The following is a 53,004-nucleotide window of genomic DNA, read 5'->3' as shown; positions in this document are numbered from 1 at the left end:
GAATTTACTAGTAAATGTTCGATCCCGTCACAGGTATTTAGTATACACCTCATACACACGTGTGCAACGCAAGTTCCTCCCGAAAGGCGAAGCACTGATTGCGATAGCAAATTAGAAGATAGCCGTACGAAGATAATAGTTTTATCTGCCGTATAAACTTGTAAACATTTGCTTACTAACTAAATTAGCAATGATACAATGTGTTAGCTTGACTCAACGAGGACGCAGAAAGAAGCATACTGTCGTTGTGTGTCTGCTTCTTTCTATGTTCAGTCGCGCTTACACATTATATCATGGATTCAAACCAACTAACCTGCCACTGTGTTTAAACTAAATTAACCAGCACGGTGTCACGCGCGCACAGGTAAACATGAACGCATCTCGCTCGATGAGCGCGGAAACTCGCTGTCAAAATTCTGGAGTAAAGAATCGCGGCCGCAGCATGCCCTGAATTGACCTTCATGCATCTCTGACTTCAACGCGAACGAAGCGTCGAAATCACAGCGCATACGAAGCTACCGGCACTCGAAGATCGCTTTGAAGATGAAGCCCGCCGGGCGCGCATTTAGGCCACGTCGCAGATCGATTTCAAGACGCACGAGCACCGGTAACGCGTGCCTACGGCGTCCGCCAAAGGCGTCTACGATTCGCGTCGCCAACGCCGTAGTAGACGCCGCGGTTTCCTCCGCTCTGTACGGAGCGGCGGGCGAGGAGGACATCGAGGCACCCTAGCAGCCGCTCGAGAAGAACGCTCCTCCTCCCTCGCCTGACCCCCCTGCCTTGCGCGTGACAGGAGTGGGCACAGACCCGGGCCGCGTTTTTCGCTCGCGCATGCGAGACTGAACCGCGTTTGCCGGCTCACCCTCACACGCGTTCACTCATACGGTACATCACGGTGACGCCGACGGCAGAAATGCGCCGGTAGTGTCGATATAATTGCTATTGCAATAAAAAACTCAAGCAAACAAACAAACGTCACCGATCCCACGTATATCGTTAGCGTTAATGCATATCGTTTTTCGTTAACCCGTGTGACACGTTGGCGTACGAACATATGCGTGGACGCCATATAACTTGGCGTTAGTCCGCAATAACTTAAGAAAGCACGCGTCGTGCCTGGTGAGCGTACCGTACCGTACATTGGACTGGTATCTGGTATTCATTACAGCACTGCACCGTCACTGCATTTTCCTTTCTTCCTTTCCCTTTCTCTGCCTAACCCTTTACCCCAGTTGTGGAGTAGCAAGCTAGAGCCAAGCTTCTACGTCCGACCTTTCCACTTTTCTTATCATTAAACTTTTCTCTCACTTCCTCTTCAGATTCACACACACACACACTCTCTCTCTGTCTGTTTTTTTGTTATAAGGATATCTTTCTGTGATGTTTAGTATCTTCACTTCTCGTCTATGCAGGTCAACATTCCTCGCTCTATGCATGTTGTGGTCAGATTTTGTTCTCAACCCTCTACACATGCGGCTGTTTCCGTGTCCGAGATGTTCATTTCACTTCCTTTTCAAAACCACTGTCTTCACTTCTTGCCTCTTGTTCTGCTGGCATATTGTCGCATTTACCCATTCTGTGTAACCGGCCCAGAATGACCACATACTCAGTAACCCAAGTAAGTGTATAATTGAAAAGAATGCAGCAGCGAGTAGCTGCAAAATGGGGAGAAGACGCGAAGAAAGCTACGCTTAAAAGACGCGCGCTGTGGGAATCGATGTAAGCGAAGCTTTCTGTGCTGTTTACTTTGACTGCCGATAATTAGGGGTGATGTTGACGGCGAATGTTTAAATGCTTCAACGTCTATTCCAAGACGAGAGTGGCGAGTATGCTAAACGTTACCTTGGGGGGGGGGGGGCACTACTACTGTTTGTCTACGTAGTACACAGAACACACCGGGGTGTTCAACACCCGTGAGGCGGCGTTGTGCGCCATACTTGATAACCTCTGACACGGTTGAGCATATTGCCTCACATGGCACATCGCATCGAGGCACAAATATTAAACATTAATTAAATTATGGAATTGCACGTGCCAAAACTACAATCGGATTACGAGGAACGCCGTAGTGACAGACTCCGGGTCAAGTTTGACACGTGGTGTTCTTTAAAGTGTCTCTATCTAAATGCACAAGCGTTTTTAATTTCGCCCCCGTCGAAATGCGGCTGCCGCGGTCGGGATCAAACCCACAAACTTGAGCAATGCCACGGCCCCAAAGCTACCGCGGCAGGCACAGAAGTGTTGATTTGACGTGTGACCGCTTCCGTTAGGTCGCGTAGACCCTACGGTGCGCTTTAATGCGGCTCTGCTTCTTTACGCCCTGCGTAAGTTGTCCGCTTGACAAATTTACACGGTGTTTATTTTTCGGAAGCAGAAAAAACGTACCATACTGTACCTTTGTCCGCGACCACTCTCGTGTCTATAGTAGTAGCGTTTCTTTGCATTCTCATATCACATTTTGTGACGTGAAAAGTCACCTCACGTTGGTGATGCTACGTTGGTGACACACCACGTTGTCGTTAATTTATGAAGCGTTATACCCGGATTTATTGACACATGGCTATTATCTCTAATGAAAAACACACGTGGGAGAGGACAGAACAGCAGAGCGCAGCATCGTCATCTTGCACAGTGCATGGGAACCGCAGTTCCGCATGCTTTCTTTGATGTACGGCTGTATTTAACGACTCGACATGAAAATTTTGGAGCTGTTTTTTCGGTGGGACATCCTGCATTCGAAGGGCGATCAGACAGACCAAACGACACTGCTGCAAAAGTAAGGTTTATCGTCCCTTCTTCATATTTCTTTTTGTAGTACAATAAACTAGTCATTGATATGCGGCACTATAATGTGCACTGAGCAAAGTAGCTGGTGAAATTGTCGCGGCCGTCCGCGCTGACCACTCGCGTCTTGGACAGCTTCCCGAGCGGGGGCCACGGACTGGTGTCGGCCATTGGAGGCACCGTGCTGCATGGACCGTCGCACATGGGGTTGTGCAAAGAGAAAAACTGTCCCGGCCAGTGATGCGAGAATGCAGTCACTGCGCAATGACGTGTTGTTGCAAGGAAAGCACAAGTGCAGTTGATTAATCAAAAGAACTATACATGGTCGGGCATTACCCTATATACTACACTACTTCCGACAAGGAAAGCATTTCTTCAACTTCAATTTGCTTTCGAGACTCGGCATTTGTATGTTGTTCATTATAGCGGGGAAAGTGATCTTTTATCTCTGAAGCCTCAGTCCATGGTGAGGAGATTATTTGGACCTTTTCATAAGCCGAATTTATTAATTCACGTAAACTCTGTGTTCCTCACCAGTGCCTCTATAACGTCTCAAAGTCCCATTGTGGCTATCAAAGAGAGAGAGAGCGAGAGACCGTTGTGGAAAGGCTCTATAGAATAATATCAATCTGCTGAGGTTCTTTATCTCTGAGCCAAATTTAGGCACCGGTCACGGTGTCTTCCTAGTTACCCAAAGTCTCTTCAATCAACGAAAAGGCGTGGGTTACTGCACCGTCCAACGGAAGTAACTTCAGCAGTAAGGACAGCATTACATTACATAGGCACACCGAAACTATAAATTCGAAGGTATTTGCCCGCCAGATTTCAGCTTTTCTCGCAAATCCCATGTCCCAAAGGAATTCGTTGCCGACTGTATACCTGCGTGTTGCGACATTACTGAGCTCGCAGCCTTTTTCACACGAATAACGCTAACAAGAGTATAGAAATGGTCAATTTCGTTATTCAATACTAATTAAATTTTAGGAATTTAAGTGACGAACTACGTATAATGCAAAGCGTAAACAGTGCTGTGTTATGCGGCTGCTAGCAGCGCATCAATCTAATTCGCAGTGCCTTGCTTGCACTTTGTTTTGTTTCATGGTTCTAGCCGAAGTATTGTACCACAGCCTGTTAAGCTAATGTCGGCTGGCTGATTTCGCTTTGTGGTAGGAAGTTCAGGTTGCTTATCGCGCATTTTTAAAGCCATAATTTATGTAGATTCTTAAGTGTCTTTCAGCTTTCCAGCATTTCTGTTTGTGCGGTCGGTGCCCAGCTACATGTAATCGCTACGTTTGACTGTCAGCAGGATCACGTGCAGATGCCTGAATTGTTTTTGTTTTCTTTTACCGGCCTCCGGTGGTTTCTGTTCGATCCCACAGACGACGACATAAGACCAGTGTGCTGGGTGGCGTTGTGATCACGATGAAATGACCTTGCCTTCAGCTTCCTTTGTATGCTTCCGTGTTGCGAGGTCTTCCTGTTTATTGCAAATTTGGCCTACACACGAAGAACAGCTTCGGCTACTGCGACGACAAAGCCGACGTAACGCGAGGCAACCAATAGAGCAACGTTAATTCGAAGCATAAGTGTCGCCATTTCTTAGCCAGCAAAAGTGACAAATGAAGCTAAGAGTGCTAACACCTCGAGGCACGGTAGCGCGGTTGACCACGCAATGATAGCTGCGTCAAACAGAAGCAATCAGGGGGCCTCGCTCTCTATATATGTCCAGTGATTCAGTCCTATATCAATGGCATACATTTTATTTGATCGCCCCGTTACGCTTCCCTAAAAGTAAGAATTATTCACTTTGTTTTTCGTTTTTTTACTACCGTTATTCAATATCGGTTTCTGTCCATAGCGTAACATCGGAGTCCGTACTGACAAAAATGCTCTTACGCTAGGATCGTTTGTAAGAACACATTTCAGCTGATCCTTAAGCTGCACACATTATTAGTGAAGGCGCTCGTAGGATAACACATGCCACTTATGAACAACAACTTTGAGCATTCACCCCCTTATAATTAAAAACTGACTCGCCATCCCGGCCCTGGGAAAGGGGATGTCCAGCGAAGCTGTTGAAATCCACCACAACAACCACGTGGGTGGATATGCAATGCCGTATTGCTTTAGAGTAATGACAGTAATGGTAATTTAGAGTAACGATAGTATAATGGGAGCGATGGTAATTTTGACAGCACGCCTCCGCTCGTTGTATTGCAGCTACTTTTACCCTTTCCCGCTCCTCGTATTCACGCGGCCCCTCGGTAGTCCTAACTATATATGCGTTGTCTACCCATCGCGGTGCTGCAAACAAGCCACCGGTGTCGCGGTGCGGGGGTTTCTTATTACGCGACACTTCGCGTGCATCTCACGTGACGGTGACAGCGGTGCCTCGTGTGGAGCGCGGTGCGTTTGGCTGCGGGATCTCCGCTCACTCCCCACCTGTCCCGCATAGTGGAGTCTATTAGGCCACATGCTCTCTCTTTCTCTATCATCTTTCACTTCCCACTCCCTCTCCCCTGACGACGCTTCGCCGTGCTCCCGCACGGGTTGCAGAATCAAGCGTCCTTCCTTTCTTTAGATCACTATCATCATCACTCGGCTGCGTCGGAGCCAGGGCAGCGTAAATGCTTCCGGTGCTTGCACGAGCGTGGTGCGCACACAAACAAGTAAGTTGGCGCTCCTGCACGGCAGCTGTTCTCTCGAACCAAACCGTGGTGCGTGCACTTGTCTTAAGGGAGTGGGGACATAATTCAAAGATAAGTCTGTGTACACCTTTGATTGGGCACTGTCAAATGCCGACGGTGTTCCGTCGGTCTCATCTCGTGCAAGATCGAAGTGCGACGCCGGTATAATCCGCGGTGCCACCGTGCCTCGCCGCGTAAGCGTCGCGACACACGAGAGACCGCTGTGGCAGCTGCAAAGCAGCGCTCGCCTCGGGTGCAGAGTACCTCGATAGTGCCGCTTCTTGCCGAGCCTGGCGTGTTCCGTCGCGACACCGAGCGAGGAGTTCCAGCGCAACGGTAAATCTACAGAGCTATAGCTTTCACTTTTTTTCGGCGCCTTGGGGTGCCGAACTTCCATTTTTTTTAATGCGTTAGCATTAGGTGTGTCAAAGTGAAAAAGTGGGTGAGTCTGAGAAGCCGGTCGCGTTGTAGGGGCATAAACACCACCTCGCATATATATATATAGTGCAAATGACGGTGACCTGGGGGGGGGGGGTATTCTCAAAGAGTCCACCTAATGGACTGTCCATTTCTGCCGCTGCTGATTGGATAGGGCCGCTCATCTCCTCGCTCGTACACATGCATCCAATCAGCACCGGCGGAAATGGACAGCCCACTAGGTGGACACTTACAGAGTGCCCCCCCTGGTCCAGACCACCGGCAGTTGCACTTCGCTCCTCGAAGAAGCCGGGCGTGTATCGAGTGAGCTCGTGAACAACATGGTGGCCCAGCGGCTATGTGTAGTATGCTTGTGTGAGGAATCAAAATTCTGACTCGGAATGCAAAAGCGATCGCTATATTTAGCTTGAGGTGAAGGTTAGACAACATCCCGGATTCCCAAAACGGGCCTCTACTAGGAGCTCTTCCTTAAGTCCGCCAAGTGGAGCGAGCAATTTAGAAGACGCAGTGTGTGCTCTTCGGCAGTTCGTAGAACGAGAACTCGGTCGGTGAATACCTCTCCAGTTTTGTGCGTTCCAGTGGCCTCTGAGTGCAGTAGATTAGGCTGAATAAATCGCCGAGTATAGCATTAATAAGGAGCATTGGCTACTACAGTCGATGGCTGGCGCTGCGCTACACTTACTGGAGTCGATGTGAAGCCCCGAGTGGAGGAACGTTCTTGAATAACGGGGCAAGTCCGCGCTACTACAAAGCCTTAATATTTAGTAAACCTATTTTAAAGCAGTGATTCGGGCTGTTTTGTTATGTACAGAATTATCAATGGACACGAACGAACAAAAACGAAGACTGAAGACTTTGCAAACAAAGCAAAGGTTCAAGTTCCCGTGTCCGTTCGCGCTCTTAGTTCGTCAGAGTCATCAATGAAAAATGCGTGTAAAGTTGCAATTTGCACAAGGCCTCACACCCCTGGTTACCACTCACCCGTGTGCTGCGAACTGCGCCACCTGTCCGATGCCCAGCGGCGGCCGCAGGAGCCCGCTGGCGACGGCCGAGTCCAGCCGGTAGTGGTAGCCCTCGGCCACCGCCTTGGCCACCTTCAGCGTGGCGCACGTGGAGATCGCCATCGAAATGCCGTTGGCGACGTCCTCCACCGAGTCCGCTTTGAACTGCCGCTTGAGGAAAGACTTCACGACCAGGGGAGCGTTGAACGTGTTGAACGCGAACTCCATCAGTGCTTCCGGCGTAGAAGCGTTACCATCACGCTACGCGTTGGAAAGGAAAAAAAAAAAAAAAAAAGAGAGCCAGCTTATCTAAGCGTTTAACCCAGATTTAAGCGTGGCGCAGACATGCCCGGTGAGTGTGACATTTGGCAATATGTCCTACATCGCATGAAGTTGGTGGTCCAATGGCAAAAATGAATTCAGTACGAAACAAGAGTGCTATAAAAAACGGCAGAACCAGCCACAGCAGTCTCGCGTCATCTGTATTCCTATTGCTGTCTTTGTCAGTGCAGCATGTTCATAATGGTTCTGCCGACGAGCAAACCGTGCATGTATACGGTATACTTCGGGCGTAAGGTAGGCCTGTAGCTTGTTCGAAATCGGTATCGGAACTCCGCACGCGGCGCGTTCACCCCGCACCGAGCACAGCCTATCTCAGGATATCGCAATTAAGTGGGAGGGGACCTCAGAAACAAAAAGATAGCAGGTTCGAGACCGGCTAATGTGTTTGTCCTCACTGTAATGACGTTTACCCTCCTCGTGGAAACCTTCCCAGAAACGCGTAATTATAGTTAATTAACTATATGCTGGCTATGAAACGTAGAACGAAGAGACGAGGCACAATGGGCTTCCCTCTACAGCGTATTCTACAGCAGAGAATCCAGATCTTGTCAACGGTTTGTCAACGACAATCCAGATTGTCAACGGTAATCAGCAGATAATTTAGGAATGGGAAAGAGTTTACAAAAAATTGTGCACTTCTTTCGCGAATCACCTGCAGTAGCTTCGCGTTGGGTCGTTCCATTTGCGGGCACGACAACAGTTGCGTACTATTCTATAAAATTTGCCGGCACAATTGATAAGTGGTCTACTATTGCAAGCAGCCATTATAACAAAGGCGCAATAGATAAGAAACCAATCTCACGATCTACAGGGCCCAGATACGATTCCAGCTAATGCCGAGTCTTCGTTCATAAAGACACTCACTACTATTATGCCACTATAATCATTTACGCATGTTTAATACATGCACTCTATACTGACAATGTATAGACATCTTGCATAATGCCGACAATCATGTACGCTCATTGGGTGAGGGCGAGCGCAGGAGGCGCACTGGAAGTTTGTGGGCCACCGAAGTTATCTTTCACTGAGCTTGCTGCAGTGTTCTGAAACACGGATAACGTGTTCACTACATAACATGCCCCTGCGAATGCAAGCTATGTTTCCCACAACAGGATAGGTAGAATATATCTTGACCTGTTCCCGCTCTAGCGCCGCGAAGGCGTCGTTGACTGCTACAATGCGAGAACAGCGACGGAAAGCGGCCTTAACAACCAGGCCTGCAACTTTTGTCAAGTCTAACGTCATTCCCAATTCCACCAGAGAAAAAAATAAAGACTACGCGCGCACACACACACACACACACACACACACACACACACACACACACACACACACACACACACACACACACACACACACACACACACACACACACGCACACGCACACGCACACGCACACACACACACACATACACACACACACAAATCAAGCGCGGCAAGCTCTGATATCTTATGCACTGGTGTAGCAATCTAGGGCCGTAATTTAACACTGCCGAAGTACATAGCCTCGCCAGATCGGGTCAGAGCCACGGCTGCCCGGCCACAGGCATATCATTCTTGGCTCAAGAAACGCGACTGCTGTCGCCTACACCGACGAGTGGCACGCAGCTCACACGGCGCTGTCGCTCATGAGTGTGAACAACGAATAACTATAGCCCCATGTGTCTGCTGTACGCATTACTATCAGCCACACCTAACTGTTAGAATTTGTGCGAAATACGGACGAACGGTTGACACGCCCAGTAGCAGAGTCCACGCGGCCCACAAACTTTCTATGCGTGTCCAGTATACTCCCCCGCAAGTCTGTTTCTCGATGGTGCCACGGGAAGTCAACGAGACCACACGGCTGTCGGCGATATGCAAGAGGTCTGTTACTCTGAGTCGCAAACAAAGCAAAAGCAATCGGAGAAAGTGGCTTCTCCCAGGTGAGCTATGTTGAGGTTAATGAGTATTAAAGAAAGAAGCAAAGTAATGAGAAATAAACGCATGAGTATACGAGTACCACGTGGTTGATGAATGATACTTAGTCGACGCAACTGCATGTTTACAGTGTTCGTATCTATAGCGGCGGGGCAAGGTGGGCTTGCCCCCCTGTCAGGACTGGGAGGGCAAAGTAAGAAAAGGTTGCTTGAAAAATGGCCGTCAAGAAGACAGCTTAAAATTGAAAAGCCACATGAAAGTGGCCGAAACGTGCTGTACGATGCATAGGCTCTGTGAGCATGATGAACCAACGGTTGCCTTCGCATTGGTAGCCTTCACCTTGTGATTGGGCTTCACAGTACTGTGGTCATCATAGCCTTCACATTGTGCTCACAAAATTGAAGTTCAATATTTACAAAACTTATCTGAATGCGTTTAAACGGCCCGGGCTCAGCGGTGTCACTAAATACATTCGTTCGGTAGACGCTTGGCAAGCGTGTCAGAGAACTAACCTACCAAAACCAAGTGGAATAAATTTTATGTTCAGATTTAGAACACGACAGACGAATACAAAACACGTCGACTGTGTATTAGAGGCGTAAATAATGGAAAGGCCTAGCTCTCTCACGCGCGACTGAACAAATCGCTTGCTTTTATCATGGCTTCGAACCAATCTGTAATTCACGGTGGCTTTCAGGTAGATCAACGGCGAAAATGTGGTATTTCAGCTGTACAAAGCTCGGGTAATTGTCATTGCCATCTTAACAACATGCGGTCAAGCGCGTTCCACAGAATCTAGTTTGGCTACCTCGATCGTCGAGAAGCAAAAAAAAAATTAGGGAAAATATGCAGGCTAAATGTATTTTCATGCTAAGAAAACTACGTTGCTTGTGTTCTTTTGAATCGTGCTGTATTGTAACTTTCCAATATCAAGGTAATGAAAAATTTAAGCTGTCATAATCCAGTATGTCTACATTAGAGGAAGGCGATCGAATATCGACTTTTACGAATACGAATCGAATAGACATACGCAGACGCACAGGTATACAGCAGGAACACTTGTTGCAGTCTAATTAGGAAAACTCTTGTGCTGAATAGACAGTCAGATATCACGCACAATTAAGATCGTTTTAAACGCAAGATCACAACAGCCATGAAAAGAACTGTACTAATAGCTGCTTGACACCTTTAAGCCTGGTGGTAAACAAGGTTTCTAAGAATGACAGGCATTTGAAAGGGACCAAATTTTCAAGAGCGCATAATAAATAATTGTTTTCAAAGTATGAGAAGTTATTGAAAATAACAATAAAATAGTAGCCGACCCAAATCTTTTACTTAGGTGTTTCTCAGTGGCACCCGCACCTCGGCGTTCATGTTCTTTAGGCTAAGTGAGCGAACGCCTTTCCCCTGGGTCAATATGCGGGCGAGGATCGAGGGATGGTGGATGGATGGATGGGTGTTATGAGCGTCCCCTTTGTAACGGGTGGTGGGTTGTGCCACCAAGCTCCTGCTATTACACTGCCTAATGTCCTACCCAGATTAAAAAAAGAAAAAAAAAAGAGAAAGAAAGAAGAAAACGCACGATAAATGAATAATTATGGGGTTTTACGTGCCAAAACCACTTTCTGATTATGAGGCACGCCGTAGTGGAGGGCTCCGGAAATTTCGACCACCTGGGGTTCTTTAACGTGCGCCTAAATCTAAGTACACGGGTGTTTTCGCATTTCGCCCCCATCGAAATGCGGCCGCCTTGGCCGGGATTCGATCCCGCGACCTCGTGCTCAGCAGCCCAACACCATAGCCACTGAGCAACCACGGCGGGTACACGACAAATTCCCGTAACCAAAATTTTTGACGCCGTATTGTGAACTTTGTTTTTGTACGTATCCGTTTTCTTGTCGTTTCCCTACTTTTATTCCACCAATCTTCCAGTCGCTTCTTACTAATTTCTATTGCGGAAATGTTTACTTTCCCCCTACTCTCGTTATACCCAAGGGCGTGAAAAGAGTCCAGTGGAGCCTAAATCGACCGCTGGGCAGATATCCACATTTTAATAAAATATGCTCCATCGTTTTCCTAGCCTTATAGCATCAAGCACATGCTTCTTCTTCCTTCTCATATCTCGTTCTATAGGTGCGTGTTCTAAGCCATCCTGGTCTTGTTTCGAAAAGTAATGAGCTTCCCTTTGAGCTATCAGAAATTGTTTCTTTCTGTAGTGTTATCAAGCACGCGTGATGTAGTGCTGTCTAGCACGCGTGCTCATGTATAGCATAAGCAGGGCGGTTTACACGTGTCACACTCTTACTTATCATGACCAGTCATGTGACCTTTGCTTTATGACTGCTTTATGACCTTTGCTTTAGGCTTTTGTGACCTTTGTTTCATTATAAATCCAGTGGCACCAAGCAATAAACATTCATTCTTTGATCTGCCACAATCTGCCGGCTACATTCCGTTATTTGACCTTCCTGATTTCGTTTTTTCCTATTAAGTAGTTACTAATGGCAGGTTTCTTTTCTATTGCCGCCAACGATGAGATTATTTCAGCCTCTCTGATTTTCCGCTTGACGTACTTTGTTGCGGTGTTGCTCCCCCTACAGGCCCCATACTTGGTGGTAAGCTTCCTAGTTCTTTTCCGCCACTGTGAATCAATGTTTTTCCTGTACAAGTACCTCAACACTCTCCCAGCCCATTTACTTCCTTCCATATTCATCAGTCGTTACCCACAATCAATTTTACTGTGAGCTTCTCTCACTTCGAAACTTGTCCAGCCATACCAATTATGCAAAGCTTCATTTGTAGTCTTCCCGTGAGCGCCCAATGCCAGGCGTCCCATTGACCTTTGGTTGCCATCGAGTCTTGAATGTATCCCTAATTTCACGCAAACAACCATTCTAAAAGTCCTGGAACCACTGCACCTTTCCACATACCCGGAGCACCTCATACCTATTACATCGCCATAGCGCTCTGTGCTTCATTATGTCTGCATTTCACTTCCACTTTACTGTTATTATTTTTCCCATGTTTTCATATATCTATGGCCTTCGTTTATCCATATACCAGTATATTTATATTCTTTTAGCCGACGCATTATCTGGCCCTGTATTGCCACTTTTTGTTCACTGTTTTCGTTGAAAACCATAACACCTAATTTTCTGACGCTAAATTTAAAGCCTGAATTCTCGCCTTCCTGTCCACAGATATTAGCCAGACGTTGCAAATCTTTTCGCTTGTTAGCTAGCAACACAATGTCGTCCACATAAAATAAACGTGGAGGCCGCTTCTCTACTACTGTACCCGCCTGTTTGTATGGGTGTAAGGTGGAGTAAGGTAAGCGGCGTAAGGTGGAGTGGAGGTGAGGCGGAGTAAGCGCATGGCGCCCCACCTGGCGCCATGCGCCAGGTGGAGCGCCATGCGCCCCCTAGCGAGCGGCGCATGACGAGCACCTTAATGCCAATCCACACGACGGACCAAATTGCTCTTTTGGACCGCGGTCCGCGCATCACGTGATAGGACGTCATCAGTTCGTGCGTACCGCCGTTGGCCCGCGCAAGACTGCGGCCCTCGCGGTCCAACAAATCGCCGAGGCTTTTCCCGCTTCCGTTTTGGCGGCGGACCGCATGCAAACCGCAGCGATTTTGGCTTAGCCAACGAATGTTGTCCGGCAACAGAGTGTCTTCAGCCAAAATCTAGTTTTCGGCTCAGCAAAAGCCAGTCAAGCCAGTCGTTTCATGTCCGCCGTTCCGCCTACACGTGCGTGCAGCAGATATATTTCTTAAGCACCGTGTCCTCTTGGAGTGACGAGGAGGTGTTTTTCATTTTGTATACCTCGTTGAGCAGTTCCCGGCTTTGTGGGACTCGAGCCGGAATGATAACGATGATAACACTCTGGCCGAGAGTGTAGCTGGTTGGTCTGCTCTGCCGTCTGCTATGGCGGTCCGCCGTGTGGATGTGCTCTGCGCCGGACCGGACCGCGCCGGGCCGTGACGTCGCATCACGTGACCGAGCGGCCCGCGGACTTGGTCCGTCGTGTGGATCGGCCTTTACGGGCCCTCTCCGGTGCTGACGTGAGAGCATGCAATGAGCGCGCGCGCAGCTGTTGCGATCGCTGGTCGACGGGAACGCGCCCATCGACCCGCCAAGGGGTGTAAGACAATGCGCTACGGCGCAGTGATCACTTACGAGGCGCCCCACATCGGACTTTGCACCGACCAATCACGCGGTGAGCGTCGAGCAACGCAGCGTTCGGCGCGGCAACGAAACGTGCGCCTGAGCACGCGGAACGAACCAAAGAACTCGGTGTCTCGGAGGGGGAAACGATCTACGCCAGCCAAACGTCGTGATCGGCACGGGCAGAGAGATAGATAGATAGTGATCTAAAGAAAGGAAGGACGCTTAATTCTGCAACCCGTGAGGGAGCACGGCGAAGCGTCGTCAGGGGAGAGGGAGTCGGGGACGCGACGCGCCTCGCACCGGTCCCCGCGCAGCCCCAATGCGCGCGTGGCGCGCCACCTGTCGAGGCAGCGCCGTACATAGAGAGGAGGGGGTCTTCTGTGTTTGCCGCTAGATGGCTGTGCGTGTGCGGAAAGCGCAGAAGAAATGTAGCGGAAACGTACTTCGCTACGCGTTTAACTGCGACTGCTGTAATTTACATGCTCATAATTACCGATATACACAGCAGTATAGCTAGCTACGGCATGTTTGTAAGGCAACACCGCATTCACTAGAGGCGTTTTTGTCCCACTTTGAGCAATCGAACTCATGGCTGAGTGGTAGCGTCTCCTCCTCACACTCCGGTGACCTTGGTTCGATTCCCACGCAGCACATGTTTCAAGTTGTTTTTATTTATGAGTTGCCTGCCGGGATTTTTCACTCACGGCCAACGCCGCCGACGACAGCGGCTTTTCTGCGACACGAGCTCCTTAACGCTGTCGCGTTAATACACCTCACCAATTATTCATTTTTGAAACTTTGAATATTCACCTATCCTATAGGCACCGGGCGCGGGATGAGTTTGGACCGGTGGCGCCTCCATGCGGCGGCGCAACGAGTGGACTGGCACGTGACGACCAGGCCGGGCTCAGCAGGCGCTTCCGCCTGCTACGTTGACCTAATAGGTTCCGTCGTTTTTGGGTGTTTTGCGTTGTCTAAGTACCGCGTTACACCAAATCTGATCAAGCATGTTGTGTCTTTGGCTGCTCGAAACATATGTGAAGCTGGTTAGGCCATTCACTTCAATCGCTTTTTATCTCGGCCTCAGCAAATGGAACGGCGGAAGGCCTGGATACGCGTGGTCTGTAGGCAACATAGAGCGCTCAACCGTTGAAACGCGATACCCAAAGCGCATGGTTGCCGGCGCTGGTCTCGAAGTGCTGGCCACGCCGCAGTAACTTCTGTAGAAGGTGGCTCCACACCAAAACGCCAGAGTGTGCAGGTTATTCAAGAGCATTCGAAAAGTACTCGTGAGAGACCGGAGTATCATAACCACTTGCCGGTCTTCCTCGGGCAATAATTTTTGCACCGGCTGTAAGCGCTGGGAACATCGAGCTGATGCATCGTTGTATACAGTGAAAGCGAGAACCTTCTTGACGCATTGTGACTGCATTTAGTCCCAAGGCGATCCGCTTAATCTCGCGTGTGGCGCAAAAAAAGAAAGGTAAAAAAATAAAAGGCCGTTGCAGCCCCGCGCTCCAAATAAAGCGTTTCAGTCAATGAGCACTGCACATTTCCAGCACTGCTTTGCTATGGTCTAGCAGTTCTAACATTAATAAAGGAGCCTTTCATACGCAAGAATTTTGTCTCCCATGGCAATTTCCTGTCGTCACCTCCGCTGCTGTAACGACTACGGAGCTTGGGCTATGAAGGCGAACACTGAGGATTGTAGCCGCTATTTTGTCATCTATTAGGGCATCAGTCTTCCTTTTAGGGCATATTTTCCTTCCTCGCGCTTCTCAACTCTAGTTGCGTCCGGCACATGATTTTTGCTGTGCATCGACGGCAAATGCAAGCGCACCGGTGCGTTCACACTTGCTGCCACCGGCGGCCCTCGTCGCGCAAAGCTGTGTAAAATGGACTATGTCTGAAGATTAGGCTAGTTTCTAAGACATTAAGAATGATGAAGCGTTGCAAAGATACAATATTTACAACGAATAGAGAAGGGGAACTTGCCCGCGCATGTGCGATCGGCAGAGCAGCTCAAGAAACAATAAAGGGGAGACGTAAGGCTCCTTTTCTTTCTGTACCTAATTTTAGAGCGCAGCTCTTAAGCGCTAGTTCCTGCGTTAAGCGTCGGCGTAACTGAGCCAACGAGCACAGCTAAGGATCGAAGACGAAAGCGGAGCGCTGTGGGGCGTGAAAGGCTGCGACAGCGGAGACACCTCAAGGAAGAAAGCGCAGGATGAGGGTGCAGCGGAACCACGAGGCGGAAAGCCGAGGAGAAGGACATGGCGATAGCATGAGAAGAAAAGCGTAGTGCCGCGCTACACGGGGCTCTGCAGCGACGCCCACTACAAAACGGCGCCAGAATAGCGTGCTATCGTCTCTTGACCGTCGGCATGCGGAGTGCGTTCACCGGTACCATATCATGAAACAAAGCGCTGCATGAGTGGGGTCCCTCTGTTGCGACTGCTCCCAATCGCGCCCAGGCGTGCATCCACGCGCTGCCTCTCGCGATCTCCCGATTCGCGAGGCAGTCACGCCGCACTTCGCTTCGTTTGCAAATGTGCCGCACGAGACATATTTTCCGCTCCAACAAGTATGTCGCGGAATGAAAACGCGTATAGATTTTTCCTTAGGGAGTATCGCAATCGCCGGTGAATTTTTTACTCTCTGAATGAAACTGTGCGACCTAGTTCGAACTCCCAACGCAGCACAATGTCTCGCCGCGCCTTCGTAGCGTTCTGCTATAGGGAAATGACTGGGGAATGAGAGCAGCCGACCCCGACGGCGGGGGTGCAGTTTAACACAGCGTCCAAAAACGTTAGCTGTCCCGAGGCGAGAATGGGACAAACTGACGCGCTCTCACTCGTGACGCAAGGGAGAAAGTCATTACTTCTCGTGGCCGAATGGAAGCTAGATCACACACACGTGCTCTGGCTCGTGCGTGTGGGACGCGACGTATACGTGCCAGCCGTGTCAAAGAAGGTTAACACTGTCGAACGCTTTAATAACGAAGTGCTTGGGACCATGCAAATCTTTCGTTATAAAGGTCCTTTAATTGCAAAGGTCACGCAGCGCACAGCTCACACAAGAACAGGGACATAGCTATTCCTTCGTTGTACAGGTCTTTCCGTTATAGAGGTGTTCGTTGTAGAGGTTCTCGAATGTAGCTGGCGTCGGCATGAGAGAAGCATGCGTACAAATTGAACAGTCGCGCTGGTGTGTTAGTGGCGTCGGGAGCCTACCCAACCATACGGACTGCCCGTACTGTGCATCGTCATGGGAGAGAAGCTTGCGCACAAATTGAACAGTCGCACTGCTGTGTTAGTGACGTCGGGAGCGCACACAACCATACAGACGGCCCACCCTGCCCATTGTCATTGGAGCCAAATATTACGCGCGTAAACCTGCATGTTATCTCTCACAACCACTGCAGTGATGCTGGCAATATTTGTAGTCTTCTTGACAAATACCTCGTCATTGTAAGACTAACGAGAAAATCAGCAGGCCTTCTTAAACCGCTTTGGTAGCAGCGAAAGACTCTTAGCTCAATATCTCCCATGCAAAGACCTTAAAGAGCACAGGCGCCATGTTTAAGGTCAGGTGCGGCAAGGACGCGCTTTTTGAGAGCCTAAAAAAACCGCAACGTCGACGCCGACTCTCATCTGCAAGAAAAATCGCATTACGTGAATGTCACCGTGTATAGGTGCGGTGTAGCCGTAATACTTGCAGTGACCCAATTTTACGTAAAATAAAAAAAAGGCTCACTGAAGAACGGTAGATGACCGTTGGCTCCTGGGCACATACCCACTGGCCCCATGGATACCGGCATCATGGATACTGCCTCATGGATACGGCCCCATGGATACATACCCAGTGGTATGTATTTTACGCATTTTTCATACATCGTCGGTGAATTTTTTTCGTGCTCTTCCCCTACTTACACGATTATAAGTACGCGACAATGTTGACGTGCTCAACCTTTCATGGTCGTATCTGCCTTATCTTATCAGCCTTATCCACCTTTCATGGTCTTTATACGTAATATACCAGGCAAGGACATTTTCGGTCACGAGAGGCATTTATGTCATGAATACTGACACGGACGCACGTACACGTCCTTCCCGTATCCCGTCAGAAAGCGTCTTGTGATTTGAAACGATGAGCAGAGAAAAAACAAGGATCTGTTTCTTTTCTGTTATTCCACTTGTTGTGATGCGGTTCTGTGCATGTACTGTAACTAGGTGTAATACATATAGGCGGAATTTGAAGGCCTAATAGAACAGCCTGTGTTGTCTCTACTTTTTTGTGTATGTGTGTCAATTTTCGCCCTTCTTTTAGCAACCCAAGGAGAGACCATCTGATCTCTTATGAAAAACTGTGCTCCCAACTGCATAGAGCGAAAAAATTTTACTTCCCCGTTCGCGGCAGCATTGCCTACAGATCGAGATGTTTTCTAACCGTCTGCAAAAGGCTTTCCAGTGGACTTTCAAGGTAGGCAACGCATCCCAAGGAGGACGCGTGCAATTCCACATGTGACCCACGCTGTCCCATCAACTGCATCGAGCAGGTTTACAGCAGCTTCTATCCCATTCCGACTCCTTCCAAAAAAGCTTACGCTGCCACCTTTCAGAATCTTCCCAACTCGTACCGGACGCCGCTTGTCGAACCACCAGTATCTTGCTTTTAAGTATCGAAATCGTGTGCTTCATAACCGTCCCGTCAGTCGGACGACGTGTGCGGTGATGCGATTGATTACACTGTAGTTGACGTGTTGAAAGACTGCGAGAAATGACCCGGCATACTCCTCCGCGACAGAGAGAGGCCTGGGCGTCCTGTTGCATGCCTCGCCGTTTGTGCCAGTCTCTACACGGCCGATCGCGTGGTTCCCGCTCGCACCTGTTTCTGGAGGTGCGTACCTGTGCGAGTGGCAGGATGCGCTCTGTGAAGAGCGCCTTGTCGTCGGCCGCGTCCGCTCCGGCTACGACGGTGCGCGGCGTGGCGACGGGCGCTGCCAGCAGCAGGTCGACGTTGACGTACGGCGCGAACGGCAAGGGCCAGTGGTGGGACGAGGCGTGCGCGACCTGCAGCAGCTTGTCGACGGGCGCGGCGCGAAAGCAGGACACCCACGCCGACTGGTCCGTGCCGCTGCAGTGCAAGGCCAGCGCCAGGCTGAGGTACGGCACCGCCTGCGTGCGCGTTGCTCTCGTTCGGAAATGTTGGCGCGATACTTCGTGCACCTGGCACCGATGCCTGGAAATGAGTGTGTCGTATAGTGCCGATACTAATTGATTAATTCGGTGATTTGGTGCTCTCGACTCCGACGATAATGAACGGGCGATATAAACTCGATGTCAAACGAGACCTCCAAAGCAATGACAGCACTGTCGCTTCAACAGTGCATGAGCCATCTTAAGGATCTTAGCAGCCGAAAACAAGCAATACATTTGAAGCGCATTCCTCAATTATTTCAATGTCGTGTGTTTTAAGTTGGTACTGCTGCAGCCTGAAGTCTGTTATTTGCATCCTTTTCGTGTAGTTTAAGCGCTCAAGCGGGCTTCTCAAAACAACAGGGAAAAGGCAGAAAGGTTTGTGAAGCGTCTATGTTATACCTTACCAGAGTTTAATGAGTAACTATAGTCTGGTCATGTAGCATGCAAGCAAGGGACTGCGTTCAGAAGGACCAAATGGGAGGAGAATTGTTCTTGGTTCGATTGATATAATTGATTCAACGTTTATGATAGGCGCCGTAGGCCAGCGTGAGGAATAATTTTCACCAGCCCGAGTCTTCAAAATGAACGCAGCCTCGGCGCACAAGCTTTCAGACACCGCTATCATTGGAGTTGACTGATGTAGTTTGAAGTGAAACCAGCGACCTGGTACACAGCAATAGGTGTATAGCCGTCACTATAATTTCAGGCGGGTGTTTTTGTCAAGGAGTTGACCATTCACTTTGGGATTCTACATTGTAACTATTCTATCACTCGTCTTATTGGCTCCTTGTGATAGTTACTGCGCAGTGATGTAGACAACGTTCAGACAAGATGCGGACTACATCACTCAGTGGCCTTAGATTTCAATAGAGCCAAGCACCGCTCTATCGACTGAACACAGTATTGACTCAATTATACACATTGACTCAATTGTCCTTAAAGCTTCAAGGTTAAGCTGTGCGAAGCAAGTTAACCGTTGCTAATTGTCACTTTGCTACAGGATTCTGAGCACGATCGAATGAAGCTGCCCATTTCTGCGCACTTTCTCCCGGGAAATAATCCACACATCGGTGTCACCAGCATTGTTATCTCCAGCCCCACTAATGTTGCGCCAGCGGACGCACAATCTAGCCAGGAACTAAATAGAGTTATTAAAGGTGTGCCAAATTACCGACAGATTACTCGCTGCGACTAGCACGTTTTCTCTACATTGCCACGCGTGCTTTATTATATGTTTAACCCCTAATCGCTATCCTCATAACGGGAGTCCATTTTGGAAATGGTTTCGTATAGAAGACGACGTGAATGACAGCTGTTTCTTGCCGCTACAGTGAAGGTGCCGTTTGCTGCCAGTGGACTTTTCTGGTATTTAATCTAGTGACATGCGGGTGGAAGTGCTGGGCATGCCCTACACCCTCGGCGCTCTTGACCCGAAGCTAAAGACGCCGCCAACTTTGTCACTCTAGATTGCTCGGAAAAGCTTCGCCTGCAAGGAATGACATACGAGTTCGATCTGTCGAGAACAATATCCACCGCTACGGCAGGCCAGAAACACGAGATCCAAGCTGCTCCGCCACTACTGTCGTCGGTTGTATCACTGGCTAACACTCTCAGGACTAGATCGAGCACGCACATGACATCTGGCACCCCCTCTCCCTACCAAAAAAAAAAGAAAAGAAAGAACAAAGAAATCGAGCAGACAGTATCAGAGACGCAGCCGCAGTGGAGTAAACAGCTTCTGTGGGCTGCAGAGGGTGTACGGGCACTAGGGTACAGAAATGACGTAACCAAATACACAAGTTACTTTCATTCATGCATCAGAGAGAGCACATGCTTATGTTACAGCTAGAGGGGTCTTACGGTTTAATTTTGCAATAGTGCCCACTCCGTATTCGTAGTTGGCCCGCTTGTTTTGCAGAGGGCATGTGGCCCCCAGGGCACAGATATGACCCTCTTGCTGGTGGCACCTGAGACTGCCTTGCGCCGCTACAGCCCGCCGCTGTTGTAGTTGGTTGGGGCTCCTGGACTTTCATTATTCTCCTGCGTCTGCAGTCCCTATGGAGACGGACATGTTCCGCCATGGCGAAATGGGTTGAGCTTACCTATGCCTTGCTACTTGAGCCTCTTCATTCCGTTTCTAGAACCTACGTGTCAACGCAGGTGGCGCCATAGCCGAGCAAGCCTTCAATTTCTACAACAAAGTTCTCACTCTTAGGCCTCGTAACTCCTAGTGAGCATCGGCGTGAGTTCGATGACATATACATACTATGGCACAGTGAGCTATCTCAGACGCGACCACTTCTGCTGAAATCAACAAACGTACTGCCGAGTTAAGCCTATTTTAATGCCGTTCGCCAAGTTAAAGTTAGCTCCGACTACTTCTTGCGTGGAGCGACAACGGCGCCCTCTGCGCACGTGACACATGCACGATCGAATAACGGCTTCGTTCCTCTACGCAACGATACCAAACTAAGGCGTGTTGTTAGCACTGTTACACATGTAGAAGTGGTATAACATGTTTTCTTTACATGTCGTTTTAGCAAGCGAACCCCTATGCTGACCGAACCGAAAGACGTTTCACGTAAGAAATAAAGGAATCATGGCAGGGTAAGCGCAGAATCTACTCTGCAAGAAACACGTTTACTGTTTCTGTAACAGTGGAGTAGAGGTAGCAGAGTATTTGCTGCAGAAAATTCAATGGCCCCGAATCTGAAGTCCACGTTTCTCAGACGGAGTAAACTGGACCTGCAGTGAAGCAACCAGAAATTTCCTTGGTTTACTGTCATTGCATCATTGATGAAAGGAAAACGTTTCTTTATCTCGTATCTTTTAAAGAGAAAATGCGTGAAAAGAGAAAGAACACCGTCGTAAGGGACTTTTTTCATGATTGTACGGTAGCTTAAAAGCGCTGCCGCTATCGGTTACAATTACACCGATACTGTGGCTTACAAACACGCACTTATATGTTACACCTTGAGCGTCACTTCGTTTTATATGGCGCACCAACTGCGTGCATATCACTGAAAAGCACACGTAAATACGGTCATCGTAAGAAATTTCCGACTGTAGGAGGGCCGAGACATCGTTCGAGCGACGCACTGTCGTCGTCATTCTTGTGAAACCATTTCTTCCGGCTGAATATCTGGCTTTTACACTCTTTGTGCTTTATTTACCATATTGTCTGTTTTTCATTTTAGTACTGCATCAAATGCGATTCCATTATATAATAAATTTCGGGGAACAATTTACTGACTCAGCTCTTGTTTTTTTTTTGTCATAAAATCTAACTTTGCTACGACCCTTCTGTCTTTCGTTCTAAATTGTGGGATCCAAAAATGAACCATTACCTCGCAAACTTTGTCAATTTCAACCCTGTTGCAAGTTTCTGAAGAGTCGTGCACATATCCAGCCACTGTTTTCATGTGAGAAGCACCTACATATCGAAGCTAATGTTTTGTTGCCCGAAAGCGTCTTGAATCGCTCGTGGCTTAATTTGCTGTGCAGCTTGTATTGGGCGTTTGTTCCTTACTGTAACGTGATCCGAGTTCAATAACATAATCAAACATTTTCTCATGTGTGATTGTTTCTTATTAATGCTACATTTAGCAGATTTAACTAATTATATGCGCTTTCTTTTTCACCATTTGAAGTACCGTTTTGCAGGATTTGTGAGATTGATGCCTATTCCCCCTCTCCCTTTGTAAAAACTAAAAGCTCGTTTCAGAAATCGCGAGGGCAGGAATGTCCGATCTTAAAGAACTGTACTGTGCCTACATATGTGACAGTGCTCATTCCAGGATCCCGGAGTATGTATGCCCAGCCTACGTACGTCGAAAGCATAAATGCACCCTCAGAAACGTGAAAGCTTTACATAGCTTTTTACGTATTCACAATGCACTGGGGAGAGTGGAATGACTGCTTCGACGTACGTAGGTCCAACTACAATCCTATAAGGCTGGAAATACCTGCATTTTCATTTTCTGAATCAAGCTTTCAGTTAACATTTTCTTTTACAAGCAGGGCCAAAACTGCCTCAACAAGATGCAGTAGAGTAAACAATCAGTACCACTGCATTTACTCTAACCAGCTACAATGGAGTAAAATTAGCACTACTGCAGTTACGTACTCCTTTTCCACAGAGTAGAGTTCCAGTATTCTAGTGCTACTAGCTATCCGTCCTTAAAAGGCAGAGTTGGCAGTACATAAAGTACATGGGCTTTAAGAAAATAAGCGTCTTATATGTGACAATCAGCTATACTTTACCCATAGAGTCACGATTAAAGCTTTACTACACCCTTTGTTCTAAGCATAAAGAAAGTGGACGTGAAAACAGCCCAGCGGTAGCTCAATTGGTAATAGCAACGTGCGCGCAGTGAGAAAACATGGATTTAGATCCTACCTGCAGCAAGTTATTTTGTGCAATTTCATTTTCACTTAACTTAAACCGATGCTTTTCTTGTCTCGATTGTCCGTTGGCTTCATATGACTAACCAACTTTGGTTCCGTCGGTTCCCCTTCACGTGCACACTCACACTTTTTGAATGTGAGCTGGCCCGATTTCTTTAACTCATATATATATTACTAAATTATATTAAGGGTCTATCAGTTCTTTATTTCCTCTTTGCTATCATCAACTATGGGCCGTCCAGCGGGCCGTGGATACCGCCAGGACCCATGAACTTCTGGCTGTCACCTAGGCGGGGTCTTTGGCCCTCCACACCAACTAGCAGGGCACACAGCAAAGTTATTTCCTCCTCCTCTTCGCTATCACTACATGCTCATGGCAACGACTTTTTACCTCCAATGTGCCGCTCATCCGTAAAAACCCTTTGTCTTTCTTACATTGTGCCCATCATCTGACATAATGAGGGCAAATAAAAGTAGACACCGACCCTGAAATACAACTTTAAAGGAAAACAAACCTCTCGTTTATTTTATTTACAAGTGTTAGCACGTGGTCAGTATCCACTTTTCTTTGCAATGATTATCCTCGACAAGAGGAGTTTTCGCCGAGCTCTCAATTTGGTTAAGCTAAAGAGGATTCATGCGCCTACGTTTTTCATTGACCTAATCATCATTTTCGTACCTCTTTCCTAGAAGATATTGTAAGTAAGCGGCAGCCCTTACAAATTTCGTACATGAGTTTCGGTCAGGATCCACACGGAGATAGCTTTGTCATTCAGGTGAGCTTGAATTTCCAATTATAAATTCTGATTGCGGTCACTACATACTAAATGGGACAAATTGTACTGTCTTTGTAGTTATTCTGTGCATAGCATTTTAAATATGCTTCTTGCTTGGAGGGACGCTTGATTTGTTACTTCGTTTACCTTCTGAAGGCAGGGGGCCCACCTAAAGACTTAAAGACAGCAACACCTTTCGAGAGAAGAAGACAGCGCGCATCAATATCGGTCATCGGCGACTCCTAGGACAAGGAGATGCTCGAGAAGCACCACGTCGCACCAGTGCATTCGAGTGGACTGCTAGGGCACTTGGCTAAATAGTTTCGTTGGAGAATCGCTGTGAACTGTGTTTCAAGAGCAACGGCCGTCTCTGCCGAGTGACGGCGCTGCTGTGCACATTGAATAGGGTTTATATTTATTAGAGAAGCTTACGACAACGTAGGTAGATAATCGTTATGGAACATTATCAAGCACGAGGGCACAGATGGGATTTCATGGAGCGGCTTAGGGAGAGATATAAGGAGAACCAACTACAAATTGCATGGGATGGCCGGAAATGCACAGAACTAGTAGAAAATAACTGTGGTCAGAAGCATGGCTGCCATCTGTCTCCATTGTTATTCACGCTTTCTGTTAAGAAAATATAAAGTCGACTGGAAAACAATGAATAATGTTTTATCTCACAACCTTAGAACGTAGACGGTGCAATAGATGGTCCCTGGAATGATATATGCGGTTGATATAGTGCTACTAGCGGACAATGCAGGGAATTCTCTGAGACTTGCGAATAGGTACGGCTATGACGCGACCTATCAAGGCCTTAATTTTAGCACAAATAATTCGGGAATCATAAAATTAAAGAAAGAGGCGAGTAATGACGTGGTATTATTTCGACAGGAAGTCATACCGTCGGTTAAGCAACACATGAAAGACCTACTCAAGCATCCCTCAAAAAAAATGTGAGAGTGAACGGGAATCGTATATTGGGCTTACGATAAATATGAAGTGGTACGAGGAACTTGAAAAGAGTAGTAGTGATAGGCTTATAGCGTTATCGTTCGCAAATACTATTCGGGGCCCGAGATCAAAAATATTGTCGGGGTTGGAAATGAAACAAATGTCGGTGGGCCCATTAGCATTGAGGGCCCAGATTGAAAACCCAAAGCCCCAAATGAGGCAGTCCAATATGATATGGGTTGGGCTTCATTTGAAACCACAGAATTACAGAGCAAAATTAATTGTGAATGAAGACTGAGGGACACCGTCGAAAAAAAAAATGGGCGGCTAAAGTTGACAAATACCTGTACCTCAAGAGCGTAGACACAAAATAAAAGAACAGGCTAAATATGTTGGCAGCCACATACAAGGTACATAACAGTGCACTTAGACAGGCCGGAAGAAGCAAAATGAAAGCGAGAGAATCAGCGACGGCAAATTAGGTGCAAAGGATGGAAATAAAAGAGTGTCTGGAGACTTGCAAAAAAAAATGAAAGCTGGAAATCAGGTGAAAAAGCCTGTGCAATAACACAAAGAGCAGTGCGTTTCTATGGGAGCCCTGGGCTGGCTGTCTTAGGACAAAGACATACCAGTACAATTATTCTAAACGAGATGAGGCAGCTGTCCGCTGCAGTGGAAGTCTGTAAATGACTCAGCGCGTTGTTATGTAATGCCAAGATATACAGTAGATAACGTCCATCTCTCAGAAGGGGTGGGATTCAAAGCTGATGGGAGCGTTAATCAATAGGCGCGAGACGCAAAACGCACTGATGGTAAAAAAGCAGGGCACAGATCAATAGAGAAGGGTCATTACAGTCACAGGTAACAATGTAAAAATACAATGTAAAAAGATTTTGATGAGGAAAGAGAGTAATAAAGGAGAGATAGGCAACTTGTTGACGGCATTATATTTAGTAAAACCTGATTATATCAAGAAAGCTAGGTGGCTATTTCCTCCACGTTCAAAGGATGCCAAATCATCATCATCATCATCATCATCATCATCATCACTACCACCACCACCACCAGCACCATCATCATCATCATATCAAGGTGGTGAGCCGAATTGCAGAACATTCTATAATAACAGGGCAAGAACGCACAGCTGCCAGGGCCATTTAATATGATATTAGATGACTCTTCCTGTAATTGTATTCGCGTGTGTACTAAAATATTGGGCAGCAACTTCGAGTTAACAGAGAAGCTCGAGAACAATAAAGGACCACGTAAAAGGCGATGGAACGAAAAATGTTAGTAGTCGCGTTAAGAGACAGGAAGAGAGTGGTGGTGGATAAGAGAGCAAACCGATATTCTACAGTTAACGTTAGGAGAAAAAACTGGGCTGGGCAGGCCATATAATGCGTAGGGAGATAACCAATGGACAAGTGGAGCTACAGAGTTGGTGCAGTGGAAAGGGAAGCGCAGTCGAGGACGGGAGAAAATTAGGGGGGGGGGGTCTGATAAAATTAGGAAACTTGCAGGCGTACGTTGGAATCAGCTAACGCAAGACAGTGGTATTGGAGATCGCTGGAGAGGCCTAATCCTGCAGTGAACCTAACAATAGGCTCGTGACGATAATAATGATGATGACGATGTTTATTAGTTGATAGTTTATCTTATAAACTCGTGAGCATTTCCCGATACCCCCCGTAATATCCGTCTTATGAAAGCACGTCTATACCTAGCGCGCATGCAACTTCACTGTGAATTGAGAATTCATCACCGCCACCACCACCCCCACGCTCAGCACCACCATCATCATCATCGCCATATTCAGGGGTATCAGATACGCAACGACAAATGGTCCAACCCACCGTATCGAAGGGCAGAAGAGATCCGTAGACTGGGCCATGGTAGAACGCTCGGCGCACAGCGTTGTTATCCATGTTGCGCGCGGCAGCAGAGAGCAGGTAGCTGCCCGTTCCGCGACCGACAAGCGCGAGCTGGTTCGGGTCAGCACCGAAGGCTTTCGCGTGGTCGCGCGCCCACTGCACTGCACTCACAACGTCATCAACGGCGACGTCCTTGTCCAGGCCGGCGACAGACGGCGGGTGCAGAAAGCCCAGCACGCCTTGTCGGTGGTTGGGCGCCACCACCACCACGTCTCCTGCACGACATGCCGGCTGGCTGGTCGTGTTTGTGATGATTCGACGAGGGGACACTTTGTGATACTGTAAGGCTGATGTGCAATTTTTTTAGAAATGTCATAATAGAAGTCAAAACAATTTATCAAACTTAAAATGCTAGTTATCTAGCTATCAGACGAGTATCATGTTGGCGGGTCCCAGACATAGAAGAGTGTGGGCGTTGGCCTGTTGGTGAATCATGTTTTGGGAAGTTACCGCAGAGAACAGCAGTAAATTTGTTAACAGTGTTCTTTCAAAACAGTGGTTCAGATTATTTGGTTAGAAAAATTTGGTTATTAGCTGAGGAAAACACAGCGAAAGTTGGAATTCTCCATAATGTAGTAAAACTGCAGTGATAGTACTCCAGTGTGACGTCACGGATTTGAAATGTATTAGCGCGCTTGCGTCATTTCCTGCTAAAAATGTCTCGAAACTCGATGAGGTGAGTATTTCGCTTATTCAGAGCACATTGCAGTCACCGTTTACTGCTAGACATGCACCTAACTATAGCTTGGAGAAGACGTAGTTAAATTGATGAGGTCACGCGTAGTTGGTGCCCGCAACGTCTACGTGCCTTCTTCGTCTGTCTTGCGCTTCTGGGTTTTTCTCATACTGACCAAGGCTGCTCACATGGGACGACTGAAAGTTCTGATAAGACTGATATTTCGAGCGTAAGTTGTCCAATCAGCCTCTCTTTAAGCCACCTAATTTTGTTTTTTGACGATTTGGCCGGCAGACCACTCACCCTTGGCGGCCAGCATCGGCCAGTCGGGGTCGTCGTTGGAGCCCGTTTCGAACCACTTTCCGGAGACCGCCACCACCAAGACCCGTCCTCCGCTACTACCGCTGCCTCCGATTGCGGCAGCCGGCGTCCACACGTTCACGTGCAGGCAGTCCTCGGAGCCGAGCACGCTGCCGTTGCTCCACTGGGCGCACGGTGGACGCGGTTCGAGGCACTCCCGCACTTCGCACGGGTTTTGGGCACCCAGAGGCAGCGGCGACGAGAAGCGACGAATGCCCGCCGTGCTCTGGGCGAATGGGATGCCCAGGAAGCGCGCCACAGCCACGCCGTACACGGTCACCCTGCTGCCGACTAGCCGGCCCCCTTTGGTCTCAACCTGCATGCCAGGCGGCAACGTTACGGCGGGCCAACAACTTACCGGTAGCCATTGAAAATGCTCTACATAGCTCCAAATAGAGTACGAAATACAGCCGCCAGGGTTCAGAGGACCGCTTTGCATGCAGACATGTCTGAAGGAGCAATATATATATATATATATATATATATATATATATATATATATATATATATATATATATATATATATATATATATATATATATAGTGGAGATACATATTGGATACATAGTGGAGATACATATTGCAGTCAAGGCTGTAGCATCATATTATGATGATGCTACAGTCTTGACTGCACTATGTATCTCCACTACGTTCTGAGCAAAACATATACCGTTAAACGTTGGAAAGGGGATGGGAAGAGCGTTAGACCCCGTTGGGTACATAGGACACCGTCCTTACAGCCTGGCCAAGGGGCATCGAAATTGGGTTTTATTTAACTCGTATAGGATTATGAAACCCTGTTGAACTACTAGACTAACCCTGCTCAGGCCACACATATAGTATGCTGCACACCACCAATGGTCTGTCGCAGGCCACCACAGAGCATCGGTAGTCTATTCCAGCGGAGGGGACGGACACAGCTGACTGTATCATGTGGCTTCATTACGGCATGAACAAAGCACTTGAGAAGTGGAAATAGTGTTTCAATTTCTAGCCACGGATAAATCGCTGATGTAAAAGCTTTCTCTTATAACCCTGGTGACAAAGCAATAGTAATTAAATTTCAACGGGTAATAACACTGTTGACACTAAGTGAGCAATATAGGTCACTAAGGCTATTGCGTAGTCATTGCTTTTGTGTTTGCCTCGGAGCTTAAACACGCCAGTTTGATTATAGGTCATGGTGGCGTTGTGAAAAGATGAGAGAACAGATGTTCCACTATACGTGTATTTTGACGTTGTGTCTTTTTAGTTGTTTTTTTTTTTTGCTAGTCACACGTGATTGCACATCGAGAAAGGAAACCTTTGTCACTACGCCTGGAGTTTGCTCATGAAAGGATAGAGAGTGCGTGTAAGGTTTATTTGGTGGCTTAGCTCAGCAAATTGAACGGAACTCACTCAAACTCACTGATAAAGATTTTTTTAGTAGGATTCAGTCGGGCCCAGGCTCACCAAAATTATACTCAACTGGGCTCACTCGGACTCATTGTCACCATTCTACTTAGCCTGGCTCACTCGGCTCAGACTCACCTTAGTTCTACTCAGGGCTAACTAGGACTGCATCTCACCAAAATTATACTCAGCCGGGCTAACTAGGACTCCGACTCAACAAAGTTCTACTTAACCCTGCTCACACGAACTCACAGTCACCAAATTTCTACTCGGCCTGGCTCACTTGGCTAAGAATCACTTTAGTTCTACTCAGCCGGTCTAACTAGGACTCCGACTCACCAAAACTGTACTCAGCAGGACCCACTCGGACTCACTCACCAGAACCAGACTGAGGCTGGTCCACTTGGACTGGCTCTCACTCTGGCTTTCTTGTGAATTAAACACATAAAACAATAAAACAAACCTTTACACGAAACTAAATATAGCAGATGAAGAGGTATCAAGAATACGAAAAAATTATGAAAATGTACGCACAAGAGTCTCATACAAGAAAAATCCTTACTTCCTATGCCCCATTGTGCTATAAGAAATAAGTTTACTCAATATCACTTCCTCTCTTTCTCTCCCTCAACAAAGCTTCGCTTCAGATAGATTTAAGCATTCGTGTTGGATCAGTATAATTTTTTGTAACTACGCGCGGCTTGAAGAACACACGTGCTGTTTTCCTGTAAGTATTATTACTTTTATTATTACTATTACTAATATTACCGTAAAATTACGTTAAGCAAATCAAGTTGAACTTGAAACCGGTCGTAGCCGTAATTTTTTTCGCTGCGGAGGTTGACCAAAGCTGGACCGTTCTCAGTGAACCGTAACGAAAAAAGTTTCGGATCGCCCCCTGCAGACGGAAGCTGCACTGCTGGGCTTCTTAATACCGTGCGCTAAAATACAAGTGGTACTGCAATTTTTCCATGCTCCTATTTCGTCCCGGTGCCACTGCGGTCCACTTCAACCGTAAAAATTCATGGCCATTCAGTCATCATAATCCTCGTCAATATGTCCACTGCAGGACGACAGCCTCTCCCCGCACACTGCAGCTGACACCATGCTGTGCCTGTAAACTACCAATACGTAAACGCACCATGTACTGATTGGCTATCCTCGACTTGCCGCGGTTACTCCAGCACACCACTGGTTACTATGCGCTACACCTTTCGAGGCCTGCCCATTTCCAGTTGCTCGTCTTAATTTCAACAAGGATATTTGAGGCTGCTGGCTCTCGAATGCACCCCGCCGCCTTCCGCTAGTTCTGTTACGTTATGCCTTTGATTTTTTGGTCCGTCGGTCGTTGCGCGGTTCTTAGATTCCCAGGTTCTTTTGTTATTCTCCAAGTCTCTGCCACATACGCTAGCTCCGGTACAATGAAATTATTCACACTTTTCAAGAGTATGGCTAGCTGCCCGTCACGACATGAGAGGGACTACCACATGGGCGCCAAGCCACTTTTATTATTCAGTATACATCCTTCTGGTCGGGGTGCCCAGTGACTTCTTGGCAAAGATATATATGAACACTTGGAAAACTTTTAGTGGCTGACCACCAATACCACATTCACCTTTTCGTGACAGGTTACTCAAATTTACATTATAGTTCCTCGCACACATATCGCGAAACTCATTTAAACTCTGTCAGCCACTAAGTCACCGCGGAAAATATAGCAATGCGTTTCTGGAATCGCCAGGAAACATTTACGAAGCGCAGGCTCGCGCAATTTTGATGCAGTTTGTGGACGTGGCAGATACAACAGTTTGTTAACCGTGTACGTTATAGTACCGACTGAAATCTAAATTTCAAGGCTGCATGCCCACGGACGGTATTCTCGGTGCTCACTTTCGGGGAACTTTCGCGACATTTCGCGTGGCTATCCCCGTACGCGTGGGGTGACTATGTACAGTTGGCACTTTACTACTACAGCGTTCTTTGCATTGTTCAGGCACGCTGTCCCCGGCTGACGCGATGCATCCATCCACCGTTAATGAAGCGAAATCTTGCGAAAGTGAAATTATTATCCACAACGAATGCCCGGAATTCCGGACCAGGATATGGATATATCTTTGGCACATCCTGCGCCTTCAATTTATTCCCGTCGCCATCCTGCGGCCATCACGCGTGCTTGTGAAAACATTGTGTTGGGATATAATGCTGCCGAGTCAGGTGACACAAGAGAAGTCAGTGACGCCGCTGTTGTCTCCTGTCGCTGTGAGCGCGTCGTGAGAGACTCAAGCGCGCGGTATTCGCTCGCCTTGGACGCACCATGACGTTGCCCTCTGCGAGTGGCTTGTTCGGCGGCGGGCAGCCATGTTCAGTGGCCGACATCTTCACTCTAAGAAAGATACCAACCAAGGCCACGACGAAGCCCACGATGATTGCGACGCAGGCAACTGTGGACACCAGAAAGGTGCTGCGCACCAGTGGAGAGATGGTGGACATTAGCAATGCAACATATTCAGGTGCTTAGGTGAGTTTAGAAGGCAGCAAAATAGCGTTGTCCCAAGCTGGCACAAGACAGAAAATCTAGAGAACGCTTAAGCTTCGCCTTTAAGAATGGAACACAGTAGCATTCAAAGATCCCCGACTACTACTCACGATTCCCGGCAACTGCAGCTTATGTAACCGTAATGTTTACCGGGAAACGCTGGCGGCGAACGCTATGCGCGAAGGCCAGCTTTGTGGTATAAACGCCCCCTTGCGTGGGCCGATCCCGGAGGTTGTGCACAACCTCGCCAGAAAAATTACATAATTTTCAGGTTTCTATTATTACAGCTAAGTGCAATGCCGGGTTGACCCATGGCGGAGGTGAAACAGGCGTTAAGCCTGCTTCGCCCCATATAGTGTTCAACTCCGCAGCGAAAAAAATAACGGCTACGACCAGTTCGAACCGGTTCTACTTGATTTGGACAACTTCTAGTGGCTGACCACTAATACCAAATTCACCTTTTCGTGACAGGTTACTCAACATTACACTATAGTATGGGTTCATCTCCGCAGCGAATAAAGTAACGGCTACGACCGGTTCGAACCGGTTCAACTATTACTCGTCAGCCACTAGTACCAAATTCACCTTTTCGTGAGAGGTTAGTCAACATTATATTATAGTATAGATTCAACTCCGCAGCGAAAAAAATAAACGCTACGACCGGTTCGAAATGGTTCAAATTGATTTGGAAAACTTCTAGTGGCTGACCACTAATACCAAATTCACCTTTTCCTGACAGGTCACTCAACATTAGTGCAACATAGTGCACCCCATACGTGGGCTAATACCGAAGTAGTGCAATATCGGGCCGATCCGCAGCGGACGCGAAGCAGGTTTTAAGCCCTCCCCGTACGTGGGCCAATCCCGAAATAGTGCAATGCCAGGCCGACCCGCGGTGGAGGTGAAGCAGGTGTTGAGCACTCCACATACGTCGGCCCATCCCGGAGATAGTGCAATGTCAGGCCGACCCGCTGCGGAGATCAAGCAGGCATTAAGCACTCCCCATACGTGGGCCGATCTTCCGAAAATTTCCGTGTATGTGTAGGTATATGTGTATACCACACCTTGCTATAAGACATACGGTATATGCGGGTTATATTGTCACATCATTCTATCACTAATGTTGCCCATTTGCTCATAGCTTGTCTTACATTAATGACAATAATATTGCGCGGAATGTTGAGAATGACAGCCTACAAACAAATGTCATGAAACAAGAAACACTGACAGCGCATGGCTTTTATGTTAAATTTTCTCAGACTTAAATATTAGAAGAGCGAAACGAAAAGTCAGTTCCCTTCAAGTCTTTGAAGAAGGATGACCAGTGAAGCTGTGAATGTGGACCCCTTACTGGCGAACTGCACCTCCACCTCGGGTCGGCCCGGGATTATCTTCGGCACTATCCTTCCGACTTATTTTTGATTGTGGGAGACAGAAAACTTGCAGTCTTGTTTGGGGAAACTAACATAACTACCTGTTTTAGATATGTTGATGATCATTTAGTGTGCATGGAAGAAAATCAAAGCGAACTAGTTAGCATAGATACTGTTATCAGCATGTTCAAGAAAGCGCATGAAGACCTAGAATTCCCGTACGAGACTCCTACCGAAGATCGATTGCAGTACCTTGACATAAGCATAAGACTCAGCGGCTCCCACATGTGCTGGTGCTACAAAACTAGAGGAGAGAAAGAAATCCTGCGATATGACTCTTGTCATTACAAAGTTATAAAAAGAGGCATCTCCAAGGCTTGCATCAGTCAAGCAGCTGAAAAATCATGCCGCCATGCTGTGAGGGAGGGCACTGATTTGCAAGTAAGCTGCTTAAAAAACAGTGGGTACCCCCAAATGTATGGTGGTGCAAATCTGTGAAAACATGTTGCCCAAAATAGAGCCAACAGAAAAAGGAAAAAAGATAACACCGGAAAAAGAAGAATTGAAAAAAAAAAAAACGCGTGGTGTTGTCTTACATGCATGGGTTGTCACATAGAATAAGAAGGACATTCCAAAGCCATGATGTCCAAGTACTGTTCTCTCTCCGCAAAAAAAAAAAAACTAAAATGCATGCGCAAGAGGGTGAACGCAGCATCCAAAGAAGGAAAACCAGGTGCTACATTCTGTCAGACTAGGCACGTTAAGAAGTACGTGGAATGCGCTAGGTCATTGGTTCACCAGATCCCACTAGATTGCGGGAAAGTGTACATTGGGCAAACCGGACGCTGTCTAAACGACACGTTACGGGAGCACAAATACACGTGCCAGCTTCTGACAGCACCTAGCAACTTGGCTGCGCACTGCAAGCAGTGCAAATGTTCTCCGCTACTAGAAAGCCCCACAGTCAATGGCACTTCAAAAAACAAAAACGGAGCGAGAAATATGGGAGGCACTTGCAATAGCAAAAGAAAAAGTGGCACTCCGTCCATCACACTTATCGAAGCTGTGGTCGAGTTTGCCAGGGTGAATGTGTGCAAGTGAACGATGTTTTTCCGGCCCAAAAACATCATCACATGTCGTCACCTTGTCATATCTTTTTATATCTACCCCCCCCCCCCCCCCTCGCCACACCTTGTATATGAGCGTGCTCTTCAACAGTATTAAACAGTTGGTATAGTTTGCGCCACGTACGTCCGCGTCTTGTTCCTTATGTTCGTCAGTGTAATACTTAGCGCAATACAATCATTATCGCCCACCAACTAGCCCCATTCATTGCTTTACTAAATGTAAAGAATGCCTCGTGAGCGCGCAGGCATCCGCCTTCATCCGCTTTAGCGTATGCTAAGGTGACTGTCAACTTTTTTGTTTGTCCTACATTCTATTGGAGCTAGTCTTATGTGCTGACTCACCTATCTGGTTTTCTCTCTTCGGTGTCCGGTACAGCAGCGTCATTTTTCTGAGCCGGAGGCTCAGCCGAGATCGAAGGCTCAGCCCGGAACGGAGGCTCAGCCCAGAACGGAGGCTCAGCACGGATCGGAAGTTCAGGCCGGATCGGAGGCTCAGGCCCGATCGGAGGCTCAGCTCGGATTGGAGGCTCAGTCCAAGTCGGATGTTTAACTCGAATCAGAGACTGAACAAGAGTCGGAGCAGGAGTAGGTTGCTGCATCGAATAAAGAGAACATGGAACGTGTACAGGGACCCTAAGTTAGCGATTGCATCGGGGCGGGCGTGAAGATGTTTCCTGAAAGCAGATGAAAAAAACAACACAAATGTTCCATGTACAATGTGCAGGCGCTATTTGATGCCCATAACAGCAGACATTGATTTAAATTTTATAGCACACAGAAAACCGGCGCTACTCGGGACAGTTGAGTGCTCATTGAAAAGGTTCGCGTCGAACGCTCTAGATGTCGCTAGGTGAATCCGATGTAGCCGACTGCTTTATAATGGATGTCCTGTGATACACCAGATGAAGCTTGAGCTAGGCGCTAATGCCAAATTTTTCTGTTTTACTTGTGACACGTCAAAACATGGTGAATTAGTTACCACGGCAAAGAAAAACTTAGGTAAGCTTGTAGCATTTAAAATAAACGTGTGCTTTTTAGGACTGGAGAGTGTAAAATTTTAGCTATAGGTTAACTTCAAACATTTACTAATGTTTACAACAAACGCGAAATAAAAGTCGGTATTGTAATGGCAGTCTTGCACTCTCTTTCTCATTGTGTGCATAGAGTCATCTCTCCTGTAAGGAATACCAACTCCTACAGAATGTTTTATTTTTGAGGACTCTCTGTACTTTGGAAGGTATTCGGCGCAACAATTGTCAAGGACAAGCAGAACACGTAGGACAATGGTGCGCAATCTCCAAATTTATTCCAACTCTCCTTAAAAACCAAGCGCGTTCATTCCGGGATTGTTCAAAACGTCTTTGCAGATAGCAACATTGCAGGTTTCCGAAAAAAAAGAAGATCAAGAATGCTTTTGTAGTACCTTTATTGATTCATATAAGAACGTTCAGTATTCTTTGACATATAGGAAACTATTGATTCACGTGCAAGAATGCTCTGATATGTTTCTGCGCACTTGCGTTTCAGAACACATCTGCTTCAACAATCTCAAGTTTTTACTCAATTTGATTTACTTTCATCTTAACGCTAAATATACAGAATGGAATGACGACATTTTAATACAAAATCAAGGCACGTCTATTTGCTCGTGTTTGGCGCCTTAACGATATACTTAAGCCATTATGGTAGTGCGTTCAGATATTTTGAATGGTTTCGGCTTTTTGAAAGTGCTTAGGCATGTAGACGACTTTTTAGTTCTTTTGAAGTTGGAATCAGAATCCACGGTGAGCAATCGTTCAAAGCCATTAACAAAACAGAGAAATCGCCTCCCACTAACGGTTATATTACCCGCTGATCGTGTCTTGCACTCGAAACATTTTAAGTACCGCTCTAGAGCTAATAAGCATTTGTCACATAACTCTACTCATTCCTAACTTACTAAAAAAAATACTCGCCACCCTGGCCCTGCGAAAATGGATGTCCAGCGAAACTGTTGAAAACTACCTCTACAATTGCTGAGTGTGGTATTCAATGCGGGTATCAGTCTGAAAGGGCTTCCTCAATAAGACCCGTACGAACATAAAGCTCTACTACAACGCAAAGAAACGGGTTTCTATTAAGCGAAAAATTGTGATTATGTCATTCTCGCACAGCACAGTGCATTGCCTCAATAAGACTGCGCGTCGAACGAGTGCACAAGTGAGTTCTTCTGCATGAGGTACCCGCTATCCCCACTGACACGCGAACAAGGCGGATAAAAACTTTGTCAGATTCAGTTCTGTAGTTTCTATGCGTTTTTTCACCCGCTACATTGCTAATCAAGCGAAGTTTTTGACTAGGGTCCTGGGAATGTTTCGCGTCCGTCGGCAGAAAACTATCATCATCAATGGCTCATACGCCGTAAGCGCTCGGCAAAGCACTCGGCGAAGTGCAGCGAACAGTGATTACTTCCTTTGGAATCAAGCATACAACATACAGGACAGCATACGTTTCAATAAAGAACAAGCTATAAAAAAGCACTCGAACCACATAATTGATTGTAAGGCGCTCGTGATGGCAACGCGAAGCCAGTAGCGCTCCCGCATACGCTACCCGGTAGACATTACTATTGCACAAGCTGCCACGGCGACGCTGGCTTGCGACGTGGGGTGTGACGTCCCTAGCCTTTCGTATATAAGATAACCAGCCTAGCACCTGATTTAAGTGCTGTAGCACCACCATGGGCGACGTCGTGCTCTCAAAATTACCGTTGTTCCCATTTCTATCATTACTCTAAAATACCACTACTGCCCTCACTCTAAAGCCATAAAGCATTGCATAGCCCCCTCAGTAGCAGTAGTGGTGGTTTTCAACAACTTCGCTTAACATTACATCGCCTCCAGAGGGGGCGAAGAGGAAGACGGCTCACGTGCATGTAGCGCGAGAATAAAACACGCTAGTGCGCTCGACCTTAGTGACCGTGGTATCGGGCGCCCCCGAGATCCTGCGGCAGCATGGCTGGCCAGCCTAAATAAACCGTGGAAACGGCGGCTACCTCTTGGTGCCGCCTTCCACAAACTGGTGAAGCCGGATGACCGAGCCCAGCCATGCCAACTTCAACGCGCCGACCCTACCAAGGCGAGAGTGACGTTGCGTCACGCGGCCCGTCAGACGTTCCGCGGTTGTAGAGTGTCGTGGAATTCTACAGCGACATGCAGGGCATGTGGTTCATCAAGCTGGACAACCACTTCCGCATAAAAAAGATTCCAGGCTCTGGCTGCGTTCCATGCCCCGGCTGCCAATCCCCGGCCCCAACTTCTAGGAAAACCTGCGGGTAGCGGTACCTGCTCACTACATCACCTCGAGTTCTCAGTGACAGCAGCTCTCGCTATTTGAACCGTGGCGTCATTTCGTGTCTTATCGTCACACATCGCATGCGTCCAACCGTGCTGAACGTCAGCACGCACCAACCGCAACATCAAACCTCTACTCAGTCAGTGAGCCTGCTCCCCATTTCAAAGGCAGCTGTGCGGCGACAGTTCCCAAGAAATTCACTGGCCCGAACGCAAGCTTTTTCAGCTACTCTACGTCCCGCCTATCTCCTCCCTTGGACCTTCCCGTGAGCTGTTCGTTTTTCGTTCAGGGGCACCTCACTCATCACCGATTCAGAGGCTCTCCCACGGGCTCTAGTAGGCCCAAATTTCACTCTCGCAGGTAATGCCACAAGCACGACCTTCGCGATGCCTTCAGCGACCACCCCAACCCTGATGCTAACGTCATCAGAGATTTCGCCGCAAGAAACAGCAGGCGAGCCTACCGATGTTCTGAGCTCATACCTTTCGCGGATGCATGGCCTACCAAAGTGCTCACGGGGCAGCTCTGCTTTCTCGTTTCTTCAGCTAGAGAATCATTTCTGCGTCAATAACGCGAGTGACCAACACTTGCGCTGTCTCCGCGCAAGTCGCGAGCTGCCAGACGGTCTTCTTACGGAGATCCGACTTCTACCAGGCCCGGGAAGCTAGGAGAACCCGCGGTAGGTCGTGATTTCGCACTACGGCATCGTTGCGGCTCCGCCTCGCTCACAGCCTGCGCTGCCGGTGCTGCCTGATACACCTCTCTCGGATTGTGTGAAACCGACTCTATCAACGACGACAGCATCTACTTTCCATAACCCCTCTGACGAAAGCCCTGGCAAATTACGCAACAAACCAGCAGCGGCCGGACCGAACACACCATCTCGAGACCTAAGTCTTGCTGGTCGTCACAATACGCCGCCCTGCAGAACCGTGCACCTGAAATGATGACGCAGCATGAATCACCAAAAGTTATAAGGCCCAGCACCACTCGCAGTTCTCCGCCACTGCCACCGTTACACGCCGTTCAACGCCGCCGCCTTCTGTGTTGATTCTCTCAGCGTCTTGAACTCTCGGCACGCGCCAAGAATCGGCATACGCCTCAACTCTGCTTGCCGAGTTGCACCATACTGGGCGCCCTGACGTTGACAACACAGGACTACGTCCCCAACACAGAAGAAAATGCGCCCTGTGTCCAGGCACTCTCAGTCACGACCACCAGAGGGTTATTTGTGCCTTTGGCCGCAAAATGTACTATACCTGGACCTCTTAACGGCCGCTACGAATTGCCACTCATATATACGAGCTTGCAGACTCTCTCAATCGCGATTCGCACTTGGAGGGGGGGGGGGGGGCGCTGTAGCGGCACGGCTATCGACTCCAGACCGCTGAAGGTCATGTGCATTTAGCGAGAGAATAGAACACGCTAGCGCACTCGTCCTGAGCGGCCGCGTTATCGGGCACCCCGAGAGATCCCGCGACACCATGGCTGGCCGGCCTATATAGACCGTGGCGACGGTGGTTACTTCTTCGCGCGGCCCCGGCAGATATATGTTTTATTTTACTAGGCTTCGACGGTTCCATCCAAAGGTTCCGCTCAGTTCTTATTTTCCTTCCTTTGTGGTATCCACTCCTCTAAATTTTTTATCTAAAATGTGGTGTCACGCTATTCACAACACAGCCACGCTGCGTAGCCCTCGCAGAGCATTTCATGCACAGGTTTTGAGAGCAACTAATGGCCTTCTTACATCGAATGCAGGAGCCTGTTGCGGAGCCGGTACCACTGGGATCTGGTCGGTGCGAGAAGAGGGCAGCGTCGCGGAGGCGCCATCCTGCGGCTTCGGACAAGCGGCGGCTGAAGCAGGGACCTCTTTCGGAGTCTTCGGCTTTTCCCTCGAGCTGTCGTCGTCGCGAGAGTCGCGTTTCTTCTTCGACCGCTTCCGGGAGCGGCCGCTGCTCTCCGTGTCGGACTCGGCCCAGTCGGGACTCCTGGGAGGTGAAGAGGGAGATGTAGCATGCACTGTTGCAGTGTTTTAGTCCCGATAGTGGCTTGCATTTTACGTGTACTGGCACGCACTGGTTATGAAAGGCTGTTGGCTGTAGACTCACGTGTCCCTAATGGGCTTACTAGATATCAGGTAGCGTATCAGGTAGATATTGTATCAGGTAGGTAGGCGTATCAGGTAGGTAGACATCAGGTGACTGGTCCGGGTGTCATTCTGTTGGGAAACTCCTGAGTGTCATATGTGTAATCGCGGAAAACAAAAAGAAAAGCGCTAAAAGGACAAGGATGATCACTGCATTTGGAGAAAACCACCGTCATTCATCGAGTGCACGCCAAATGGCGCTAAGCCGAAGCAAACAGAAGGACTTTAGCAAGGCCTGTAATGTCTCCGCTTCTACAACGTAACTTCTAGGACTGTGACCTATGACGGCGACTTATCAGCAAGCGCATTTACGCGAGGTGCGTCGCGTGCAAGAGGGAGCTGTACTTGCTCTCGCTGCACATTTTACACGCAGTCTTATGGGAATAGTGCGCATCGTTCTTCAGTAACGTCTCCTGCACGGTCACCTCAAGAAATACCAGCGTCTCCGTAGGTAAGCAATACACGAACTCTCTAAAGGCCCGTTCCAGAAAAAAAGAGAAGTGCAGGTAATTTTATTGAGCCCTACTCGCGAAAGCCATGACTGCATTGTCTTCGGCAACATAAATAAAAAAGATAGGACATGGAGACATTATTACGTTTGCTCCTTATTTGCCCCTTATTAGCCCACTCACCTCGAAATTGGCGTGCGCATCATTCCTAACTCGGCCGAAAATTCTCTAAATATTTATGTTAACAATGAAAGGGTGAAATTGTCATCCACCCGACTGTAGCACGAAGCTACAAAGGAAGCCCGTGCGGGTTTCTCAGAAAGGAAACTTCGCAGTTGAAGAAAGACTACTCCTGATACGGTATTCAAACCCGGGATCAACGCCTTACCGGGGCGGTCGCTCTACCATATTCGGTGTCTCAGTCGGTTAATGGTTGATGGCCTTTCAGAACACCGCGAGAACACCTGCATAATGTTTTCGAGCGCTTCTAGTCATAGTAATATATTCGATGTTATAACGCTGCATATACCTTTGGAGACGTATCTTCCTTCGAGCTGCTAGCCATGAATTCTTGATAACTTGATAAGATTTCTTTCTGTATATATATATATATATATATATATATATATATATATATATATATATATATATATATATATATATACGTTAAACAGGATGATCATTTTTACGTTTTATGTAATCTTTAAACATCACCTGTTGCAGATAGCATAATTCTAGTCCTTGAGCTAGATCGTTCAAAGCTAGATTGCACCTGATGTCCGAGCAGCTGGCAAAGGAACACTGACTAAACGTAGCCAGCAGTAGCGCCCTATTGGCTGAAGCAAAAAGCGAACTATGCTGCCGAAATATTGTTGCAGAACTGACACTGAGCCATATAAATGGCTTTCCACGCTAACCTAAACTAGCTAGGACCCTGTGCCATAGGTCACTGCCCCGTCTGCCTTGGAAAAAAAAATGTAATTCAAGATGTGGCGCACGACACGCTACAACAACCATGCAGTTGTATGCCACTGGCCACAAATTGGCTCGCAAGGTCACAGGGAGAAACCAAAATTTATGGTATTTATTTCAAGCCATAACATTCCACTATGAAATGCAACAATAAACCTTAACAGTAATTGTATTTCGGCGGTTACTCATTCTACTTTCGCCGGAGTAATTCACGATGCTAAACTAAAATACAGCGAGTATATATAACGTCTAAAGCAAGAAGCGGCATATGACATTATAATAATAATTAGGACACGCAATTACCTTCGTTCGTCAACCCTAATTACCATTTATTTTGTTTTCATTCAGAGACATGAAACATACTGCATATCATCTTGAGGTAATACTTGTCCTCATCTATCACCGATTCAACATATGCGAAACCAACCCATCCAGATATTTAGGTCTTTCCGAACCAGTGCTTTTCAACTGATTGGAGAACATAGTGCATTAGAAATAAGCTCCCTTCTTAAATTGAATCTCGCCATCCTTCTACATAACTCAACCGCTGATATTCCAATAACTGATTTATAACTATGGCCTTACTATATCCGCCTTTAATAATAATTTTCTTTTGCCGAAAGCGCGGACTAAGTATACGCTAAACAAACTGCATCATTGGCAGCTTTCTTTCTGGAATGCCAGAAATATGTGGCGAATTGCGCGCATTGGTACATATCTGAAAAGGCTTCAGCTTAAAGGAGACACGGACATGCTCGTCCTTGTCTCTCGTCTCCGTTTCCGCCTTGCCAGAAGCAGCTTTCATCTATAACGGTATTTTGAAAAGAACTTGCTTCTTTTTTTTTATTGTACGCATGTTAACTTTTGTAAAACGTTCTAATTCTATCGCTTCGATTATTTATTCTTAAGCTATATTTGTTCATCATCATCATCGTCGTCGTCATCATCATCATCATCAGCCTGGTTACGCCCACTGCACGGCAAAGGCCTCTCCCATACTTCTCCAACTACCCCTGTCATGTACTAATTGTGGCCATGTTGTCCCTGCAAACTTCTTAATCTCATCCTTTCTCTTAATCTCATCCATCACTTTTTGTCGCCCCCTGTTTCGCTTCCCTGCCCTTGGAATCCAGTCCCTAACCTTTAATAACCATCGGTTATCTTCCCTCCTCATTACATGTCCTGCCCATTTCTTTTTCTTGATTTCAACTATGATGTCATTTACTCGCGTTTGTTCCCTCACCCAATCTGCTCTTTTCTTATCCTTTAACGTTACACCCATCATTCTTCTTTCCATAGCCCGTTGCGTCGTCCTCAATTGAAGTAGAACTTTTTTCGTAAGCCTCCAGGTTTCTACTGCGTACGTGAGTACTGGTAAGACACAGCTGTTATGCACTTTTCTCTTGAGGGATAATGGCAACCTGCTGTTCATGATCAGAGAATGCCTGCCAAACGCACCCCAGCCCATTCTTATTCTTCTGATTATTTCAGTCTCATGATCCGGATCCGCGGTCACTATCTGCTCTAGGTAGATGTATTCCGTTACCACCTCCAGTGCCTCACTACCTATCGTAAACTGCTGCTCTCTTCCGAGACTGTTAAACATTACTTTAGCTTTCTGCAGATTAATTTTTAGACTCACCCTTCTGCTTTGCCTCTCCAGGTCAGTGAGCATGCATTTAATTTGTTCCCCTGAGTTACTAAAGTAGCAAGGCAATATCATCAGCGAATCAAGTTACTAAGGTATTCTCCATTAACTCTTATCCCCAATTCTTCCCAATCCAGGTCTCTGAATACCTCCTGTAAACACGCTGTGAATAGCATTGGAGAGATCGTATCTCCCTGCCTGACGCCTTTCTTTATTGGGATTTTGTTGCTTTCTTTATGGAGGACTACAGTGGCCGTGGAGCCACTATAGATATCTTTCAGTAATTTTACATATGACTCGTCTACCCCCTGATTCCGTAATACCTCCATGACTGCTGAGGTTTCGACTGAATCAAACGCTTTTTCGTAATCAATGAAAGCTATATATAAGGGTTGGTTATATTCCGCACATTTCTCTATCACCTGATTCATAGTGTGAATATGGTCTATTGTTGAGTAGGCTTTACGGAATCCTGCCTGGTCCATTGCTTGACAGAAGTCTAAGGTGTTCCTGATTCTATTTGCGATTACCTTAGTAAATAGTTTGTAGGCAACTGACAGTAAGCTGATCGGTCTATAATTTTCCAAGTCTTTGGCGTCCCCTTTCTTACGGATTAGGATTATGTTAGCGTTCTTCCAAGATTCCGGTACGCTCGAGGTCATGAGGCATTGCGTATACAGGGTGGCCAGTTTCTCTAGGACAATCTGCCCACTATCCTTCAACAAATCTGCTGTTACCTGATCCTCCCCAGCTGCCTTCCCCTTTTGCATAGTTCCCAAGGTGTTCTTTACTTCTTCGGGCGTTACTTGTGGGATTTCAAATTCCTCTAGACTATTCTCTCTCACAGTATCTTCGTAGGTGCCACTGGTACTGTATAAATCTCTATAGAACTCCTTAGCCACTTGAACTATCTCATACATATTAGTAATGATATTGCCGGCGTTGTCTCTTAACGCATACATGTGATTCTTGCCTATTCCAAGCTTCTTCTTCACTGATTTTAGGCTTCCTCCGTTCCTGAGAGCATGTTCAATTCTATTCATATTATACTTCCTTATGTCAACTGTCTCACGCTTGTTGATTAGCTTAGACAGTTCTGCCAGTTCTATTCTAGCTGTAGGGTTAGAGGCTTTCATACATTGGGATTTCTTGATCAGATCTTTCGTCTCCTGCGATAGCTTACTGGTTTCCTGTTTAACGGCGTTACCACCGACTTCTATTGCGCACTCCTTAATGATGCCCATAAGATTGTCGTTCATTGCTTCAACACTATGGTCCTCTTCCTGGGTTAAAGCCGAATACCTGTGCTGTAGCTTGATCCGGAATTCCTCTAGTTTCCCTCTTACCGCTAACTCATTGATTGGTTTCTTATGTACCAGTTTCTTCCGTTTCCTCCTCAAGTCAAGGCTAATTCGAGTTCTTACCATCCTATGGTCACTGCAGCGCACCTTGCCGAGCACGTCTACATCTTGTATGATGCCAGGGTTCGCGCAGAGTATAAAGTCGATTTCATTTCTAGTCTCACCATTCGGGCTCCTCCACGTCCACTTTCGGCTATCCCGCTTACGGAAGAAGGTATTCATTATTCGCATATTATTCTGTTCTGCAAAGTCTACTAATAATTCTCCCCTGCTATTCCTAGAGCCTATGCCTTATGCCCCCACTGACTTGTCTCCAGCTTGCTTCTTGCCTACCTTGGCATTGAAGTCACCCATCAGTACAGTGTATTTTGTTTTGACTTTACCCATCGCTGATTTTACGTCCTCATAGAAGCTTTCGACTTCCTGGTCATCATGACTGGATGTAGGGGCGTAGACCAGTACGACCTTCAATTTGTACCTCTTTTCAAGTTTCACAACAAGACCTGCCACTCTCTCGTTAATGCTATAGAATTCCTGGATGTTACCAGCTATATCCTTATTAATCAGGAATCCGACTTCTAGTTCTCGTCTCTCCGCTAAGCCCCGGTAGCACAGGACGTGCCCGCTTTTTAGCACTGTATAAGCTTCTTTTGTCCTCCTAACCTCACTGAGCCCTATTATATCTCATTTACTACCCTCTAATTCCTCCAATAACACTGCTAGATTCGCCTCACTAGACAACGTTCTAACGTTAAACGTTGCCAGGTTCAGATTCCAATGGCGGCTTGTCCGGAGCCAGGGATTCTTAGCACCCTCTGCTGCGTCACAGGTCTGACCGCCGCCGTGGTCAGTTGCTTCGCAGCTGCTGGGGACTGAGGGCCGGGTTTTGATTGTTGTATTCATTTTATTAAAATTGTTCTAGATTACAAATGTATACGCTGTTGTGTTTTTCAATTTTCTTTTCGTGTTCTTAAAGCTTGCGTTTCTAATGTTGCCTTTGGCATGATATTTTTCACATAATCAAATGCATTCCCCCGTAAGAGGTGCCCCTGAACTCGTGTGCTACGGGACTTCATCGTGTATACCCTTTATATGGAATAACATCAATGCGTAGGTAATAAATTGAAATTCATTTTGACGGCAACGCAACCGGGAACCTCCGTCCAAGAAGCTCGTGTGCCGGAAGGCTGTAGAGAATAACTGCGAAGCCTTCTCGGCTAGCGGCGCGCCGAACGAGCGGTTCGCGCCGAGGGCTTCGAGTCTCACTCACTTTCCTCCCTCCTCGCCGGGCGGTGGGCGCTGGCGCTTCCAGTCGCGCGACTTGTGCTTCCTGTGTTTCTTCGTGCTGCCGGCCGTGGTGCTGGCCGTCTCGGCCCTCGCCGAGGCCATGCTGGACTCATCATTGGCTTTGTTGGATCCGTGCATGGGAGTCGGGCGCGAGAGATGGCGGCTGGACGCGGAGGACAGCGACGACTACCGCGCCGATGAGACACTGTACGCAGGGCTCGCTGAAACGGGGGGTTCGCGGTGTCGCCACGGGTTTGCGAGCCCGCAAGGTGCTGTTGCTGATGATGACGATGATGATTCTAAACAATGGATCACAATCACAAGGAGGGAATCGGCAAGAAGCGGGTCGCAGAACGAGGAAACGACACGTGAAGGGGGACGAGCGCCAATAAATAATGAGAATGCTAAAGCTAAATATCATTAATATTGTCAAGATTATTTCAAGTTACACGAATATTTCTTAAATATTCAAGAATAAGAGGGACAACGTGTTCTTAGCAGTCCGTCTACTACAAGATAAGAAGGAAATGATTTCAAAACGAAAGAGAAGCGGGAAAGAAAATGAAGAAAAGCAATGATCGCTTGAGTGATGACCGAGATGAGACTGGGAATTGCGTGAGAACACCAAAGAGCAAAATAAAGAGGGGTGAATGTCCAATTCGTGCAGCAGTATTTTTTTTTCTGTGCTAGAAATGAAATGACAAATATTCTGCATTCTGCTCTCATGCGAGATTGCATGTTTTCCTCGTCTTTTTCGCTGCAAACGCGCGCACGCCGACGCGATCATTCGTTATTATGCGCGCATCGGTTGTCAGTCAGATCACCGAAATGGAGCATGACTTCGGGAAACAACCAGAAACATCTATGGTGGGAATTAATTCTCCTATCAGCTGCTCTAGGTCATGCGAGAAGATGATGATAAGCAAGGAGTCAACTGATGATGATGATAATGACCACAGGACGTGCGCTGCGCTTTGTTGACTCATGATGGTGAATAGCACACTACGCGAAAGCAGATACGAAACATTAAGGAAAAGAGCACACAGTGTTCGTCAATAAACTAACTTCGTGTTCGTCAATAAACTAACTGGTTATATGTAATTGGTACTGAAAAAATGTGGTTGAATTACAGTAAGCGTTCCTCAGTAAAATAAGTAATCGATCAATTACAGAACTGCCAAAAAAATGTAATTGATTTCAGGCAAATAATTACATCTAATTTGTTGCATAGAAGTGTGGATCTAAAACTTCTAAATGGATCTGCTACTGTCATGAGCTTTCTTTGTAAAAATGGAATAGTACATGCCTGCGTCAACATGACGTTGACAGACACCACTGGTGGGGGGGGGGGGGGGGGGGAGTGCGTAAAAAAATGGTCGCTATAACAATTGTTAATCAACCGCACGAATGCTCATAGCTTTGTTGGTCGCAAGAATCGTAGTAAATGTTCGCTTACTGATTAAACTAACGAGAACATCGTGTCATGCGAGCAACAGCAAATATATAAAGATCTTACTACATAACTGCGACCACTCACTGCCACAGCACTGGAGTAATGAAAAGCGCCGGGAACGGGAAGCAAACTCTCTGTGCTACCGCTCATTACAATGAGTCTGCGGAACTTGGAATTGCACGACGTCAGAGCACTAGTTACATCTTGGACGTAGAGTCGAAGCTCCCGTGACTTCTTACCAGCAGAGGGCATGCCAAAACGCTACAGGCGCGTGGGAGGACAGGCACACGAAGCCACCAGCCATCTCAGCTCGCCCAAGCTAAGCACACACCCCAGATGAGCTCCAGGCAAGTCGCGCGGGCTGCGTATCCACTCGGCCGCGCCTTGCGCAGCCACGGCTAGGCTGCAGGAGGCGAACTCGACATCATGGGGAATTTGACGATGTCCAGAGTACAGGCGTCTGGTACCATATTCAAGAAGTAATTCCGTTGCGACAGCCGTTGCGTGGCGCTCAAAGCGTATCCTGGCTAGAGAACACTGCGCACCGCGCCCGCTGCTGTGGTTGACTCCCCCCCTTCCCTCCCTCCAGTGATCCGTGCCACCTGCCGAGAGAGGCGTGAACCACGACCAGAAAGGTCGTCGGCACAGTAGCATCATTCAGCCACGTCTGTCTGTTCTTCTACGGTGTCGCCGACTGCATTCGTTGCTATCGTTGTGCTCGAGTGCTGCGCGTTTTGCTGGGCACAAGTAGGACCAATAAAGCGTCAAATGTGTAACTCACAGTTTTGTCACTGCGTAGTTCTTCACAGTCACTGCAACCTGACACTACTATAGGCAATGTCCTCGACGTGTTCAGAAGTATCGAGTTTTCGCCGAGATCATGGATGCTATTTGGCTTGAACAGGTAGAAATCGTGTGCCACGCGGCCCTCTTGGAAGGTCCTCCTGCGGTGTCCCTTGAAGGACATTGCACTAAAAGACAGCGCCACAACAGCCAATGAAAACATGTTCTACTGTCTCTGATTTCTTGCATAAAAGACAGTTTCTTCCCCACGGCATTACCATATCTCGTCGTTCGAGCCACATTCTGAGTGGCAGAGTTTTCGTGTGAAATTAAAAAAAAAGGAAACAAAAATCTTTTTGACCCTTGCAGACACTAACACGCTTTAGACACATTTCAGAACATCGTCTCCTAATTTTGTCTGATAAATCAATCTATAAACAGATACTGGAAAGACTGTGTCTGCCAGATACCTTCAGAAGCGCTTCCTGGGCGCATTGTTTACGTACTGAATAAAAAACCTGCTGATTAGAAACTTATAGGAGGATACAATAAGGCATAGGTAACGGGATATACTTTACCAGACCGTCTTCTAAGGTGGAGACTACAAATCATCGTACGGCTCCCATGAGCATTACTTGAATGTATGAACGGATAAAAGGATCTTGCTGACCTCTTAAGAACGAAAACCTGCTGGTTACCTGTTTTAAGAAGAAGCGACTGAATCCAAAATCCTCTTACCTGACCTTACAGAAAGGTTAGGCTACGATGCTTGCTCGTACTTGGCATTCGAGACAAATGCTGCAAGAACGCTATGAAATCGCTGGATTTTGGTTCTTGTGTGGTCTAGCACTTGGAGGACACACCATATTTTAGCTATCAAAGAAACGTTACATATGGTGGCGCCCGAAAATACTGATAACTCCTGCACCGTCCAGCCTAAAGTTTTCCTTCGCATTTCATCCGTTCTCTGGGTCTAAAACTGTGCTCCACTGCATGCTCTCAAGGACCTTTGGCGGCTCATGCCGTGCACCATGATGCCATAAACCCAAACTCTTTTCCCTGTTCAAAAGGCTACCAATTTGGTCACGGAAACTTTGTGTAATCTGCAGTGCCGCTGCCACAATGTTGCTGTCAGTGCATACGATTGCAGCAGCATCCGCGTAACCCAGGACTTGTAAATGGCAGGGCTGCAGCCTAAATGACTCTAATCTATCACTGGTAATTATTTTTTTACATATATAGGAGTTCTATAAGCAGATCAAACCACAACGATTACGTGTAGGACAACCGTGAACACCAGGGATGCATGCACCGAACAAGCGGCACAGACCACCCTAATGAATTTCTCACGGGCAAACGAGCGCATTGAGGCAAAGCCACCTAGAAAAAAATGTAAGGCCTCCGCACGCCGGTGTGACGTCACGCTAGTCGGATGGGCCGGACAGTCGACGCCGTAGGCGTCTCCGCGCCTCGGTTCGTTGCGCTTGCAGTGTGTCTCCTTGCGCGTCGCGGATACTATGGCATGAGAAAATTAGTGCTCCCCTTAAAGTGACAGCAACCTATAAATTCAGATGCTTCGTTTCCAAAGCAAGACACGTATAGCTGACGCAAAAAAATAAGGGGGAGCCGCTAGTTCACTGCAGTCAACACCACCATAGAAAGCAACATTATTTCATACCTTCCTTAGATTACTTGACTGGCGACATTTTTTTTTTTTGCGTCTATCGCAAAACGACCGGCCTTATTGTGCTTGGGATGTTTGGTCGGGACTAAGACAAGCAAACTGCATGCTGCTTAGTCACTTTAACTTTAGACGGAAAGAAAGAAAGAGGAAAACTGCATATCGAAGACACAGAATATACTTTATTCACAAATGATAAGAACTGCATTCAGAAACAAACATTTTAAATCTTCCATATACAATTATCATTCTCACTCTTGCATTGCGTAAAACAGTCCTCGCTGGACACACGAATATCGAGGTTCATTTTATTGTTAAAATTTTATTATTATAGGGTCACGCACAACTGATTCTCAAATAGAATAAGCTTCCGTCTTTGTTGTACCATTTCTTGTGGTTATTTTATTTCCACCCGCCTTGTTTGCAGGCCTTATTGGTCTTCATAAAATACTGAGATAATGGTGAAAAGTAAGTAAAAAACGAGAGGCCTGCTCTAAGTCCTAAAGGAAAACATGCAATTAATGGATTGCGGTAGCATGGAGAGTTCGAATCATAAACAGGTAGCACAATGCACTCAAATAACCTTTGAATTGGCCAAAATGCAGGGTTTAAATTTTGATAATGTAGGCAAAGAAGTCCTAGCTACGCCACAGGTTTCTTTTTACAAGGGTTCTGTCAACACAAACATACGTAGATGTTCAACAAAACAGAGCTTCATGAATAAAAAATAAATGAGAAACATCTCAGGCCTTCAAGGTCTGCAATTTTCAGTCGTTCTTGGCGTTGCGTAATTTGTCGTTTTCTGTGCGGCACAAGTTGTTCAGCAGTGTATTCGCTGCAGCACATACAACATGCCCCATTACCTCCTGTGCACGATGACCGAAATCACACACGTCGACATCCTCAAAGTCATGAAGGGTAGCGAACACAAGGCCGACAAGAGTATCTTTCTGCCTAGGAAGGCTGAAAAATCGTACGGCATATTCTGGTGTCCTGAGCTTGTCCAATATAATTTCAGTAAAGAGTACAGCATTAACTACAACTGCTCGTGGAAACTTCAGGCCACCCCTTGTCACCTTCGTGATTAATGCATTCTTAGGGTCATCTAGATCGACGTCTTGCATCACAAGGCTTTCACTGCAAGATGCGCATGTCAGCTTTTTTAGAGCTGCATGGGCACAATAGCCGGCAACACAGGTTAGTGCCGGTAGCCTTGACGTTTTTTTGTCAATGTCGGAGTCGGTCACAGTGACTTGAAACTGGCCGTTTCCTGAATGTACACTTGTTTCCAACGTGTTCGCGCTCGGTGGTAGAATGTCCAAATCTGGCAGGTCCAGAACCTTCTGCAAACGCAATTTGTTTTCGGATTCATATATCTGCCTTATAGACACGTGGTAATTGGCACCAGACAATTGCCGGTACTTTCCAAAGCGATCCTCCAAGCAATCAGTTTGAAATTTGCCCAAAAGAACATACTCGAAATGAAGCTCTTTGAGACAGTATATGGCAAGTTCGTGCAAGGCATGGGTAGTGTGGCTGAAAGCTATGTGCGTTTCACGTGTCAAGCGGCCATTGTCATGTTCGAGGCTTCTCCAGTGATCAAGCCATTGAACTATTCTCTCTAAGAATTCTAGTTGAGGACATGACGATGAAACTATTGGACCTTGCAATTGATCTCGCAACCGCTGTCCTTTTCTTGGCGTCTTGACGTTAACAATGTTCCACCAAGTCAAAATGGTGTCGACATATTGAGAGGTTTCCTTTGCATGCTGGAACGTTGCAACACTCAGAGCAGAAACAGTAGATGAGTTAAAAATCTTTAAGGCCAGTTTAACGTTCTGCCGTTCCATGTTTGAGGGGTTCAGTGCCTTCAAAGTGAGCGTTGGTGCTAGCTTCAAGAGCTCATGCTTTTCAGCTTCATGCAGCTGGCATAATACCTTGAAAAATGCTGTAAGTATCTTTGGTTCAGCCTCATCACTCTTCGGTTCAGGAAAGTACATGCATTTGCCAATGTTTCTTTGATTCAGCCAGTTATTTCTTATACACTTTAGTATGTGAACTGGGTCCACCACAAAAAACAGGGGTCGTGATGGGTCAGCAGGATGCTGGTAAACAATGCTGACACTTGCCGGCTTAGCGAAGGAGGGCATGGCTTTTCTGTTTATGGAGTTATTGTCCGAGATCACTGCGATTATTCTAAAACCAGATGCCTCTAGATCACGAACAATCTTCCGAAGGAAGTCGTGCAGCGCCTTAGCATCAATTTGTGCCACAGGAAGGATGTGTACAACATCCTTGTTTGAAGAAAGCAGGCTCTGTATCATAAATACGTGGGCAGTTTTTGCTGCAGTCGATGAATTTACCGCAGCACCAGTAACCAACCGAGCCTTGTAATCAAAAAATAATTGAAGGTGAATCTCATCAATCATTAACGTTACAGTCTTTTCATGCTCTTTATATGTGCTTACAATACGCTTTGCATAGGAAAGAAAGCTACATCCTTGCTGCTCCGTTTCAGGGCGTACATCGTACGATAAACACAGTCTTCTGATCGTATCAGGATGCGGCATCTTAAGCTTCATCGAACTTCTCAGGAATCTATATGCATGAGGTGAAATTGTGAACAAAAGGCTAGCAAAAACCAATAAATCGGGGGGATATCGGCCAGCATCATTCAAAACAAGATCAACTTGACTCTTCAAGAATTTAAGCACTTCCAAATGCCATTCTTGCAACTCGCATGCGAAATGTTTTCCACTTACTTCCTCTAGCAATGTCGAAACCAATGTCAGTAGATGACGGGCCTTTTCAGAACGATCAGTGCTGATATCCTTACGTGTCTGTTCGATCATGTGTAACACACTTTTCAAATCTCTCAAGTCGCACAGCTTTTCAGGAACTAAAACATCACCACACTTCCTCACACCCGTTTCACCAAAAAATACTTCGACGCGCAGGTCTGTGGACACGATCACCGAAGTATGGAGTGCAGGAGCAGATTGAAGTGACAAGTCCAAAAAGAAAACCTTGGAGCCCTTGTTCAAAACTGTCCAGAAGTCCGAACACTGAAAGCTTGGCAAGGCCTTGAGCAAGTCCGCAAAGCTACCAACCAGATTTTTGGCGTCCTCTTCTGCTTGGGTTTGCTGAGAAAGCATTATTGCTTTTTGCAAATATGTGGCTTCCAAGCGCGCTCTTTTGGCAGCCGGCGCTTCTCGAACGCACACTTGCGCACGCGATAAATAGGCAGGGCAATTGGGAAACAAGCTCGGAACTGCAGTTTTCTGCAGACGGATGCTTTTCATGGCAACTTCGACCACTTTTCCTGTCTTGACGTCCGTGTAAGATGTCGTCTTCAAGTAATCCGATGGCAAGAAATGCTTTTCACAGAGCTGAAATAAAAAAAAAACAAGCCGTTACAGGTATGAAGCTCGACGAAAATGTTGAATTTACAAGCGCGTCGACAGGTGCAGAGACCCATCTATTGTGCACGCGTGCACGAATGCATTGCGCACTATGCTGACGAAACCTATTCGTCTGGAAACCCAGAATAACAATAGAGAGAAGAAATACTTACCACTGTGTACTTCGTTGGCGAGAAGTCCTTCCGAGGAACTGCTCTCGTCCATGCTTCCCGAGTGGCTCGGTCAGATGGGAACTTGTGCACTCGGACACTTTGTCCTCCGTCATAATTGGACTTGCAGTTTGGTGCGCAACAACAGCCAGGCATCGTTGCGCTTCCGTGTACGACGAACCACGCACAATCGAAGAAAATCAATCGCGTTTACGGTGCAGCATGCCCCACCAAAGCCA

At 47.1% G+C, this 53,004-nt stretch overlaps 1 protein-coding gene across 1 annotated transcript; it reads right to left on the bottom strand.

Moving 5' to 3' along the window:
• Positions 1-2,614: 2,614 nt before the first annotated feature.
• Positions 2,615-45,415, bottom strand: LOC126532397 (uncharacterized). Its single transcript, XM_050180106.3, has 8 exons — positions 45,261-45,415; positions 39,162-39,402; positions 34,424-34,674; positions 31,359-31,506; positions 27,597-27,969; positions 26,540-26,832; positions 6,891-7,171; positions 2,615-2,968 (listed from the first exon to the last, which is right to left on the bottom strand). Exons 1-8 carry the CDS (start codon positions 45,413-45,415, stop codon positions 2,845-2,847), a joined length of 1,866 nt encoding a protein of 621 aa, XP_050036063.3. The 3' UTR covers positions 2,615-2,844.
• Between the last annotated feature and the right edge of the window lie 7,589 nt (positions 45,416-53,004).

Source organism: Dermacentor andersoni, chromosome 5 (assembly GCF_023375885.2).
Source record: "Dermacentor andersoni chromosome 5, qqDerAnde1_hic_scaffold, whole genome shotgun sequence".
In the NCBI taxonomy this organism is placed as follows: Eukaryota; Metazoa; Arthropoda; class Arachnida; order Ixodida; family Ixodidae; genus Dermacentor; species Dermacentor andersoni.
Note: the sequence above shows the minus strand (reverse complement) of the source record. Positions and strands in the feature narration are given on the sequence as shown.

Excerpts from the sequence above, each read along its gene's own strand:
- LOC126532397 (XM_050180106.3), bottom strand. The coding sequence starts at position 45,415 with ATGCACGGATCCAACAAAGCCAATGATGAGTCCAGCATGGCCTCGGCG. Across the intron at positions 39,403-45,260 it reads CCCGGCGAGGAGGGAGGAAA|GAGTCCCGACTGGGCCGAGT; the intron begins GTGAGTGAGACT and ends TTCACCTCCCAG. Across the intron at positions 34,675-39,161 it reads AACAGGCTCCTGCATTCGAT|CAACCTACTCCTGCTCCGAC; the intron begins GTAAGAAGGCCA and ends TATTCGATGCAG.